Here is a 72,089-nt window from a genome sequence, read left to right on the forward strand (position 1 = left end):
TTCAAAAATTGGGGTTAAGACTCAATTTGAAGAAGAGTGTGCTAGAACCGTCCCAGGGCACGACCTTTTTGGGAGTCGTGTGGAACTCGATTACAATGCAGGCACGTATGTCTCCCGCACGTATCGAGTCAATTCTGGCGATGGTGTCCAGGGTGAGGCTAGGTCAGGCCGTCACTGTGAAACACTTTCAAAGGATGCTGGGCCTCATGGCAGCGGCATCCAACATTATTCCTCTGGGCCTCCTTCACATGAGGCCCCTCCAGTGGTGGTTGAAGACCAAGGGGTTCTCACCCAAAGGAAATCCATTCCGTATGATCAGAGTAACGCACAAGTGCCTTCAGTCTCTGCAAATATGGAAGAAGCCTTGGTTCCTATCCCAAGGGCCAGTGTTGGGGGTGTCATGTCGCCGGGAAACCGTTTCGACAGACGCCTCCCTTACGGGCTGGGGCGCGGTCATGGACGGCCGCTTTACCAGGGGTCTGTGGCAGGACCATCATCGCACTTGGCATATAAATTGCCTGGAGATGATGGCGGTATTCAAGGCTTTGAGGAGCTTCCTCCCAGACATCGAGGGTCGCCACGTCCTTATACGGACAGACAATACGTCAGTGGTGGCCTATCTGAACCGACAGGGGGGACTCAGATCGCGCCCTCTGTGCAAACTGGCGCATCAGATTATCCTTTGGTCCCAGGGAAAGATATTGTCAATAAGGGCAATGTATATCCCAGGGGTTCAGAATCGGGGAGCAGACATCCTGTCGAGGCAGGGGCTGAGGCCCGGGGAATGGAGACTTCATCCGGATGTGGTGAAGTCGATATGGGAGAGGTTCGGACCGATGGAGGTGGATCTGTTTGCGTCTCGAGAGACGTCCCACTGTCCACTTTGGTTCTCCCTCTCACATCCAGCCCCACTGGGGTTGGATGCCATGGTACAGGCTTGGCCGAGGCTTCGCCTGTATGCTTTCCCCCCGATCGCTCTGCTCCCAGGGGTCCTGGAGAGGGTCCGTCAAGAGGGCATCAGTCTACTTCTGGTTGCCCCGAGATGGCCGACACGAGTATGGTTCTCGGATATAATATCACTCCTCATAGCTCCGCCATGGCCGATTCCTCTGAGGAGGGATCTATTGTCTCAGGCGGAGGGCACAATCTTCCACCCTCGCCCAGAGTTGTGGAAGCTGTGGGTCTGGCCTCTGAGGGGGTTCAGTACCTAAATGCTGGCTTATCAGCTGAGGTGGTTGAAACCATACTTAGCTCTAGGGCCCCATCTACCAGGAGATTATATGGCCTTAAGTGGAAGGTGTTTCACACTTGGTGTGGAGAACGAAGGTTGGATCCAGTAAACTGCCCAGTGGCTTCAGTTCTGGAATTCCTTCAGGATCGTTTCTCTGCGGGTCTCTCCCCGTCCACTCTTAAGGTGTACGTGGCTGCCGTTTCGGCTTTCCACGCGCCAGTAGATGGTGGACCTCTGGGGAGGCACCAGTTGGTCATTAGGTTTCTCCGTGGTGCTTGGAGGATGAGGCCGGCGATCAGCTCCAGGGTGCCTGCCTGGGATCTGGCAATAGTTCTGGAAGGGTTGTCCCTCGCTCCCTTCGAACCTTTAGAGTCGGCTTCGCCTAAGGACTTAACGTTGAAAATGGTCTTTCTCTTAGCGATTACCTCTCTTAAGAGGGTGGGAGATCTCCAGGCCCTGGCGGTAACGCCAGCTTGCTTGGAGTTTGCCCCTGGCAAAGTAAAGGCCTTTTTGCACCCGAGTCCGGGCTACGTGCCTAAAGTTCCTTCGAGTACGGCTCGCTCTGTAGTCCTTCAGGCATTCCATCCTCCACCTCATGTGTCGGCGGGAGAAGAGAGGCTTCACTTGCTCTGCCCCGTCAGAGCTTTGAGTGTATACTTGGAAAAGTCTGCTTCTTGGAGAAGATCTGACCAGTTGTTAGTATGCTTTGGGTCACCTAAGAGGGGGCTCCCGGCGACCAAACAAACTATAAGTAACTGGATTGTCCAGGCTATTACTGAGGCTTACAAGGTGCGTGGGGTTCCTTCACCTTTGGCCTTAAGGGCTCACTCGACTAGAGGCATGGCTTCCTCTAGGGCCCTTCTGTCGGGAGTACCTCTGCAGGAGATTTGTGAGGCAGCCGGCTGGGCTACCCCGCATACTTTCATCAGGTTTTACAGTCTCAGCCTTCCCAGTACGCCCGGTGCACACGTACTCGGCCCTTGCTGAGTGCCTAATCAGTTTCACTCTGGGGCGGGTCTGTTCGGTGCGTGGCCTAGTGGGTACTCGTTCCCCAAAGAGTCGATTTTATCGACGCAGTGTTGAGTTCCCTCGATAGGGAACGTCTCGGGTTATGACTATAACCCTTGTTCCCTGAGAAGGGAACGAGACACTGCGTCGTGTTGCCACGCCCCCTTTTCAGACCCTTGAGCGTCTTGCTTCATCGCGAGGCTAGTGTGTGTTGTGACAGCGTCACTTTTATACTTCCGGGTATGCCGTCACATGTTACGTCACGACGCAACACCAATCAGGATTGGATTAGTTTCATTCATACTTCAGAGGCGCACGCTTAGGGAGCGTCCCCAAAGAGTCGATTTTATCGACGCAGTGTCTCGTTCCCTTCTCAGGGAACAAGGGTTATAGTCATAACCCGAGACGTTTTCCAGTAGTTACTGTTAAAATGTTTTTGAAGAGATTCGTTCAAAACCTCTGGACAAAAGTCATGAATTAACTTCTGTTTTGTTTAAATTAATAGATATTATTTAATAGACTAATTTTTATATTTATAGGCATTTAATGGACTAATTTGTTACATTTAATTGTTTTTTGTTTTTTATTGATTTTTGAAAAAATAAAATTGTATATATATATATATATATATACACACACTGTAACACTGTGTTACAATTGCCCCCAAGCCACAAGGCCCATTGTAATAAGCTTGTTTGTGTGTGTTGACATACTTTTCTGTTAAAAAAATGAACATATTACACTAAATTCTATTGTAAAACTTCATTTTAAAAGGGTATATTAAAATAAATGTTTGTTCCAGTATTAACAAATCATCAATTAACATTTTTTATATAAAATAATGTGTGTTTTATATGTGCTTGACAAGTTGTGTGAATATTATATAAAATCTTAAGTAACATTATTAAATACAACAGCAGTAAAGTGATTACTTTGAGGTAGGCTTTTATTTGAGATAAAAGTGGGTTAATAGGAGTTATTTCTCAGTGTTACAATTGCCCCCACACTGCATTTAATTAAATATTTTAGTCTTGTTTTTATAAGTGAAAATATATAAATTGTATTATTAATTAGTGCACATATATATGTTTCTTGTATCAAAAGATGACTAGTGTATCTCAAGTAGTTTGTGAGTTATTAAGGAAAATGTAAAATATGTTACAATTGCCCCCGGTCTCCCATAGAGACGATTGCTGTATGACATCACAGTACTGATTCGAAAGCATACAGTATGATCTTGAAGCAGCACTCTACAGAGTACAGACGATTGGTGTATGACATCACAATACTGATTTGAAAGCATACAGTATGATCTTGAAGCAGCACTGTACAGAGTACAGACGATTGGTGTATGACATCACAGTACTGATTTGAAAGCATACAGTATGATCTTGTAGCAGCACTGTACAGAGTACAGACGATTGATGTATGACATCACAGTACTGATTTGAAAGCATACAGTATGATCTTGTAGCAGCACTGTACAGAGTACAGACGATTGATGTATGACATCACAGTACTGATTCGAAAGCATATATGATCTTAAAGCAGCCGAACAACCAATAAAAGTAATTGGATCAAACAAAAAAAAAATTACGTATTCATAACTTTTCAACGTTTACTTAACATATATAGTCTGTGTAACACAAAAATATAAGTTACTAGGTGCACTTAAATGTATGCATAAATAAAATAAAAAATAAAAAACATAAAGCATGTCAACTACTACAATAATTGCATCAAAATTAAGTAAATCGAGCATATCATTTTGTAGATTTAAAATCTTCGTTTCCCCTTGTTATTTAATTTAATGAAAAGACACCAGTCATTCTGCCAATATATGTTATTTATTTTACCAATTTATATAAGACATAAGGGAGAGAGAGTGGACCAGCAAAGATCGTCCTTGTTTTAAGTAACTATATGAGCCACGTGATATAGGCTATGCAATTTCCCGTGATGCCTATCCAGACAAAAAATTTATGAAACACATGTGAAGACGTTGAGAAGAGGTAAGCTTATTTTTTGTACTTAGGCCTACACTACACATGATCATTTATTGCATTTTTGGTCAAGAAATTTACTTTTAACTGATTTTCAGAATTGCTACAAATTTTGCATCAACAATTAGAAACGTTACACTGTAAAAATGAATATGACTTATCTAATCAATACAATTGTGGCAACAGATTACAAACAATATTATTATTTAAATTCAACAAATTAGAATTGAGTAATAATTAATCAAATTATTTAAAATGAGTAAAGTTTACACCAAAAAACTAAACTAAAATATCAGAATAACAGACTGACGTCAAAGATTAATTAAGAACTCTTTATTTTAAATTGGCAACATTGAAGACACCTGATGTGAACAAGCAGAATCACTGAAGGAGAAAACCGGCATTTTAAAACAAACACACGATCACCACAATGCTGACTTAAATGTACTTTTTTTTTTGGTACGTTTTACTCACACTGAAAAAATAATAATATGCTTTATCTAATCAATAAAATTGTGGCAACATATTACAAGCAATATTATTAATTAAATTATACAAATTAGAACTAATTAGAATGTTAATTTGATTAACTATTACTCAATTCTAATTTGTTCAATATTACTTGTAATCTGTTGGCACAATTTTATTGATTAGATAAGGCTTATTCATTTTTACAGTGCATGTTAAGGAATTAATTTGATTAATTTTTACTCAATTCTTTTGTTAAATTGAATTAATAATATTGCTTGTAATCTGTTGCAGCAATTTTTTTTATTAGATAAAGCGCATTAATTTTTACAGTGTACTTATGAATGCAAACATTTGTTGAATGAAATAAGTGTTTTGCACGCGAGTATATATTGTGTGTTTTTTTTTTTTTTTTTTCAAAATATATGACCATGATGTTGGCTCGTATGCATTAATGGTGTGTTCACACCGAACGCGAATTTAATTGCGATAGCAGATTACATTCATAGTCAATGCAAAGAACGAGTCACCCATCATTTGCGCCGGGCGTCGCGAATTGCGTGACTCGTTTGCCGCGAACGTCTTTCTCAGTAGAAAATTTTGAACTAGAGCAGGCTGCGGAAAATTCAAGCGTCTAACTACACGCGACGTGTTTGACGCGTTCGGTGTGACCAATTCGGACTGCGCTCTCTCCCCCACGGATAGATTATAGGCCTACAGCGAGTTGTTTTTGGATAAAACAAATGTATTTTGCATATTTACAAATTCCCATGTTCTCTATCTCTAATGTCTATACATGGATCGCGGGAAAGGGGGCCTTGGGCGCGGGTTAGCCTACTTTTGGTAACGTTAACATACAAATATTAAATTCGAAAACACATTGCCTACAGCTCCGTGTGCACGATTTATCAGTAAATAATGGCAATCTTGATTCTAGCACAATATTATTCCTAAATGACAGCGACAATTCAGTAAATTAAACCTTCAAAATTATTATCAAACTAAGTAAATACCCTTTAAACAAAAGTTTAGCTTCAAATAAAGATTGTAGATCTTTACTGTTTTCCAGTAGTTACTGTTAAAATGTTTTTGAAGAGATTCGTTCAAAACCTCTGGACAAAAGTCATGAATTAACTTCTGTTTTGTTTAAATTAATAGATATTATTTAATAGACTAATTTTTATATTTATAGGCATTTAATAATGGACTAATTTGTTACATTTAATTGTTTTTTGTTTTTTATTGATTTTTGAAAAAATAAAATTATATATATATATATATATATATATATATATATATACACACTGTAACACTGTGTTACAATTGCCCCCAAGCCACAAGGCCCATTGTAATAAGCTTGTTTGTGTGTGTTGACATACTTTTCTGTTAAAAAAATGAACATATTACACTAAATTCTATTGTAAAACTTCATTTTAAAAGGGTATATTAAAATAAATGTTCATTTTAAAAGGGTATATTAAAATAAATAAATGTTAAAATAAAGGGTATATTAAAATAAAATAAATGCTTCAAATAAAGATTGTAGATCTTTACTGTTTTCCAGTAGTTACTGTTAAAATGTTTTTGAAGAGATTCGTTCAAAACCTCTGGACAAAAGTCATGAATTAACTTCTGTTTTGTTTAAATTAATAGATATTATTTAATAGACTAATTTTTATATTTATAGGCATTTAATGGACTAATTTGTTACATTTAATTGTTTTTTGTTTTTTATTGATTTTTGAAAAAAATAAAATTATATATATATATATATATATATATATATATATATATATATATATATATATATATATATACACTGTAACACTGTGTTACAATTGCCCCCAAGCCACAAGGCCCATTGTAATAAGCTTGTTTGTGTGTGTTGACATACTTTTCTGTTAAAAAAATGAACATATTACACTAAATTCTATTGTAAAACTTCATTTTAAAAGGGTATATTAAAATAAATGTTTGTTCCAGTATTAACAAATCATCAATTAACATTTTTTATATAAAATAATGTGTGTTTTATATGTGCTTGACAAGTTGTGTGAATATTATATAAAATCTTAAGTAACATTATTAAATACAACAGCAGTAAAGTGATTACTTTGAGGTAGGCTTTTATTTGAGATAAAAGTGGGTTAATAGGAGTTATTTCTCAGTGTTACAATTGCCCCCACACTGCATTTAATTAAATATTTTAGTCTTGTTTTTATAAGTGAAAATATATAAATTGTATTATTAATTAGTGCACATATATATGTTTCTTGTATCAAAAGATGACTAGTGTATCTCAAGTAGTTTGTGAGTTATTAAGGAAAATGTAAAATATGTTACAATTGCCCCCGGTCTCCCATAGAGACGATTGCTGTATGACATCACAGTACTGATTCGAAAGCATACAGTATGATCTTGAAGCAGCACTCTACAGAGTACAGACGATTGGTGTATGACATCACAGTACTGAGTTGAAAGCATACAGTATGATCTTGAAGCAGCACTGTACAGAGTACAGACGATTGGTGTATGACATCACAGTACTGATTTGAAAGCATACAGTATGATCTTGTAGCAGCACTGTACAGAGTACAGACGATTGATGTATGACATCACAGTACTGATTTGAAAGCATACAGTATGATCTTGTAGCAGCACTGTACAGAGTACAGACGATTGATGTATGACATCACAGTACTGATTCGAAAGCATATATGATCTTAAAGCAGCCGAACAACCAATAAAAGTAATTGGATCAAACAAAAAAAAATTACGTATTCATAACTTTTCAACGTTTACTTAACATATATAGTCTGTGTAACAAAAAAATATGAGTTACTAGGTGCACTTAAATGTATGCATAAATAAAATAAAAAATAAAAAACATAAAGCATGTCAACTACTACAATAATTGCATCAAAATTAAGTAAATCGAGCATATCATTTTAAGTAACTATATGAGCCACGTGATATAGGCTATGCAATTTCCCGTGATGCCTATCCAGACAAAAAAATTATGAAACACATGTGAAGACGTTGAGAAGAGGTAAGCTTATTTTTTGTACTTAGGCCTACACATGATCATTTATTGCATTTTTGGTCAAGAAATTTACTTTTAACTGATTTTCAGAATTGCTACAAATTTTGCATCAACAATTAGAAACGTTACACTGTAAAAATGAATATGACTTATCTAATCAATACAATTGTGGCAACAGATTACAAACAATATTATTATTTAAATTCAACAAATTAGAATTGAGTAATAATTAATCAAATTATTTAAAATGAGTAAAGTTTACACCAAAAAACTAAACTAAAATATCAGAATAACAGACAGACGTCAAAGATTAATTAAGAACTCTTTATTTTAAATTGGCAACATTGAAGACACCTGATGTGAACAAGCAGAATCACTGAAGGAGAAAACCGGCATTTTAAAACAAACACACGATCACCACAATGCTGACTTAAATGTACTTTTTTTTTTGGTACGTTTTACTCACACTGAAAAAATAATAATATGCTTTATCTAATCAATAAAATTGTGGCAACATATTACAAGCAATATTATTAATTAAATTATACAAATTAGAACTAATTAGAATGTTAATTTGATTAACTATTACTCAATTCTAATTTGTTCAATATTACTTGTAATCTGTTGGCACAATTTTATTGATTAGATAAGGCTTATTCATTTTTACAGTGCATGTTAAGGAATTAATTTGATTAATTTTTACTCAATTCTTTTGTTAAATTGAATTAATAATATTGCTTGTAATCTGTTGCAGCAATTTTTTTTATTAGATAAAGCGCATTAATTTTTACAGTGTACTTATGAATGCAAACATTTGTTGAATGAAATAAGTGTTTTGCACGCGAGTATATATTGTGTGTTTTTTTTTTTTTTTTTTCAAAATATATGACCATGATGTTGGCTCGTATGCATTAATGGTGTGTTCACACCGAACGCGAATTTAATTGCGATAGCAGATTACATTCATAGTCAATGCAAAGAACGAGTCACCCATCATTTGCGCCGGGCGTCGCGAATTGCGTGACTCGTTTGCCGCGAACGTCTTTCTCAGTAGAAAATTTTGAACTAGAGCAGGCTGCGGAAAATTCAAGCGTCTAACTACACGCGACGTGTTTGACGCGTTCGGTGTGACCAATTCGGACTGCGCTCTCTCCCCCACGGATAGATTATAGGCCTACTTTATTAGCGAGTTGTTTTTGGATAAAACAAATGTATTTTGCATATTTACAAATTCCCATGTTCTCTATCTCTAATGTCTATACATGGATCGCGGGAAAGGGGGCCTTGGGCGCGGGTTAGCCTACTTTTGGTAACGTTAACATACAAATATTAAATTCGAAAACACATTGCCTACAGCTCCGTGTGCACGATTTATCAGTAAATAATGGCAATCTTGATTCTAGCACAATATTATTCCTAAATGACAGCGACAATTCAGTAAATTAAACCTTCAAAATTATTATCAAACTAAGTAAATACCCTTTAAACAAAAGTTTAGCTTCAAATAAAGATTGTAGATCTTTACTGTTTTCCAGTAGTTACTGTTAAAATGTTTTTGAAGAGATTCGTTCAAAACCTCTGGACAAAAGTCATGAATTAACTTCTGTTTTGTTTAAATTAATAGATATTATTTAATAGACTAATTTTTATATTTATAGGCATTTAATAATGGACTAATTTGTTACATTTAATTGTTTTTTGTTTTTTATTGATTTTTGAAAAAATAAAATTATATATATATATATATATATATATATATATATATATATATATATATATATATATATATATATATACACACACTGTAACACTGTGTTACAATTGCCCCCAAGCCACAAGGCCCATTGTAATAAGCTTGTTTGTGTGTGTTGACATACTTTTCTGTTAAAAAAATGAACATATTACACTAAATTCTATTGTAAAACTTCATTTTAAAAGGGTATATTAAAATAAATGTTCATTTTAAAAGGGTATATTAAAATAAATAAATGTTAAAATAAAGGGTATATTAAAATAAAATAAATGCTTCAAATAAAGATTGTAGATCTTTACTGTTTTCCAGTAGTTACTGTTAAAATGTTTTTGAAGAGATTCGTTCAAAACCTCTGGACAAAAGTCATGAATTAACTTCTGTTTTGTTTAAATTAATAGATATTATTTAATAGACTAATTTTTATATTTATAGGCATTTAATGGACTAATTTGTTACATTTAATTGTTTTTTGTTTTTTATTGATTTTTGAAAAAATAAAATTGTATATATATATATATATATACACACACTGTAACACTGTGTTACAATTGCCCCCAAGCCACAAGGCCCATTGTAATAAGCTTGTTTGTGTGTGTTGACATACTTTTCTGTTAAAAAAATGAACATATTACACTAAATTCTATTGTAAAACTTCATTTTAAAAGGGTATATTAAAATAAATGTTTGTTCCAGTATTAACAAATCATCAATTAACATTTTTTATATAAAATAATGTGTGTTTTATATGTGCTTGACAAGTTGTGTGAATATTATATAAAATCTTAAGTAACATTATTAAATACAACAGCAGTAAAGTGATTACTTTGAGGTAGGCTTTTATTTGAGATAAAAGTGGGTTAATAGGAGTTATTTCTCAGTGTTACAATTGCCCCCACACTGCATTTAATTAAATATTTTAGTCTTGTTTTTATAAGTGAAAATATATAAATTGTATTATTAATTAGTGCACATATATATGTTTCTTGTATCAAAAGATGACTAGTGTATCTCAAGTAGTTTGTGAGTTATTAAGGAAAATGTAAAATATGTTACAATTGCCCCCGGTCTCCCATAGAGACGATTGCTGTATGACATCACAGTACTGATTCGAAAGCATACAGTATGATCTTGAAGCAGCACTCTACAGAGTACAGACGATTGGTGTATGACATCACAATACTGATTTGAAAGCATACAGTATGATCTTGAAGCAGCACTGTACAGAGTACAGACGATTGGTGTATGACATCACAGTACTGATTTGAAAGCATACAGTATGATCTTGAAGCAGCACTGTACAGAGTACAGACGATTGATGTATGACATCACAGTACTGATTTGAAAGCATACAGTATGATCTTGTAGCAGCACTGTACAGAGTACAGACGATTGATGTATGACATCACAGTACTGATTCGAAAGCATATATGATCTTAAAGCAGCCGAACAACCAATAAAAGTAATTGGATCAAACAAAAAAAAAATTACGTATTCATAACTTTTCAACGTTTACTTAACATATATAGTCTGTGTAACACAAAAATATAAGTTACTAGGTGCACTTAAATGTATGCATAAATAAAATAAAAAATAAAAAACATAAAGCATGTCAACTACTACAATAATTGCATCAAAATTAAGTAAATCGAGCATATCATTTTGTAGATTTAAAATCTTCGTTTCCCCTTGTTATTTAATTTAATGAAAAGACACCAGTCATTCTGCCAATATATGTTATTTATTTTACCAATTTATATAAGACATAAGGGAGAGAGAGTGGACCAGCAAAGATCGTCCTTGTTTTAAGTAACTATATGAGCCACGTGATATAGGCTATGCAATTTCCCGTGATGCCTATCCAGACAAAAAATTTATGAAACACATGTGAAGACGTTGAGAAGAGGTAAGCTTATTTTTTGTACTTAGGCCTACACTACACATGATCATTTATTGCATTTTTGGTCAAGAAATTTACTTTTAACTGATTTTCAGAATTGCTACAAATTTTGCATCAACAATTAGAAACGTTACACTGTAAAAATGAATATGACTTATCTAATCAATACAATTGTGGCAACAGATTACAAACAATATTATTATTTAAATTCAACAAATTAGAATTGAGTAATAATTAATCAAATTATTTAAAATGAGTAAAGTTTACACCAAAAAACTAAACTAAAATATCAGAATAACAGACTGACGTCAAAGATTAATTAAGAACTCTTTATTTTAAATTGGCAACATTGAAGACACCTGATGTGAACAAGCAGAATCACTGAAGGAGAAAACCGGCATTTTAAAACAAACACACGATCACCACAATGCTGACTTAAATGTACTTTTTTTTTTGGTACGTTTTACTCACACTGAAAAAATAATAATATGCTTTATCTAATCAATAAAATTGTGGCAACATATTACAAGCAATATTATTAATTAAATTATACAAATTAGAACTAATTAGAATGTTAATTTGATTAACTATTACTCAATTCTAATTTGTTCAATATTACTTGTAATCTGTTGGCACAATTTTATTGATTAGATAAGGCTTATTCATTTTTACAGTGCATGTTAAGGAATTAATTTGATTAATTTTTACTCAATTCTTTTGTTAAATTGAATTAATAATATTGCTTGTAATCTGTTGCAGCAATTTTTTTTATTAGATAAAGCGCATTAATTTTTACAGTGTACTTATGAATGCAAACATTTGTTGAATGAAATAAGTGTTTTGCACGCGAGTATATATTGTGTGTTTTTTTTTTTTTTTTTCAAAATATATGACCATGATGTTGGCTCGTATGCATTAATGGTGTGTTCACACCGAACGCGAATTTAATTGCGATAGCAGATTACATTCATAGTCAATGCAAAGAACGAGTCACCCATCATTTGCGCCGGGCGTCGCGAATTGCGTGACTCGTTTGCCGCGAACGTCTTTCTCAGTAGAAAATTTTGAACTAGAGCAGGCTGCGGAAAATTCAAGCGTCTAACTACACGCGACGTGTTTGACGCGTTCGGTGTGACCAATTCGGACTGCGCTCTCTCCCCCACGGATAGATTATAGGCCTACTTTATTAGCGAGTTGTTTTTGGATAAAACAAATGTATTTTGCATATTTACAAATTCCCATGTTCTCTATCTCTAATGTCTATACATGGATCGCGGGAAAGGGGGCCTTGGGCGCGGGTTAGCCTACTTTTGGTAACGTTAACATACAAATATTAAATTCGAAAACACATTGCCTACAGCTCCGTGTGCACGATTTATCAGTAAATAATGGCAATCTTGATTCTAGCACAATATTATTCCTAAATGACAGCGACAATTCAGTAAATTAAACCTTCAAAATTATTATCAAACTAAGTAAATACCCTTTAAACAAAAGTTTAGCTTCAAATAAAGATTGTAGATCTTTACTGTTTTCCAGTAGTTACTGTTAAAATGTTTTTGAAGAGATTCGTTCAAAACCTCTGGACAAAAGTCATGAATTAACTTCTGTTTTGTTTAAATTAATAGATATTATTTAATAGACTAATTTTTATATTTATAGGCATTTAATAATGGACTAATTTGTTACATTTAATTGTTTTTTGTTTTTTATTGATTTTTGAAAAAATAAAATTATATATATATATATATATATACACACACTGTAACACTGTGTTACAATTGCCCCCAAGCCACAAGGCCCATTGTAATAAGCTTGTTTGTGTGTGTTGACATACTTTTCTGTTAAAAAAATTAACATATTACACTAAATTCTATTGTAAAACTTCATTTTAAAAGGGTATATTAAAATAAATGTTCATTTTAAAAGGGTATATTAAAATAAATAAATGTTAAAATAAAGGGTATATTAAAATAAAATAAATGCTTCAAATAAAGATTGTAGATCTTTACTGTTTTCCAGTAGTTACTGTTAAAATGTTTTTGAAGAGATTCGTTCAAAACCTCTGGACAAAAGTCATGAATTAACTTCTGTTTTGTTTAAATTAATAGATATTATTTAATAGACTAATTTTTATATTTATAGGCATTTAATGGACTAATTTGTTACATTTAATTGTTTTTTGTTTTTTATTGATTTTTGAAAAAATAAAATTGTATATATATATATATATATATATATATACACACACTGTAACACTGTGTTACAATTGCCCCCAAGCCACAAGGCCCATTGTAATAAGCTTGTTTGTGTGTGTTGACATACTTTTCTGTTAAAAAAATGAACATATTACACTAAATTCTATTGTAAAACTTCATTTTAAAAGGGTATATTAAAATAAATGTTTGTTCCAGTATTAACAAATCATCAATTAACATTTTTTATATAAAATAATGTGTGTTTTATATGTGCTTGACAAGTTGTGTGAATATTATATAAAATCTTAAGTAACATTATTAAATACAACAGCAGTAAAGTGATTACTTTGAGGTAGGCTTTTATTTGAGATAAAAGTGGGTTAATAGGAGTTATTTCTCAGTGTTACAATTGCCCCCACACTGCATTTAATTAAATATTTTAGTCTTGTTTTTATAAGTGAAAATATATAAATTGTATTATTAATTAGTGCACATATATATGTTTCTTGTATCAAAAGATGACTGGTGTATCTCAAGTAGTTTGTGAGTTATTAAGGAAAATGTAAAATATGTTACAATTGCCCCCGGTCTCCCATAGAGACGATTGCTGTATGACATCACAGTACTGATTCGAAAGCATACAGTATGATCTTGAAGCAGCACTCTACAGAGTACAGACGATTGGTGTATGACATCACAGTACTGATTTGAAAGCATACAGTATGATCTTGAAGCAGCACTGTACAGAGTACAGACGATTGGTGTATGACATCACAGTACTGATTTGAAAGCATACAGTATGATCTTGTAGCAGCACTGTACAGAGTACAGACGATTGATGTATGACATCACAGTACTGATTTGAAAGCATACAGTATGATCTTGTAGCAGCACTGTACAGAGTACAGACGATTGATGTATGACATCACAGTACTGATTCGAAAGCATATATGATCTTAAAGCAGCCGAACAACCAATAAAAGTAATTGGATCAAACAAAAAAAAAATTACGTATTCATAACTTTTCAACGTTTACTTAACATATATAGTCTGTGTAACACAAAAATATAAGTTACTAGGTGCACTTAAATGTATGCATAAATAAAATAAAAAATAAAAAACATAAAGCATGTCAACTACTACAATAATTGCATCAAAATTAAGTAAATCGAGCATATCATTTTGTAGATTTAAAATCTTCGTTTCCCCTTGTTATTTAATTTAATGAAAAGACACCAGTCATTCTGCCAATATATGTTATTTATTTTACCAATTTATATAAGACATAAGGGAGAGAGAGTGGACCAGCAAAGATCGTCCTTGTTTTAAGTAACTATATGAGCCACGTGATATAGGCTATGCAATTTCCCGTGATGCCTATCCAGACAAAAAATTTATGAAACACATGTGAAGACGTTGAGAAGAGGTAAGCTTATTTTTTGTACTTAGGCCTACACTACACATGATCATTTATTGCATTTTTGGTCAAGAAATTTACTTTTAACTGATTTTCAGAATTGCTACAAATTTTGCATCAACAATTAGAAACGTTACACTGTAAAAATGAATATGACTTATCTAATCAATACAATTGTGGCAACAGATTACAAACAATATTATTATTTAAATTCAACAAATTAGAATTGAGTAATAATTAATCAAATTATTTAAAATGAGTAAAGTTTACACCAAAAAACTAAACTAAAATATCAGAATAACAGACTGACGTCAAAGATTAATTAAGAACTCTTTATTTTAAATTGGCAACATTGAAGACACCTGATGTGAACAAGCAGAATCACTGAAGGAGAAAACCGGCATTTTAAAACAAACACACGATCACCACAATGCTGACTTAAATGTACTTTTTTTTTTGGTACGTTTTACTCACACTGAAAAAATAATAATATGCTTTATCTAATCAATAAAATTGTGGCAACATATTACAAGCAATATTATTAATTAAATTATACAAATTAGAACTAATTAGAATGTTAATTTGATTAACTATTACTCAATTCTAATTTGTTCAATATTACTTGTAATCTGTTGGCACAATTTTATTGATTAGATAAGGCTTATTCATTTTTACAGTGCATGTTAAGGAATTAATTTGATTAATTTTTACTCAATTCTTTTGTTAAATTGAATTAATAATATTGCTTGTAATCTGTTGCAGCAATTTTTTTTATTAGATAAAGCGCATTAATTTTTACAGTGTACTTATGAATGCAAACATTTGTTGAATGAAATAAGTGTTTTGCACGCGAGTATATATTGTGTGTTTTTTTTTTTTTTTTTTCAAAATATATGACCATGATGTTGGCTCGTATGCATTAATGGTGTGTTCACACCGAACGCGAATTTAATTGCGATAGCAGATTACATTCATAGTCAATGCAAAGAACGAGTCACCCATCATTTGCGCCGGGCGTCGCGAATTGCGTGACTCGTTTGCCGCGAACGTCTTTCTCAGTAGAAAATTTTGAACTAGAGCAGGCTGCGGAAAATTCAAGCGTCTAACTACACGCGACGTGTTTGACGCATTCGGTGTGACCAATTCGGACTGCGCTCTCTCCCCCACGGATAGATTATAGGCCTACTTTATTAGCGAGTTGTTTTTGGATAAAACAAATGTATTTTGCATATTTACAAATTCCCATGTTCTCTATCTCTAATGTCTATACATGGATCGCGGGAAAGGGGGCCTTGGGCGCGGGTTAGCCTACTTTTGGTAACGTTAACATACAAATATTAAATTCGAAAACACATTGCCTACAGCTCCGTGTGCACGATTTATCAGTAAATAATGGCAATCTTGATTCTAGCACAATATTATTCCTAAATGACAGCGACAATTCAGTAAATTAAACCTTCAAAATTATTATCAAACTAAGTAAATACCCTTTAAACAAAAGTTTAGCTTCAAATAAAGATTGTAGATCTTTACTGTTTTCCAGTAGTTACTGTTAAAATGTTTTTGAAGAGATTCGTTCAAAACCTCTGGACAAAAGTCATGAATTAACTTCTGTTTTGTTTAAATTAATAGATATTATTTAATAGACTAATTTTTATATTTATAGGCATTTAATAATGGACTAATTTGTTACATTTAATTGTTTTTTGTTTTTTATTGATTTTTGAAAAAATAAAATTATATATATATATATATATATATATATATATATATATATATACACACACTGTAACACTGTGTTACAATTGCCCCCAAGCCACAAGGCCCATTGTAATAAGCTTGTTTGTGTGTGTTGACATACTTTTCTGTTAAAAAAATTAACATATTACACTAAATTCTATTGTAAAACTTCATTTTAAAAGGGTATATTAAAATAAATGTTCATTTTAAAAGGGTATATTAAAATAAATAAATGTTAAAATAAAGGGTATATTAAAATAAAATAAATGCTTCAAATAAAGATTGTAGATCTTTACTGTTTTCCAGTAGTTACTGTTAAAATGTTTTTGAAGAGATTCGTTCAAAACCTCTGGACAAAAGTCATGAATTAACTTCTGTTTTGTTTAAATTAATAGATATTATTTAATAGACTAATTTTTATATTTATAGGCATTTAATGGACTAATTTGTTACATTTAATTGTTTTTTGTTTTTTATTGATTTTTGAAAAAATAAAATTGTATATATATATATATATATATATATATATATATACACACACTGTAACACTGTGTTACAATTGCCCCCAAGCCACAAGGCCCATTGTAATAAGCTTGTTTGTGTGTGTTGACATACTTTTCTGTTAAAAAAATGAACATATTACACTAAATTCTATTGTAAAACTTCATTTTAAAAGGGTATATTAAAATAAATGTTTGTTCCAGTATTAACAAATCATCAATTAACATTTTTTATATAAAATAATGTGTGTTTTATATGTGCTTGACAAGTTGTGTGAATATTATATAAAATCTTAAGTAACATTATTAAATACAACAGCAGTAAAGTGATTACTTTGAGGTAGGCTTTTATTTGAGATAAAAGTGGGTTAATAGGAGTTATTTCTCAGTGTTACAATTGCCCCCACACTGCATTTAATTAAATATTTTAGTCTTGTTTTTATAAGTGAAAATATATAAATTGTATTATTAATTAGTGCACATATATATGTTTCTTGTATCAAAAGATGACTAGTGTATCTCAAGTAGTTTGTGAGTTATTAAGGAAAATGTAAAATATGTTACAATTGCCCCCGGTCTCCCATAGAGACGATTGCTGTATGACATCACAGTACTGATTCGAAAGCATACAGTATGATCTTGAAGCAGCACTCTACAGAGTACAGACGATTGGTGTATGACATCACAATACTGATTTGAAAGCATACAGTATGATCTTGAAGCAGCACTGTACAGAGTACAGACGATTGGTGTATGACATCACAGTACTGATTTGAAAGCATACAGTATGATCTTGTAGCAGCACTGTACAGAGTACAGACGATTGATGTATGACATCACAGTACTGATTCGAAAGCATATATGATCTTAAAGCAGCCGAACAACCAATAAAAGTAATTGGATCAAACAAAAAAAAAATTACGTATTCATAACTTTTCAACGTTTACTTAACATATATAGTCTGTGTAACACAAAAATATAAGTTACTAGGTGCACTTAAATGTATGCATAAATAAAATAAAAAATAAAAAACATAAAGCATGTCAACTACTACAATAATTGCATCAAAATTAAGTAAATCGAGCATATCATTTTGTAGATTTAAAATCTTCGTTTCCCCTTGTTATTTAATTTAATGAAAAGACACCAGTCATTCTGCCAATATATGTTATTTATTTTACCAATTTATATAAGACATAAGGGAGAGAGAGTGGACCAGCAAAGATCGTCCTTGTTTTAAGTAACTATATGAGCCACGTGATATAGGCTATGCAATTTCCCGTGATGCCTATCCAGACAAAAAATTTATGAAACACATGTGAAGACGTTGAGAAGAGGTAAGCTTATTTTTTGTACTTAGGCCTACACTACACATGATCATTTATTGCATTTTTGGTCAAGAAATTTACTTTTAACTGATTTTCAGAATTGCTACAAATTTTGCATCAACAATTAGAAACGTTACACTGTAAAAATGAATATGACTTATCTAATCAATACAATTGTGGCAACAGATTACAAACAATATTATTATTTAAATTCAACAAATTAGAATTGAGTAATAATTAATCAAATTATTTAAAATGAGTAAAGTTTACACCAAAAAACTAAACTAAAATATCAGAATAACAGACTGACGTCAAAGATTAATTAAGAACTCTTTATTTTAAATTGGCAACATTGAAGACACCTGATGTGAACAAGCAGAATCACTGAAGGAGAAAACCGGCATTTTAAAACAAACACACGATCACCACAATGCTGACTTAAATGTACTTTTTTTTTTGGTACGTTTTACTCACACTGAAAAAATAATAATATGCTTTATCTAATCAATAAAATTGTGGCAACATATTACAAGCAATATTATTAATTAAATTATACAAATTAGAACTAATTAGAATGTTAATTTGATTAACTATTACTCAATTCTAATTTGTTCAATATTACTTGTAATCTGTTGGCACAATTTTATTGATTAGATAAGGCTTATTCATTTTTACAGTGCATGTTAAGGAATTAATTTGATTAATTTTTACTCAATTCTTTTGTTAAATTGAATTAATAATATTGCTTGTAATCTGTTGCAGCAATTTTTTTTATTAGATAAAGCGCATTAATTTTTACAGTGTACTTATGAATGCAAACATTTGTTGAATGAAATAAGTGTTTTGCACGCGAGTATATATTGTGTGTTTTTTTTTTTTTTTTTTCAAAATATATGACCATGATGTTGGCTCGTATGCATTAATGGTGTGTTCACACCGAACGCGAATTTAATTGCGATAGCAGATTACATTCATAGTCAATGCAAAGAACGAGTCACCCATCATTTGCGCCGGGCGTCGCGAATTGCGTGACTCGTTTGCCGCGAACGTCTTTCTCAGTAGAAAATTTTGAACTAGAGCAGGCTGCGGAAAATTCAAGCGTCTAACTACACGCGACGTGTTTGACGCGTTCGGTGTGACCAATTCGGACTGCGCTCTCTCCCCCACGGATAGATTATAGGCCTACAGCGAGTTGTTTTTGGATAAAACAAATGTATTTTGCATATTTACAAATTCCCATGTTCTCTATCTCTAATGTCTATACATGGATCGCGGGAAAGGGGGCCTTGGGCGCGGGTTAGCCTACTTTTGGTAACGTTAACATACAAATATTAAATTCGAAAACACATTGCCTACAGCTCCGTGTGCACGATTTATCAGTAAATAATGGCAATCTTGATTCTAGCACAATATTATTCCTAAATGACAGCGACAATTCAGTAAATTAAACCTTCAAAATTATTATCAAAATAAGTAAATACCCTTTAAACAAAAGTTTAGCTTCAAATAAAGATTGTAGATCTTTACTGTTTTCCAGTAGTTACTGTTAAAATGTTTTTGAAGAGATTCGTTCAAAACCTCTGGACAAAAGTCATGAATTAACTTCTGTTTTGTTTAAATTAATAGATATTATTTAATAGACTAATTTTTATATTTATAGGCATTTAATAATGGACTAATTTGTTACATTTAATTGTTTTTTGTTTTTTATTGATTTTTGAAAAAATAAAATTATATATATATATATATATATATATATATATACACTGTAACACTGTGTTACAATTGCCCCCAAGCCACAAGGCCCATTGTAATAAGCTTGTTTGTGTGTGTTGACATACTTTTCTGTTAAAAAAATGAACATATTACACTAAATTCTATTGTAAAACTTCATTTTAAAAGGGTATATTAAAATAAATGTTCATTTTAAAAGGGTATATTAAAATAAATAAATGTTAAAATAAAGGGTATATTAAAATAAAATAAATGCTTCAAATAAAGATTGTAGATCTTTACTGTTTTCCAGTAGTTACTGTTAAAATGTTTTTGAAGAGATTCGTTCAAAACCTCTGGACAAAAGTCATGAATTAACTTCTGTTTTGTTTAAATTAATAGATATTATTTAATAGACTAATTTTTATATTTATAGGCATTTAATGGACTAATTTGTTACATTTAATTGTTTTTTGTTTTTTATTGATTTTTGAAAAAATAAAATTGTATATATATATATATATATACACACACACACACTGTAACACTGTGTTACAATTGCCCCCAAGCCACAAGGCCCATTGTAATAAGCTTGTTTGTGTGTGTTGACATACTTTTCTGTTAAAAAAATGAACATATTACACTAAATTCTATTGTAAAACTTCATTTTAAAAGGGTATATTAAAATAAATGTTTGTTCCAGTATTAACAAATCATCAATTAACATTTTTTATATAAAATAATGTGTGTTTTATATGTGCTTGACAAGTTGTGTGAATATTATATAAAATCTTAAGTAACATTATTAAATACAACAGCAGTAAAGTGATTACTTTGAGGTAGGCTTTTATTTGAGATAAAAGTGGGTTAATAGGAGTTATTTCTCAGTGTTACAATTGCCCCCACACTGCATTTAGTTAAATATTTTAGTCTTGTTTTTATAAGTGAAAATATATAAATTGTATTATTAATTAGTGCACATATATATGTTTCTTGTATCAAAAGATGACTAGTGTATCTCAAGTAGTTTGTGAGTTATTAAGGAAAATGTAAAATATGTTACAATTGCCCCCGGTCTCCCATAGAGACGATTGCTGTATGACATCACAGTACTGATTCGAAAGCATACAGTATGATCTTGAAGCAGCACTCTACAGAGTACAGACGATTGGTGTATGACATCACAGTACTGATTTGAAAGCATACAGTATGATCTTGAAGCAGCACTGTACAGAGTACAGACGATTGGTGTATGACATCACAGTACTGATTTGAAAGCATACAGTATGATCTTGTAGCAGCACTGTACAGAGTACAGACGATTGATGTATGACATCACAGTACTGATTTGAAAGCATACAGTATGATCTTGTAGCAGCACTGTACAGAGTACAGACGATTGATGTATGACATCACAGTACTGATTCGAAAGCATATATGATCTTAAAGCAGCCGAACAACCAATAAAAGTAATTGGATCAAACAAAAAAAAAATTACGTATTCATAACTTTTCAACGTTTACTTAACATATATAGTCTGTGTAACACAAAAATATAAGTTACTAGGTGCACTTAAATGTATGCATAAATAAAATAAAAAATAAAAAACATAAAGCATGTCAACTACTACAATAATTGCATCAAAATTAAGTAAATCGAGCATATCATTTTGTAGATTTAAAATCTTCGTTTCCCCTTGTTATTTAATTTAATGAAAAGACACCAGTCATTCTGCCAATATATGTTATTTATTTTACCAATTTATATAAGACATAAGGGAGAGAGAGTGGACCAGCAAAGATCGTCCTTGTTTTAAGTAACTATATGAGCCACGTGATATAGGCTATGCAATTTCCCGTGATGCCTATCCAGACAAAAAATTTATGAAACACATGTGAAGACGTTGAGAAGAGGTAAGCTTATTTTTTGTACTTAGGCCTACACTACACATGATCATTTATTGCATTTTTGGTCAAGAAATTTACTTTTAACTGATTTTCAGAATTGCTACAAATTTTGCATCAACAATTAGAAACGTTACACTGTAAAAATGAATATGACTTATCTAATCAATACAATTGTGGCAACAGATTACAAACAATATTATTATTTAAATTCAACAAATTAGAATTGAGTAATAATTAATCAAATTATTTAAAATGAGTAAAGTTTACACCAAAAAACTAAACTAAAATATCAGAATAACAGACAGACGTCAAAGATTAATTAAGAACTCTTTATTTTAAATTGGCAACATTGAAGACACCTGATGTGAACAAGCAGAATCACTGAAGGAGAAAACCGGCATTTTAAAACAAACACACGATCACCACAATGCTGACTTAAATGTACTTTTTTTTTTGGTACGTTTTACTCACACTGAAAAAATAATAATATGCTTTATCTAATCAATAAAATTGTGGCAACATATTACAAGCAATATTATTAATTAAATTATACAAATTAGAACTAATTAGAATGTTAATTTGATTAACTATTACTCAATTCTAATCTGTTCAATATTACTTGTAATCTGTTGGCACAATTTTATTGATTAGATAAGGCTTATTCATTTTTACAGTGCATGTTAAGGAATTAATTTGATTAATTTTTACTCAATTCTTTTGTTAAATTGAATTAATAATATTGCTTGTAATCTGTTGCAGCAATTTTTTTTATTAGATAAAGCGCATTAATTTTTACAGTGTACTTATGAATGCAAACATTTGTTGAATGAAATAAGTGTTTTGCACGCGAGTATATATTGTGTGTGTTTTTTTTTGTTTTTTTTTTCAAAATATATGACCATGATGTTGGCTCGTATGCATTAATGGTGTGTTCACACCGAACGCGAATTTAATTGCGATAGCAGATTACATTCATAGTCAATGCAAAGAACGAGTCACCCATCATTTGCGCCGGGCGTCGCGAATTGCGTGACTCGTTTGCCGCGAACGTCTTTCTCAGTAGAAAATTTTGAACTAGAGCAGGCTGCGGAAAATTCAAGCGTCTAACTACACGCGACGTGTTTGACGCGTTCGGTGTGACCGATTCGGACTGCGCTCTCTCCCCCACGGATAGATTATAGGCCTACTTTATTAGCGAGTTGTTTTTGGATAAAACAAATGTATTTTGCATATTTACAAATTCCCATGTTCTCTATCTCTAATGTCTATACATGGATCGCGGGAAAGGGGGCCTTGGGCGCGGGTTAGCCTACTTTTGGTAACGTTAACATACAAATATTAAATTCGAAAACACATTGCCTACAGCTCCGTGTGCACGATTTATCAGTAAATAATGGCAATCTTGATTCTAGCACAATATTATTCCTAAATGACAGCGACAATTCAGTAAATTAAACCTTCAAAATTATTATCAAAATAAGTAAATACCCTTTAAACAAAAGTTTAGCTTCAAATAAAGATTGTAGATCTTTACTGTTTTCCAGTAGTTACTGTTAAAATGTTTTTGAAGAGATTCGTTCAAAACCTCTGGACAAAAGTCATGAATTAACTTCTGTTTTGTTTAAATTAATAGATATTATTTAATAGACTAATTTTTATATTTATAGGCATTTAATAATGGACTAATTTGTTACATTTAATTGTTTTTTGTTTTTTATTGATTTTTGAAAAAATAAAATTATATATATATATATATATATATATATATATATATATATACACACTGTAACACTGTGTTACAATTGCCCCCAAGCCACAAGGCCCATTGTAATAAGCTTGTTTGTGTGTGTTGACATACTTTTCTGTTAAAAAAATGAACATATTACACTAAATTCTATTGTAAAACTTCATTTTAAAAGGGTATATTAAAATAAATGTTCATTTTAAAAGGGTATATTAAAATAAATAAATGTTAAAATAAAGGGTATATTAAAATAAAATAAATGCTTCAAATAAAGATTGTAGATCTTTACTGTTTTCCAGTAGTTACTGTTAAAATGTTTTTGAAGAGATTCGTTCAAAACCTCTGGACAAAAGTCATGAATTAACTTCTGTTTTGTTTAAATTAATAGATATTATTTAATAGACTAATTTTTATATTTATAGGCATTTAATGGACTAATTTGTTACATTTAATTGTTTTTTGTTTTTTATTGATTTTTGAAAAAATAAAATTGTATATATATATATATATATATATATATATATATATATATATATATATATATATATATATATACACACACTGTAACACTGTGTTACAATTGCCCCCAAGCAAGGCCCATTGTAATAAGCTTGTTTGTGTGTGTTGACATACTTTTCTGTTAAAAAAATGAACATATTACACTAAATTCTATTGTAAAACTTCATTTTAAAAGGGTATATTAAAATAAATGTTTGTTCCAGTATTAACAAATCATCAATTAACATTTTTTATATAAAATAATGTGTGTTTTATATGTGCTTGACAAGTTGTGTGAATATTATATAAAATCTTAAGTAACATTATTAAATACAACAGCAGTAAAGTGATTACTTTGAGGTAGGCTTTTATTTGAGATAAAAGTGGGTTAATAGGAGTTATTTCTCAGTGTTACAATTGCCCCCACACTGCATTTAATTAAATATTTTAGTCTTGTTTTTATAAGTGAAAATATATAAATTGTATTATTAATTAGTGCACATATATATGTTTCTTGTATCAAAAGATGACTGGTGTATCTCAAGTAGTTTGTGAGTTATTAAGGAAAATGTAAAATATGTTACAATTGCCCCCGGTCTCCCATAGAGACGATTGCTGTATGACATCACAGTACTGATTCGAAAGCATACAGTATGATCTTGAAGCAGCACTCTACAGAGTACAGACGATTGGTGTATGACATCACAGTACTGATTTGAAAGCATACAGTATGATCTTGAAGCAGCACTGTACAGAGTACAGACGATTGGTGTATGACATCACAGTACTGATTTGAAAGCATACAGTATGATCGTGTAGCAGCACTGTACAGAGTACAGACGATTGATGTATGACATCACAGTACTGATTTGAAAGCATACAGTATGATCTTGTAGCAGCACTGTACAGAGTACAGACGATTGATGTATGACATCACAGTACTGATTCGAAAGCATATATGATCTTAAAGCAGCCGAACAACCAATAAAAGTAATTGGATCAAACAAAAAAAAAATTACGTATTCATAACTTTTCAACGTTTACTTAACATATATAGTCTGTGTAACACAAAAATATAAGTTACTAGGTGCACTTAAATGTATGCATAAATAAAATAAAAAATAAAAAACATAAAGCATGTCAACTACTACAATAATTGCATCAAAATTAAGTAAATCGAGCATATCATTTTGTAGATTTAAAATCTTCGTTTCCCCTTGTTATTTAATTTAATGAAAAGACACCAGTCATTCTGCCAATATATGTTATTTATTTTACCAATTTATATAAGACATAAGGGAGAGAGAGTGGACCAGCAAAGATCGTCCTTGTTTTAAGTAACTATATGAGCCACGTGATATAGGCTATGCAATTTCCCGTGATGCCTATCCAGACAAAAAATTTATGAAACACATGTGAAGACGTTGAGAAGAGGTAAGCTTATTTTTTGTACTTAGGCCTACACTACACATGATCATTTATTGCATTTTTGGTCAAGAAATTTACTTTTAACTGATTTTCAGAATTGCTACAAATTTTGCATCAACAATTAGAAACGTTACACTGTAAAAATGAATATGACTTATCTAATCAATACAATTGTGGCAACAGATTACAAACAATATTATTATTTAAATTCAACAAATTAGAATTGAGTAATAATTAATCAAATTATTTAAAATGAGTAAAGTTTACACCAAAAAACTAAACTAAAATATCAGAATAACAGACAGACGTCAAAGATTAATTAAGAACTCTTTATTTTAAATTGGCAACATTGAAGACACCTGATGTGAACAAGCAGAATCACTGAAGGAGAAAACCGGCATTTTAAAACAAACACACGATCACCACAATGCTGACTTAAATGTACTTTTTTTTTTGGTACGTTTTACTCACTCTGAAAAAATAATAATATGCTTTATCTAATCAATAAAATTGTGGCAACATATTACAAGCAATATTATTAATTAAATTATACAAATTAGAACTAATTAGAATGTTAATTTGATTAACTATTACTCAATTCTAATTTGTTCAATATTACTTGTAATCTGTTGGCACAATTTTATTGATTAGATAAGGCTTATTCATTTTTACAGTGCATGTTAAGGAATTAATTTGATTAATTTTTACTCAATTCTTTTGTTAAATTGAATTAATAATATTGCTTGTAATCTGTTGCAGCAATTTTTTATTAGATAAAGCGCATTAATTTTTACAGTGTACTTATGAATGCAAACATTTGTTGAATGAAATAAGTGTTTTGCACGCGAGTATATATTGTGTGTTTTTTTTTTTTTTTTTCAAAATATATGACCATGATGTTGGCTCGTATGCATTAATGGTGTGTTCACACCGAACGCGAATTTAATTGCGATAGCAGATTACATTCATAGTCAATGCAAAGAACGAGTCACCCATCATTTGTGCCGGGCGTCGCGAATTGGGTGACTCGTTTGCCGCGAACGTCTTTCTCAGTAGAAAATTTTGAACTAGAGCAGGCTGCGGAAAATTCAAGCGTCTAACTACACGCGACGTGTTTGACGCGTTCGGTGTGACCAATTCGGACTGCGCTCTCTCCCCCACGGATAGATTATAGGCCTACTTTATTAGCGAGTTGTTTTTGGATAAAACAAATGTATTTTGCATATTTACAAATTCCCATGTTCTCTATCTCTAATGTCTATACATGGATCGCGGGAAAGGGGGCCTTGGGCGCGGGTTAGCCTACTTTTGGTAACGTTAACATACAAATATTAAATTCGAAAACACATTGCCTACAGCTCCGTGTGCACGATTTATCAGTAAATAATGGCAATCTTGATTCTAGCACAATATTATTCCTAAATGACAGCGACAATTCAGTAAATTAAACCTTCAAAATTATTATCAAAATAAGTAAATACCCTTTAAACAAAAGTTTAGCTTCAAATAAAGATTGTAGATCTTTACTGTTTTCCAGTAGTTACTGTTAAAATGTTTTTGAAGAGATTCGTTCAAAACCTCTGGACAAAAGTCATGAATTAACTTCTGTTTTGTTTAAATTAATAGATATTATTTAATAGACTAATTTTTATATTTATAGGCATTTAATAATGGACTAATTTGTTACATTTAATTGTTTTTTTGTTTTTTATTGATTTTTGAAAAAATAAAATTATATATATATATATATATATATATATATATACACTGTAACACTGTGTTACAATTGCCCCCAAGCCACAAGGCCCATTGTAATAAGCTTGTTTGTGTGTGTTGACATACTTTTCTGTTAAAAAAATGAACATATTACACTAAATTCTATTGTAAAACTTCATTTTAAAAGGGTATATTAAAATAAATGTTTGTTCCAGTATTAACAAATCATCAATTAACATTTTTTATATAAAATAATGTGTGTTTTATATGTGCTTGACAAGTTGTGTGAATATTATATAAAATCTTAAGTAACATTATTAAATACAACAGCAGTAAAGTGATTACTTTGAGGTAGGCTTTTATTTGAGATAAAAGTGGGTTAATAGGAGTTATTTCTCAGTGTTACAATTGCCCCCACACTGCATTTAATTAAATATTTTAGTCTTGTTTTTATAAGTGAAAATATATAAATTGTATTATTAATTAGTGCACATATATATGTTTCTTGTATCAAAAGATGACTAGTGTATCTCAAGTAGTTTGTGAGTTATTAAGGAAAATGTAAAATATGTTACAATTGCCCCCGGTCTCCCATAGAGACGATTGCTGTATGACATCACAGTACTGATTCGAAAGCATGTAGCGTGGCCACATAGGAGGAAAGTTCAGATATGGTTAGTGACTATTATTTAATGTTTAGTCACGGGAATTTCCTAACTTTTTCTACTTTACTCTTTACTCTGAATGCCTTGCTATTGTACTGTATTTGCATCCCAATTTCTGTGCGCGCTTGAACATGTGATGACGTTTGTCACGTGGGCGTTGGTCACAGGTAAACAGGAAAAGACTTTTAGTTTGCCATAAAAGGAACCGGAAAACTAATGTTCGAGAGAAGCGTATTCTCATTCACAAAACCGGCCGGTGTTTATGTGGATTTTTCCGGGTTCGATGGTCTTAGAAGCGCCGACTCGCCGTTCCTCAGTGGAGAACTTCTATTGGCTCGTTGCCAGGATTACTTTTCGAGGACTTAAGCCTGTCATCCCCGCTTTTGATCACGCTCACGGTGTTGACATTCCTTCTGGTGAGGCTGATCTTAACACACACTCACACACACACACACGCGGGACTATAGACATTGCCTTTGGACTTATGCACACACACTTACTCTCATACAACGGGCTTTATATTGTTGTGGTGTATTATTGTTTGTGTGTATGTTTTGTGTGAAATACACGGAAGGAGATTTTGAACTTGCAGTATGTTCCATGAACTCTGTTTTCAACCATCTTAAAAAGGAAAAGGAAATTAGAATAGACGTTCTTATTTAATTTGTAACTTGGCTGTACAACGATCAGTTTGTTACATAGTGGTGGCCCGTACAGGGACGTTCTGTTTTTTTTTTTTTTGTGAAATTGTTTCTTTGTTGTTCCTGGTTATGGATGAAGAGATAAATGTAAATGATGGAATGAAATCTCCGAATGGAAATGCTAATGAAAATATACAAGTTGTAAATACCAATAACTCTGATGCTGGTGCTCCAGACTCAAGAATGAGTTTGGGTGTAACAGCTGCAGATTTCACTGCTGGTCCGTTTGTAACTAGACGTAATCCTACCGGTGAAATAACATCTATGCTTAGCTCATTGTATATTTCTGATGATGAGGAAAAATCTGATGATGAGGATGATGATGATGAGGAAAGCAGTGTATTGAATGTGAATGTGTTACAAACAATGCAAACTGAAGTTGATAAACTTAAAGTGGATTTATTGGCTCTTAGTGCTAGAGTACAAACAAATGAAAATGATTGTAAGCAGGCAGTGGACAGTTCGATTAATAGAGAAACTAGTTTTCGTGAGGCAGTGGACGCTGGCTTGGCAGATTTGGAAGAATTTTTCCGCAAATCACAGGAAAAGTTGGAGAGAGCGGTGTTTGATTGTTTTCTCAGAAGAGATGCAAAATGGGAGAATCAATTGAAAAAGCTGCGAATTTCCAGTACACCTTCTTATCTGTCTAGATTACAGCCCTATTCACCAACTACTCCCATATCTTCGATTCATGATTATAGAAAGACCACGTTTACGTCTAGTGTTAACTTTCCCACTGCCCAGACAGGCAATGCTACTTATGATGTAACCTCTGTAAATAATCATGTATCTAATGTGCCTACCCCTCCAGTGGTGCCCAGTGTCTCATCTTTCAGCGGCCGGCCCCCAATTCGGTTGGAGTTTCCGACGTTTGGAGAGTCTTCTGAGACTTCGGAAGTGCTCAACTTTATTGAACAGTGTGAGAACTATCTTAACATCAGACCCCTTCCAAGTGTGGAACTGGTCGGCACCCTGAGCACGGTTCTTAAAGGACCTGCCCTGAGTTGGTGGAAGGCTGAGAGGAACAAGGTGACTGATTGGCAATCGTTCAAAGAGGCATTTATGGATGCGTTTCTTCCAGATGATTACCTCGCTGAGGTGGAGGATAAGCTGCGGTCTCTGGTGCAGCTGCCGCGTCAACGCCTAAGAGATTTCGCTTATGATTACAGAGCCCTCTGTCTTAAGTGGAAACCTGATATGGCTGAAGAAGAGATGGTGAGCCGCATCCTTAACAACACGAATCCCAGGGTGGCAGGCTGTTTGAGGGGAACGGTGAAGACAGTGGAACAACTGGTAAAAGTGGGTTCAATGGTGGAAAAAGACTGCATGGGAGTTAAGGATTACTGGCAGAAGGTGGATTGTCAGAATGGGAAGGAAAAGGCCAATAAAAGACCAAGTGAACGGAATAACTCTAAAAGTCTAGCAGGATTATCCATTGCGCAACCACACCCTATAAGTTCCCTGTTAGTAGTCCCGGTAACAATAAAAGGGAAAGAGGTGAAGGCTGTACTAGATACTGGGAGCACTTACACCCTAATGCAAGAAAGTCTGTGGAAACAGTTAGGGGGTGAACCAAGTGCTAACCCTCTGGTACCTCTTCAGCAGTTCATTATGGCAGACGGGAAGATACATCAAGCATTCAATAAGAAGACCATCTGTTACAATTGGCATGAGAAAGTATGTGGGGTGGATACATATATCATGAAGGATGCTCATTTGGCATTTCCCCTGATAGCAGGCTTGGATTTCCTCAGAGCCACTGAAGCTGTAGTGGATGTAGGCCAAGGGAGATATGGTCTGAAAGTGGGCAAGGGGTATATGTATCATTCTTTTATAACGACTACCATAAATCCTGGAGGTGTTACGATACCAGTAGGAGAGAGAAAACCCACTTCTGCGACCGTGAGTCTTTACTATGCCTTGCCTTCTACAGGACATCTCTCTCTCGCTTCGCCTGATGTGGAAGTTACTCCTAGATGGGACTCCGACAATCAGGAAGAGTTACTGAAGCTGATTGAGACCTGGCCTCACACCACTTCCCAGCTGCTCGGGAAAACATCGGTAGAACAACACAAGATCATACTATGTGATGAGCTGCCTGTTAGATCTCGGGCATACAGAGTGTCGCCTTTGAAAAAAAAAATAATTGATGAGCAAGTCAGTCTGATGCTAAGAGACCACATTATCGAGCCCTCCTGCTCCCCATGGTCGTCTCCCGTAGTCCTGGTCCCTAAACCGGATGGGTCCTACAGGTTCTGCATCGACTATAGGAAGTTGAATAGTAAGACCATACCTGACGCATATCCGATGCCTCTCATTCATGACATCCTTGAATCCATGGAAGGCGCCTCATGGTTCACAACATTGGATTTGCAATCAGGATACTGGCAAGTGGAAATGGAGGAGGAAAGTAAGAATAAAACAGCCTTTATCACCACCCAGGGGCTGTTCCAATTTCGTTCTATGCCTTATGGACTCAGAAATGCTGCAGCCACTTTCCAGAGGCTGATGGAAAAAGTCTTAGGAGAATTGAGAGGGCAGTTTTGCTTTGTATATATTGATGACATTATAATATATTCCCGGACAATAAAAGAGCATGTACAACACCTGAATGCCATTCTACACAGACTTCATCAGGCTTCACTTACTCTCAACATGAAGAAGTGCCACTTCTTTAAACGACAGTTAAAATTCCTGGGACACATCGTGTCGGAGAAAGGGGTGGAAGTGGATCCTGAAAAGACCCTGGCGGTGTCAGATTATCCCACGCCCAAAGATCTTAAAGCCCTCCAACGCTTCTTGGGATTAGCTGGATGGTATCACAAATTCATTCCACACTTCGCTGACATCACTGCGCCCCTGAACCATCTAAAGAAGAAAGGAGTAAAATGGGACTGGACTCCAGAATGCCAAACCAGTCTGCAGACTATCAAACGGAAATTGCAAGACCCACCTGTCCTAATGCAGCCGGACCTCAATCTACCATTCCAGGTTCACACGGACGCCAGCGATGTGGGCCTAGGAGCTATTCTCTCCCAGCTTACCTCTGAAGGGGAGAGAGTAATAGCCTATGCCTCAAGAACCTTGAGAGGACCAGAGGTAAACTATTCTACCTCGGAAAAAGAGTGTCTATCGGTGGTCTGGGCAGTGGAAAAATGGAGACATTACCTGGAAGGAAGGCCATTTGACATTTACAGTGATCATGCTGCTTTAACGTGGGCCTTTAATTGTCCAAAGACATCTTCCCGGTTAACTCGATGGACTCTGAGATTGCAGCAATTTACATTCCAAGTGCATCATCGGAAAGGATGTCTTAATTTGGGACCAGATGCCTTGTCTCGAGCTTATGGGCCGTTGGAAAGAGACAGTGCACACTGTATGACTATAACCCCTCCCAGATATGTATCCGACATACCTCACACTCTAGGAGAAATCTCGCAGGCCCAAAGCCGAGACAGTAATATTGCTCTCCTGCTGGGGAATCCCCAGAATAGTAAGAGGCAAGATCAAAGGATTACCTTCGTAGAACACCAGGGGGTGGTATATCGGCGCATCCCAATCAAGAATGATGGAGAGCGGTTCCAGTTGGTTGTGCCGCAGGAGCTGATACCAGGTTTCTTACATTACTTCCATGATAACCCGCTGGGAGGACATCTAGGCCGACTAAAAACCTTGCTGCGACTATTAGAAGTAGCGTGGTGGTCGTCGGTCCGTAAGGATGTTTGGCAGTATGTCAAAGGATGTGAAATATGTCAAAAATATAAACATGAAAATACAAGACCAAGTGGCTTCCTACAGCATACCCAGGTTAATGAACCAGGACACACTTTGGGGATGGATTTCATGGGTCCATTTCCTCTGAGTAAGAAACGAAACGCATACCTTCTAGTGATTGTTGACTATTTCACAAAGTGGGTGGAGTTGTTCCCCCTGCGAGATAGCAAGACGCTGAAAGTAGTTAAAATACTCAGAGAAGAAATATTTACCCGATGGGGGGTGCCTAAATACCTGGTGTCAGACCGAGGAGCACAATTTACATCCAAGGTGCTAGCGGAACTATGTCGGTCTTGGGGAAGCATCCAGAAACTCACTACCAGCTATCATCCGCAAACTAACCTGACTGAAAGAGTCAACCGGACAGTAAAGACCATGATTGCGTCCTATGTAGGACAATATCATCAGACGTGGGATCAGTGGTTACCGGAGCTAAGGTTCGCCATCAATACAGCTCACCAAGAGACCACCGGTAGAGCTCCGGCGGAGTTGATGTTGGGGCGTCAGCTTAATGGACCTCTGGAGAGGTTGATCCTTAGACCCCCCACGCCTGACCAAGTTTCCTATACTCTAGTCGAACGTCAAAACAAGATGGCAGAGGAGGTAAAACTCCGAGTTGGGGTACAACAAACCAGACAAGCTAGATATTATAATGCCCGACGGAAGGATGCGCAATTCAAGCCGGGAGATCTAGTCTGGATTAGGACTCACCCTCTCTCGTTTGCCGCCACTAAATTCGCTGCCAAGCTAGCGCCCAAGTGGGAGGGTCCAGCTGAGATTTTAAAAAGGATGGGGCCAATAAATTACACAGTGAGTTGGGGCAGTCCACTTAAAACAGATGTTATAAATGTGGTTAATCTAAAGCGCTGGTACGGACAATCTCCACCTATGCCGAAGGCTGGGGGGGGGGATCTATGTAGCGTGGCCACATAGGAGGAAAGTTCAGATATGGTTAGTGACTATTATTTAATGTTTAGTCACGGGAATTTCCTAACTTTTTCTACTTTACTCTTTACTCTGAATGCCTTGCTATTGTACTGTATTTGCATCCCAATTTCTGTGCGCGCTTGAACATGTGATGACGTTTGTCACGTGGGCGTTGGTCACAGGTAAACAGGAAAAGACTTTTAGTTTGCCATAAAAGGAACCGGAAAACTAATGTTCGAGAGAAGCGTATTCTCATTCACAAAACCGGCCGGTGTTTATGTGGATTTTTCCGGGTTCGATGGTCTTAGAAGCGCCGACTCGCCGTTCCTCAGTGGAGAACTTCTATTGGCTCGTTGCCAGGATTACTTTTCGAGGACTTAAGCCTGTCATCCCCGCTTTTGATCACGCTCACGGTGTTGACATTCCTTCTGGTGAGGCTGATCTTAACACACACTCACACACACACACACGCGGGACTATAGACATTGCCTTTGGACTTATGCACACACACTTACTCTCATACAACGGTCTTTATATTGTTGTGGTGTATTATTGTTTGTGTGTATGTTTTGTGTGAAATACACGGAAGGAGATTTTGAACTTGCAGTATGTTCCATGAACTCTGTTTTCAACCATCTTAAAAAGGAAAAGGAAATTAGAATAGACGTTCTTATTTAATTTGTAACTTGGCTGTACAACGATCAGTTCGTTACAAGCATACAGTATGATCTTGAAGCAGCACTCTACAGAGTACAGACGATTGGTGTATGACATCACAGTACTGATTTGAAAGCATACAGTATGATCTTGAAGCAGCACTGTACAGAGTACAGACGATTGCTGTATGACATCACAGTACTGATTTGAAAGCATACAGTATGATCTTGTAGCAGCACTGTACAGAGTACAGACGATTGATGTATGACATCACAGTACTGATTTGAAAGCATACAGTATGATCTTGTAGCAGCACTGTACAGAGTACAGACGATTGATGTATGACATCACAGTACTGATTCGAAAGCATATATGATCTTAAAGCAGCCGAACAACCAATAAAAGTAATTGGATCAAACAAAAAAAAAAATACGTATTCATAACTTTTCAACGTTTACTTAACATATATAGTCTGTGTAACACAAAAATATAAGTTACTAGGTGCACTTAAATGTATGCATAAATAAAATAAAAAATAAAAAACATACAGCATGTCAACTACTACAATAATTGCATCAAAATTAAGTAAATCGAGCATATCATTTTGTAGATTTAAAATCTTCGTTTCCCCTTGTTATTTAATTTAATGAAAAGACACCAGTCATTCTGCCAATATATGTTATTTATTTTACCAATTTATATAAGACATAAGGGAGAGAGAGTGGACCAGCAAAGATCGTCCTTGTTTTAAGTAACTATATGAGCCACGTGATATAGGCTATGCAATTTCCCGTGATGCCTATCCAGACAAAAAATTTATGAAACACATGTGAAGACGTTGAGAAGAGGTAAGCTTATTTTTTGTACTTAGGCCTACACTACACATGATCATTTATTGCATTTTTGGTCAAGAAATTTACTTTTAACTGATTTTCAGAATTGCTACAAATTTTGCATCAACAATTAGAAACGTTACACTGTAAAAATGAATATGACTTATCTAATCAATACAATTGTGGCAACAGATTACAAACAATATTATTATTTAAATTCAACAAATTAGAATTGAGTAATAATTAATCAAATTATTTAAAATGAGTAAAGTTTACACCAAAAAACTAAACTAAAATATCAGAATAACAGACAGACGTCAAAGATTAATTAAGAACTCTTTATTTTAAATTGGCAACATTGAAGACACCTGATGTGAACAAGCAGAATCACTGAAGGAGAAAACCGGCATTTTAAAACAAACACACGATCACCACAATGCTGACTTAAATGTACTTTTTTTTTTGGTACGTTTTACTCACTCTGAAAAAATAATAATATGCTTTATCTAATCAATAAAATTGTGGCAACATATTACAAGCAATATTATTAATTAAATTATACAAATTAGAACTAATTAGAATGTTAATTTGATTAACTATTACTCAATTCTAATTTGTTCAATATTACTTGTAATCTGTTGGCACAATTTTATTGATTAGATAAGGCTTATTCATTTTTACAGTGCATGTTAAGGAATTAATTTGATTAATTTTTACTCAATTCTTTTGTTAAATTGAATTAATAATATTGCTTGTAATCTGTTGCAGCAATTTTTTTATTAGATAAAGCGCATTAATTTTTACAGTGTACTTATGAATGCAAACATTTGTTGAATGAAATAAGTGTTTTGCACGCGAGTATATATTGTGTGTTTTTTTTTGTTTTTTTTTTCAAAATATATGACCATGATGTTGGCTCGTATGCATTAATGGTGTGTTCACACCGAACGCGAATTTAATTGCGATAGCAGATTACATTCATAGTCAATGCAAAGAACGAGTCACCCATCATTTGCGCCGGGCGTCGCGAATTGGGTGACTCGTTTGCCGCGAACGTCTTTCTCAGTAGAAAATTTTGAACTAGAGCAGGCTGCGGAAAATTCAAGCGTCTAACTACACGCGACGTGTTTGACGCGTTCGGTGTGACCAATTCGGACTGTGCTCTCTCCCCCACGGATAGATTATAGGCCTACTTTATTAGCGAGTTGTTTTTGGATAAAACAAATGTATTTTGCATATTTACAAATTCCCATGTTCTCTATCTCTAATGTCTATACATGGATCGCGGGAAAGGGGGCCTTGGGCGCGGGTTAGCCTACTTTTGGTAACGTTAACATACAAATATTAAATTCGAAAACACATTGCCTACAGCTCCGTGTGCACGATTTATCAGTAAATAATGGCAATCTTGATTCTAGCACAATATTATTCCTAAATGACAGTGACAATTCAGTAAATTAAACCTTCAAAATTATTATCAAAATAAGTAAATACCCTTTAAACAAAAGTTTAGCTTCAAATAAAGATTGTAGATCTTTACTGTTTTCCAGTAGTTACTGTTAAAATGTTTTTGAAGAGATTCGTTCAAAACCTCTGGACAAAAGTCATGAATTAACTTCTGTTTTGTTTAAATTAATAGATATTATTTAATAGACTAATTTTTATATTTATAGGCATTTAATAATGGACTAATTTGTTACATTTAATTGTTTTTTGTTTTTTATTGATTTTTGAAAAAATAAAATTATATATATATATATATATATATATATATATATATACACACTGTAACACTGTGTTACAATTGCCCCCAAGCCACAAGGCCCATTGTAATAAGCTTGTTTGTGTGTGTTGACATACTTTTCTGTTAAAAAAATGAACATATTACACTAAATTCTATTGTAAAACTTCATTTTAAAAGGGTATATTAAAATAAATGTTCATTTTAAAAGGGTATATTAAAATAAATAAATGTTAAAATAAAGGGTTTATTAAAATAAAATAAATTCTTCAAATAAAGATTGTAGATCTTTACTGTTTTCCAGTAGTTACTGTTAAAATGTTTTTGAAGAGATTCGTTCAAAACCTCTGGACAAAAGTCATGAATTAACTTCTGTTTTGTTTAAATTAATAGATATTATTTAATAGACTAATTTTTATATTTATAGGCATTTAATGGACTAATTTGTTACATTTAATTGTTTTTTGTTTTTTATTGATTTTTGAAAAAATAAAATTATATATATATATATATATATATATATATATATATATATATATATATATATATATATATACACACACACTGTAACACTGTGTTACAATTGCCCCCAAGCCACAAGGCCCATTGTAATAAGCTTGTTTGTGTGTGTTGACATACTTTTCTGTTAAAAAAATGAACATATTACACTAAATTCTATTGTAAAACTTCATTTTAAAAGGGTATATTAAAATAAATGTTTGTTCCAGTATTAACAAATCATCAATTAACATTTTTTATATAAAATAATGTGTGTTTTATATGTGCTTGACAAGTTGTGTGAATATTATATAAAATCTTAAGTAATATTATTAAATACAACAGCAGTAAAGTGATTACTTTGAGGTAGGCTTTTATTTGAGATAAAAGTGGGTTAATAGGAGTTATTTCTCAGTGTTACAATTGCCCCCACACTGCATTTAATTAAATATTTTAGTCTTGTTTTTATAAGTGAAAATATATAAATTGTATTATTAATTAGTGCACATATATATGTTTCTTGTATCAAAAGATGACTAGTGTATCTCAAGTAGTTTGTGAGTTATTAAGGAAAATGTAAAATATGTTACAATTGCCCCCGGTCTCCCATAGAGACGATTGCTGTATGACATCACAGTACTGATTCGAAAGCATACAGTATGATCTTGAAGCAGCACTCTACAGAGTACAGACGATTGGTGTATGACATCACAGTACTGATTTGAAAGCATACAGTATGATCTTGAAGCAGCACTGTACAGAGTACAGACGATTGGTGTATGACATCACAGTACTGATTTGAAAGCATACAGTATGATCTTGTAGCAGCACTGTACAGAGTACAGACGATTGATGTATGACATCACAGTACTGATTTGAAAGCATACAGTATGATCTTGTAGCAGCACTGTACAGAGTACAGACGATTGATGTATGACATCACAGTACTGATTCGAAAGCATATATGATCTTAAAGCAGCCGAACAACCAATAAAAGTAATTGGATCAAACAAAAAAAAAATTACGTATTCATAACTTTTCAACGTTTACTTAACATATATAGTCTGTGTAACACAAAAATATAAGTTACTAGGTGCACTTAAATGTATGCATAAATAAAATAAAAAATAAAAAACATAAAGCATGTCAACTACTACAATAATTGCATCAAAATTAAGTAAATCGAGCATATCATTTTAAGTAACTATATGAGCCACGTGATATAGGCTATGCAATTTCCCGTGATGCCTATCCAGACAAAAAATTTATGAAACACATGTGAAGACGTTGAGAAGAGGTAAGCTTATTTTTTGTACTTAGGCCTACACTACACATGATCATTTATTGCATTTTTGGTCAAGAAATTTACTTTTAACTGATTTTCAGAATTGCTACAAATTTTGCATCAACAATTAGAAACGTTACACTGTAAAAATGAATATGACTTATCTAATCAATACAATTGTGGCAACAGATTACAAACAATATTATTATTTAAATTCAACAAATTAGAATTGAGTAATAATTAATCAAATTATTTAAAATGAGTAAAGTTTACACCAAAAAACTAAACTAAAATATCAGAATAACAGACAGACGTCAAAGATTAATTAAGAACTCTTTATTTTAAATTGGCAACATTGAAGACACCTGATGTGAACAAGCAGAATCACTGAAGGAGAAAACCGGCATTTTAAAACAAACACACGATCACCACAATGCTGACTTAAATGTACTTTTTTTTTTGGTACGTTTTACTCACACTGAAAAAATAATAATATGCTTTATCTAATCAATAAAATTGTGGCAACATATTACAAGCAATATTATTAATTAAATTATACAAATTAGAACTAATTAGAATGTTAATTTGATTAACTATTACTCAATTCTAATTTGTTCAATATTACTTGTAATCTGTTGGCACAATTTTATTGATTAGATAAGGCTTATTCATTTTTACAGTGCATGTTAAGGAATTAATTTGATTAATTTTTACTCAATTCTTTTGTTAAATTGAATTAATAATATTGCTTGTAATCTGTTGCAGCAATTTTTTTTATTAGATAAAGCGCATTAATTTTTACAGTGTACTTATGAATGCAAACATTTGTTGAATGAAATAAGTGTTTTGCACGCGAGTATATATTGTGTGTTTTTTTTTTTTTTTCAAAATATATGACCATGATGTTGGCTCGTATGCATTAATGGTGTGTTCACACCGAACGCGAATTTAATTGCGATAGCAGATTACATTCATAGTCAATGCAAAGAACGAGTCACCCATCATTTGCGCCGGGCGTCGCGAATTGCGTGACTCGTTTGCCGCGAACGTCTTTCTCAGTAGAAAATTTTGAACTAGAGCAGGCTGCGGAAAATTCAAGCGTCTAACTACACGCGACGTGTTTGACGCGTTCGGTGTGACCGATTCGGACTGCGCTCTCTCCCCCACGGATAGATTATAGGCCTACTTTATTAGCGAGTTGTTTTTGGATAAAACAAATGTATTTTGCATATTTACAAATTCCCATGTTCTCTATCTCTAATGTCTATACACAACGCATTCTCACCCCAAGGCGTCACCTTTGACCATGCTTCAATATTTGACGTTTTAGGCGGCCTTTAGCGTCACTAACATGACGCGATCCTACGGCGTCATCTAACTGACGCTAAAGGAAAGCGTCAGTTAGAGGACGCGGTTAGGTTTAGGTGTGGGGTGGGGGTAGGGTACACGCGATCCTAGGGCGTCATCTAACTGACGCTAGAGGGCGCCTAAAGCGTCAGATATTGAAGCATGTCCAAATGCTTCCCAAGGCGTCAGTTAGGTGACGCCTTGGGAGTGAGAATGGGCTGCTATACATGGATCGCGGGAAAGGGGGCCTTGGGCGCGGGTTAGCCTACTTTTGGTAACGTTAACATACAAATATTAAATTCGAAAACACATTGCCTACAGCTCCGTGTGCACGATTTATCAGTAAATAATGGCAATCTTGATTCTAGCACAATATTATTCCTAAATGACAGCGACAATTCAGTAAATTAAACCTTCAAAATTATTATCAAAATAAGTAAATACCCTTTAAACAAAAGTTTAGCTTCAAATAAAGATTGTAGATCTTTACTGTTTTCCAGTAGTTACTGTTAAAATGTTTTTGAAGAGATTCGTTCAAAACCTCTGGACAAAAGTCATGAATTAACTTCTGTTTTGTTTAAATTAATAGATATTATTTAATAGACTAATTTTTATATTTATAGGCATTTAATAATGGACTAATTTGTTACATTTAATTGTTTTTTGTTTTTTATTGATTTTTGAAAAAATAAAATTATATATATATATATATATATATATATATATATACACACTGTAACACTGTGTTACAATTGCCCCCAAGCCACAAGGCCCATTGTAATAAGCTTGTTTGTGTGTGTTGACATACTTTTCTGTTAAAAAAATGAACATATTACACTAAATTCTATTGTAAAACTTCATTTTAAAAGGGTATATTAAAATAAATGTTCATTTTAAAAGGGTATATTAAAATAAATAAATGTTAAAATAAAGGGTATATTAAAATAAAATAAATGCTTCAAATAAAGATTGTAGATCTTTACTGTTTTCCAGTAGTTACTGTTAAAATGTTTTTGAAGAGATTCGTTCAAAACCTCTGGACAAAAGTCATGAATTAACTTCTGTTTTGTTTAAATTAATAGATATTATTTAATAGACTAATTTTTATATTTATAGGCATTTAATGGACTAATTTGTTACATTTAATTGTTTTTTGTTTTTTATTGATTTTTGAAAAAATAAAATTGTATATATATATATATATATATATATATATATACACACACTGTAACACTGTGTTACAATTGCCCCCAAGCAAGGCCCATTGTAATAAGCTTGTTTGTGTGTGTTGACATACTTTTCTGTTAAAAAAATGAACATATTACACTAAATTCTATTGTAAAACTTCATTTTAAAAGGGTATATTAAAATAAATGTTTGTTCCAGTATTAACAAATCATCAATTAACATTTTTTATATAAAATAATGTGTGTTTTATATGTGCTTGACAAGTTGTGTGAATATTATATAAAATCTTAAGTAACATTATTAAATACAACAGCAGTAAAAAGATTACTTTGAGGTAGGCTTTTATTTGAGATAAAAGTGGGTTAATAGGAGTTATTTCTCAGTGTTACAATTGCCCCCACACTGCATTTAATTAAATATTTTAGTCTTGTTTTTATAAGTGAAAATATATAAATTGTATTATTAATTAGTGCACATATATATGTTTCTTGTATCAAAAGATGACTGGTGTATCTCAAGTAGTTTGTGAGTTATTAAGGAAAATGTAAAATATGTTACAATTGCCCCCGGTCTCCCATAGAGACGATTGCTGTATGACATCACAGTACTGATTCGAAAGCATACAGTATGATCTTGAAGCAGCACTCTACAGAGTACAGACGATTGGTGTATGACATCACAGTACTGATTTGAAAGCATACAGTATGATCTTGAAGCAGCACTGTACAGAGTACAGACGATTGGTGTATGACATCACAGTACTGATTTGAAAGCATACAGTATGATCGTGTAGCAGCACTGTACAGAGTACAGACGATTGATGTATGACATCACAGTACTGATTTGAAAGCATACAGTATGATCTTGTAGCAGCACTGTACAGAGTACAGACGATTGATGTATGACATCACAGTACTGATTCGAAAGCATATATGATCTTAAAGCAGCCGAACAACCAATAAAAGTAATTGGATCAAACAAAAAAAAAATTACGTATTCATAACTTTTCAACGTTTACTTAACATATATAGTCTGTGTAACACAAAAATATAAGTTACTAGGTGCACTTAAATGTATGCATAAATAAAATAAAAAATAAAAAACATAAAGCATGTCAACTACTACAATAATTGCATCAAAATTAAGTAAATCGAGCATATCATTTTGTAGATTTAAAATCTTCGTTTCCCCTTGTTATTTAATTTAATGAAAAGACACCAGTCATTCTGCCAATATATGTTATTTATTTTACCAATTTATATAAGACATAAGGGAGAGAGAGTGGACCAGCAAAGATCGTCCTTGTTTTAAGTAACTATATGAGCCACGTGATATAGGCTATGCAATTTCCCGTGATGCCTATCCAGACAAAAAATTTATGAAACACATGTGAAGACGTTGAGAAGAGGTAAGCTTATTTTTTGTACTTAGGCCTACACTACACATGATCATTTATTGCATTTTTGGTCAAGAAATTTACTTTTAACTGATTTTCAGAATTGCTACAAATTTTGCATCAACAATTAGAAACGTTACACTGTAAAAATGAATATGACTTATCTAATCAATACAATTGTGGCAACAGATTACAAACAATATTATTATTTAAATTCAACAAATTAGAATTGAGTAATAATTAATCAAATTATTTAAAATGAGTAAAGTTTACACCAAAAAACTAAACTAAAATATCAGAATAACAGACATACGTCAAAGATTAATTAAGAACTCTTTATTTTAAATTGGCAACATTGAAGACACCTGATGTGAACAAGCAGAATCACTGAAGGAGAAAACCGGCATTTTAAAACAAACACACGATCACCACAATGCTGACTTAAATGTACTTTTTTTTTTGGTACGTTTTACTCACTCTGAAAAAATAATAATATGCTTTATCTAATCAATAAAATTGTGGCAACATATTACAAGCAATATTATTAATTAAATTATACAAATTAGAACTAATTAGAATGTTAATTTGATTAACTATTACTCAATTCTAATTTGTTCAATATTACTTGTAATCTGTTGGCACAATTTTATTGATTAGATAAGGCTTATTCATTTTTACAGTGCATGTTAAGGAATTAATTTGATTAATTTTTACTCAATTCTTTTGTTAAATTGAATTAATAATATTGCTTGTAATCTGTTGCAGCATTTTTTTTATTAGATAAAGCGCATTAATTTTTACAGTGTGAATGCAAACATTTGTTGAATGAAATAAGTGTTTTGCACGCGAGTATATATTGTGTGTTTTTTTTTTTGTTTTTTTTTCAAAATATATGACCATGATGTTGGCTCGTATGCATTAATGGTGTGTTCACACCGAACGCGAATTTAATTGCGATAGCAGATTACATTCATAGTCAATGCAAAGAACGAGTCACCCATCATTTGCGCCGGGCGTCGCGAATTGGGTGACTCGTTTGCCGCGAACGTCTTTCTCAGTAGAAAATTTTGAACTAGAGCAGGCTGCGGAAAATTCAAGCGTCTAACTACACGCGACGTGTTTGACGCGTTCGGTGTGACCAATTCGGACTGCGTTCTCTCCCCCACGGATAGATTATAGGCCTACTTTATTAGCGAGTTGTTTTTGGATAAAACAAATGTATTTTGCATATTTACAAATTCCCATGTTCTCTATCTCTAATGTCTATACATGGATCGCGGGAAAGGGGGCCTTGGGCGCGGGTTAGCCTACTTTTGGTAACGTTAACATACAAATATTAAATTCGAAAACACATTGCCTACAGCTCCGTGTGCACGATTTATCAGTAAATAATGGCAATCTTGATTCTAGCACAATATTATTCCTAAATGACAGCGACAATTCAGTAAATTAAACCTTCAAAATTATTATCAAAATAAGTAAATACCCTTTAAACAAAAGTTTAGCTTCAAATAAAGATTGTAGATCTTTACTGTTTTCCAGTAGTTACTGTTAAAATGTTTTTGAAGAGATTCGTTCAAAACCTCTGGACAAAAGTCATGAATTAACTTCTGTTTTGTTTAAATTAATAGATATTATTTAATAGACTAATTTTTATATTTATAGGCATTTAATAATGGACTAATTTGTTACATTTAATTGTTTTTTGTTTTTTATTGATTTTTGAAAAAATAAAATTATATATATATATATATATATATATATATATATATATACACACTGTAACACTGTGTTACAATTGCCCCCAAGCCACAAGGCCCATTGTAATAAGCTTGTGTGTGTGTGTTGACATACTTTTCTGTTAAAAAAATGAACATATTACACTAAATTCTATTGTAAAACTTCATTTTAAAAGGGTATATTAAAATAAATGTTCATTTTAAAAGGGTATATTAAAATAAATAATAGTTAAAATAAAGGGTTTATTAAAATAAAATAAATTCTTCAAATAAAGATTGTAGATCTTTACTGTTTTCCAGTAGTTACTGTTAAAATGTTTTTGAAGAGATTCGTTCAAAACCTCTGGACAAAAGTCATGAATTAACTTCTGTTTTGTTTAAATTAATAGATATTATTTAATAGACTAATTTTTATATTTATAGGCATTTAATGGACTAATTTGTTACATTTAATTGTTTTTTGTTTTTTATTGATTTTTGAAAAAATAAAATTATATATATATATATATATACACACACTGTAACACTGTGTTACAATTGCCCCCAAGCCACAAGGCCCATTGTAATAAGCTTGTTTGTGTGTGTTGACATACTTTTCTGTTAAAAAAATGAACATATTACACTAAATTCTATTGTAAAACTTCATTTTAAAAGGGTATATTAAAATAAATGTTTGTTCCAGTATTAACAAATCATCAATTAACATTTTTTATATAAAATAATGTGTGTTTTATATGTGCTTGACAAGTTGTGTGAATATTATATAAAATCTTAAGTAACATTATTAAATACAACAGCAGTAAAGTGATTACTTTGAGGTAGGCTTTTATTTGAGATAAAAGTGGGTTAATAGGAGTTATTTCTCAGTGTTACAATTGCCCCCACACTGCATTTAATTAAATATTTTAGTCTTGTTTTTATAAGTGAAAATATATAAATTGTATTATTAATTAGTGCACATATATATGTTTCTTGTATCAAAAGATGACTAGTGTATCTCAAGTAGTTTGTGAGTTATTAAGGAAAATGTAAAATATGTTACAATTGCCCCCGGTCTCCCATAGAGACGATTGCTGTATGACATCACAGTACTGATTCGAAAGCATACAGTATGATCTTGAAGCAGCACTCTACAGAGTACAGACGATTGGTGTATGACATCACAGTACTGATTTGAAAGCATACAGTATGATCTTGAAGCAGCACTGTACAGAGTACAGACGATTGGTGTATGACATCACAGTACTGATTTGAAAGCATACAGTATGATCTTGTAGCAGCACTGTACAGAGTACAGACGATTGATGTATGACATCACAGTACTGATTTGAAAGCATACGATCTTGTAGCAGCACTGTACAGAGTACAGACGATTGATGTATGACATCACAGTACTGATTCGAAAGCATATATGATCTTAAAGCAGCCGAACAACCAATAAAAGTAATTGGATCAAACAAAAAAAAATTACGTATTCATAACTTTTCAACGTTTACTTAACATATATAGTCTGTGTAACACAAAAATATAAGTTACTAGGTGCACTTAAATGTATGCATAAATAAAATAAAAAATAAAAAACATAAAGCATGTCAACTACTACAATAATTGCATCAAAATTAAGTAAATCGAGCATATCATTTTAAGTAACTATATGAGCCACGTGATATAGGCTATGCAATTTCCCGTGATGCCTATCCAGACAAAAAATTTATGAAACACATGTGAAGACGTTGAGAAGAGGTAAGCTTATTTTTTGTACTTAGGCCTACACATGATCATTTATTGCATTTTTGGTCAAGAAATTTACTTTTAACTGATTTTCAGAATTGCTACAAATTTTGCATCAACAATTAGAAACGTTACACTGTAAAAATGAATATGACTTATCTAATCAATACAATTGTGGCAACAGATTACAAACAATATTATTATTTAAATTCAACAAATTAGAATTGAGTAATAATTAATCAAATTATTTAAAATGAGTAAAGTTTACACCAAAAAACTAAACTAAAATATCAGAATAACAGACAGACGTCAAAGATTAATTAAGAACTCTTTATTTTAAATTGGCAACATTGAAGACACCTGATGTGAACAAGCAGAATCACTGAAGGAGAAAACCGGCATTTTAAAACAAACACACGATCACCACAATGCTGACTTAAATGTACTTTTTTTTTTGGTACGTTTTACTCACACTGAAAAAATAATAATATGCTTTATCTAATCAATAAAATTGTGGCAACATATTACAAGCAATATTATTAATTAAATTATACAAATTAGAACTAATTAGAATGTTAATTTGATTAACTATTACTCAATTCTAATTTGTTCAATATTACTTGTAATCTGTTGGCACAATTTTATTGATTAGATAAGGCTTATTCATTTTTACAGTGCATGTTAAGGAATTAATTTGATTAATTTTTACTCAATTCTTTTGTTAAATTGAATTAATAATATTGCTTGTAATCTGTTGCAGCAATTTTTTTTTATTAGATAAAGCGCATTAATTTTTACAGTGTACTTATGAATGCAAACATTTGTTGAATGAAATAAGTGTTTTGCACGCGAGTATATATTGTGTGTTTTTTTTTTTGTGTTTTTTTCAAAATATATGACCATGATGTTGGCTCGTATGCATTAATGGTGTGTTCACACCGAACGCGAATTTAATTGCGATAGCAGATTACATTCATAGTCAATGCAAAGAACGAGTCACCCATCATTTGCGCCGGGCGTCGCGAATTGGGTGACTCGTTTGCCGCGAACGTCTTTCTCAGTAGAAAATTTTGAACTAGAGCAGGCTGCGGAAAATTCAAGCGTCTAACTACACGCGACGTGTTTGACGGGTTCGGTGTGACCAATTCGGACTGCGCTCTCTCCCCCACGGATAGATTATAGGCCTACTTTATTAGCGAGTTGTTTTTGGATAAAACAAATGTATTTTGCATATTTACAAATTCCCATGTTCTCTATCTCTAATGTCTATACATGGATCGCGGGAAAGGGGGCCTTGGGCGCGGGTTAGCCTACTTTTGGTAACGTTAACATACAAATATTAAATTCGAAAACACATTGCCTACAGCTCCGTGTGCACGATTTATCAGTAAATAATGGCAATCTTGATTCTAGCACAATATTATTCCTAAATGACAGCGACAATTCAGTAAATTAAACCTTCAAAATTATTATCAAAATAAGTAAATACCCTTTAAACAAAAGTTTAGCTTCAAATAAAGATTGTAGATCTTTACTGTTTTCCAGTAGTTACTGTTAAAATGTTTTTGAAGAGATTCGTTCAAAACCTCTGGACAAAAGTCATGAATTAACTTCTGTTTTGTTTAAATTAATAGATATTATTTAATAGACTAATTTTTATATTTATAGGCATTTAATGGACTAATTTGTTACATTTAATTGTTTTTTGTTTTTTATTGATTTTTGAAAAAATAAAATTATATATATATATATATATATATATATACACACACACTGTAACACTGTGTTACAATTGCCCCCAAGCCACAAGGCCCATTGTAATAAGCTTGTTTGTGTGTGTTGACATACTTTTCTGTTAAAAAAATGAACATATTACACTAAATTCTATTGTAAAACTTCATTTTAAAAGGGTATATTAAAATAAATGTTTGTTCCAGTATTAACAAATCATCAATTAACATTTTTATATAAAATAATGTGTGTTTTATATGTGCTTGACAAGTTGTGTGAATATTATATAAAATCTTAAGTAACATTATTAAATACAACAGCAGTAAAGTGATTACTTTGAGGTAGGCTTTTATTTGAGATAAAAGTGGGTTAATAGGAGTTATTTCTCAGTGTTACAATTGCCCCACACTGCATTTAATTAAATATTTTAGTCTTGTTTTTATAAGTGAAAATATATAAATTGTATTATTAATTAGTGCACATATATATGTTTCTTGTATCAAAAGATGACTAGTGTATCTCAAGTAGTTTGTGAGTTATTAAGGAAAATGTAAAATATGTTACAATTGCCCCCGGTCTCCCATAGAGACGATTGCTGTATGACATCACAGTACTGATTCGAAAGCATACAGTATGATCTTGAAGCAGCACTCTACAGAGTACAGACGATTGGTGTATGACATCACAGTACTGATTTGAAAGCATACAGTATGATCTTGAAGCAGCACTGTACAGAGTACAGACGATTGGTGTATGACATCACAGTACTGATTTGAAAGCATACAGTATGATCTTGTAGCAGCACTGTACAGAGTACAGACGATTGATGTATGACATCACAGTACTGATTCGAAAGCATGATCTTAAAGCAGCCGAACAACCAATAAAAGTAATTGGATCAAACAAAAAAAAATTACGTATTCATAACTTTTCAACGTTTACTTAACATATATAGTCTGTGTAACACAAAAATATAAGTTACTAGGTGCACTTAAATGTATGCATAAATAAAATAAAAAATAAAAAACATAAAGCATGTCAACTACTACAATAATTGCATCAAAATTAAGTAAATCGAGCATATCATTTTAAGTAACTATATGAGCCACGTGATATAGGCTATGCAATTTCCCGTGATGCCTATCCAGACAAAAAATTTATGAAACACATGTGAAGACGTTGAGAAGAGGTAAGCTTATTTTTTGTACTTAGGCCTACACTACACATGATCATTGCATTTTTGGTCAAGAAATTTACTTTTAACTGATTTTCAGAATTGCTACAAATTTTGCATCAACAAATAGAAACGTTACACTGTAAAACTGAATATGACTTATCTAATCAATACAATTGTGGCAACAGATTACAAACAATATTATTATTTAAATTCAACAAATTAGAATTGAGTAATAATTAATCAAATTATTTAAAATGAGTAAAGTTTACACCAAAAAACTAAACTAAAATATCAGAATAACAGACAGACGTCAAAGATTAATTAAGAACTCTTTATTTTAAATTGGCAACATTGAAGACACCTGATGTGAACAAGCAGAATCACTGAAGGAGAAAACCGGCATTTTAAAACAAACACACGATCACCACAATGCTGACTTAAATGTACTTTTTTTTTTTTGGTACGTTTTACTCACACTGAAAAAATAATAATATGCTTTATCTAATCAATAAAATTGTGGCAACATATTACAAGCAATATTATTAATTAAATTATACAAATTAGAACTAATTAGAATGTTAATTTGATTAACTATTACTCAATTCTAATTTGTTCAATATTACTTGTAATCTGTTGGCACAATTTTATTGATTAGATAAGGCTTGTTCATTTTTACAGTGCATGTTAAGGAATTAATTTGATTAATTTTTACTCAATTCTTTTGTTAAATTGAATTAATAATATTGCTTGTAATCTGTTGCAGCAATTTTTTTATTAGATAAAGCGCATTAATTTTTACAGTGTACTTATGAATGCAAACATTTGTTGAATGAAATAAGTGTTTTGCACGCGAGTATATATTGTGTGTTTTTTTTTTGTTTTTTTTTCAAAATATATGACCATGATGTTGGCTCGTATGCATTAATGGTGTGTTCACACCGAACGCGAATTTAATTGCGATAGCAGATTACATTCATAGTCAATGCAAAGAACGAGTCACCCATCATTTGCGCCGGGCGTCGCGAATTGGGTGACTCGTTTGCCGCGAACGTCTTTCTCAGTAGAAAATTTTGAACTAGAGCAGGCTGCGGAAAATTCAAGCGTCTAACTACACGCGACGTGTTTGACGCGTTCGGTGTGACCAATTCTGACTGCGCTCTCTCCCCCACGGATAGATTATAGGCCTACTTTATTAGCGAGTTGTTTTTGGATAAAACAAATGTATTTTGCATATTTACAAATTCCCATGTTCTCTATCTCTAATGTCTATACATGGATCGCGGGAAAGGGGGCCTTGGGCGCGGGTTAGCCTACTTTTGGTAACGTTAACATACAAATATTAAATTCGAAAACACATTGCCTACAGCTCCGTGTGCACGATTTATCAGTAAATAATGGCAATCTTGATTCTAGCACAATATTATTCCTAAATGACAGCGACAATTCAGTAAATTAAACCTTCAAAATTATTATCAAAATAAGTAAATACCCTTTAAACAAAAGTTTAGCTTCAAATAAAGATTGTAGATCTTTACTGTTTTCCAGTAGTTACTGTTAAAATGTTTTTGAAGAGATTCGTTCAAAACCTCTGGACAAAAGTCATGAATTAACTTCTGTTTTGTTTAAATTAATAGATATTATTTAATAGACTAATTTTTATATTTATAGGCATTTAATAATGGACTAATTTGTTACATTTAATTGTTTTTTGTTTTTTATTGATTTTTGAAAAAATAAAATATATATATATATATATATATATATATATATATATATATATATATATATATATATATATATATATATATATATATATATATACACACTGTAACACTGTGTTACAATTGCCCCCAAGCCACAAGGCCCATTGTAATAAGCTTGTTTGTGTGTGTTGACATACTTTTCTGTTAAAAAAATGAACATATTACACTAAATTCTATTGTAAAACTTCATTTTAAAAGGGTATATTAAAATAAATGTTCATTTTAAAAGGGTATATTAAAATAAATAAATGTTAAAATAAAGGGTATATTAAAATAAAATAAATGCTTAAAATAAAGATTGTAGATCTTTACTGTTTTCCAGTAGTTACTGTTAAAATGTTTTTGAAGAGATTCGTTCAAAACCTCTGGACAAAAGTCATGAATTAACTTCTGTTTTGTTTAAATTAATAGATATTATTTAATAGACTAATTTTTATATTTATAGGCATTTAATGGACTAATTTGTTACATTTAATTGTTTTTTGTTTTTTATTGATTTTTGAAAAAATAAAATTATATATATATATATATATATATATATATATATATATATATATATATACACTGTATTACAATTGCCCCCAAGCCACAAGGCCCATTGTAATAAGCTTGTTTGTGTGTGTTGACATACTTTTCTGTTAAAAAAATGAACATATTACACTAAATTCTATTGTAAAACTTCATTTTAAAAGGGTATATTAAAATAAATGTTTGTTCCAGTATTAACAAATCATCAATTAACATTTTTTATATAAAATAATGTGTGTTTTATATGTGCTTGACAAGTTGTGTGAATATTATATAAAATCTTAAGTAACATTATTAAATACAACAGCAGTAAAGTGATTACTTTGAGGTAGGCTTTTATTTGAGATAAAAGTGGGTTAATAGGAGTTATTTCTCAGTGTTACAATTGCCCCCACACTGCATTTAATTAAATATTTTAGTCTTGTTTTTATAAGTGAAAATATATCAATTGTATTATTAATTAGTGCACATATATATGTTTCTTGTATCAAAAGATGACTAGTGTATCTCAAGTAGTTTGTGAGTTATTAAGGAAAATGTAAAGTATGTTACAATTGCCCCCGGTCTCCCATAGAGACGATTGCTGTATGACATCACAGTACTGATTCGAAAGCATACAGTATGATCTTGAAGCAGCACTCTACAGAGTACAGACGATTGGTGTATGACATCACAGTACTGATTTGAAAGCATACAGTATGATCTTGAAGCAGCACTGTACAGAGTACAGACGATTGGTGTATGACATCACAGTACTGATTTGAAAGCATACAGTATGATCTTGTAGCAGCACTGTACAGAGTACAGACGATTGATGTATGACATCACAGTACTGATTCGAAAGCATATATGATCTTAAAGCAGCCGAACAACCAATAAAATTAATTGGATCAAACAAAAAAAAATTACGTATTCATAACTTTTCAACGTTTACTTAACATATATAGTCTGTGTAACACAAAAATATAAGTTACTAGGTGCACTTAAATGTATGCATAAATAAAATAAAAAATAAAAAACATAAAGCATGTCAACTACTACAATAATTGCATCAAAATTAAGTAAATCGAGCATATCATTTTAAGTAACTATATGAGCCACGTGATATAGGCTATGCAATTTCCCGTGATGCCTATCCAGACAAAAAATTTATGAAACACATGTGAAAACGTTGAGAAGAGGTAAGCTTATTTTTTGTACTTAGGCCTACACTACACATGATCATTGCATTTTTGGTCAAGAAATTTACTTTTAACTGATTTTCAGAATTGCTACAAATTTTGCATCAACAATTAGAAACGTTACACTGTAAAAATGAATATGACTTATCTAATCAATACAATTGTGGCAACAGATTACAAACAATATTATTATTTAAATTCAACAAATTAGAATTGAGTAATAATTAATCAAATTATTTAAAATGAGTAAAGTTTACACCAAAAAACTAAACTAAAATATCAGAATAACAGACAGACGTCAAAGATTAATTAAGAACTCTTTATTTTAAATTGGCAACATTGAAGACACCTGATGTGAACAAGCAGAATCACTGAAGGAGAAAACCGGCATTTTAAAACAAACACACGATCACCACAATGCTGACTTAAATGTACTTTTTTTTTGGTACGTTTTACTCACACTGAAAAAATAATAATATGCTTTATCTAATCAATAAAATTGTGGCAACATATTACAAGCAATATTATTAATTAAATTATACAAATTAGAACTAATTAGAATGTTAATTTGATTAACTATTACTCAATTCTAATTTGTTCAATATTACTTGTAATCTGTTGGCACAATTTTATTGATTAGATAAGGCTTATTCATTTTTACAGTGCATGTTAAGGAATTAATTTGATTAATTTTTACTCAATTCTTTTGTTAAATTGAATTAATAATATTGCTTGTAATCTGTTGCAGCAATTTTTTTTATTAGATAAAGCGCATTAATTTTTACAGTGTACTTATGAATGCAAACATTTGTTGAATGAAATAAGTGTTTTGCACGCGAGTATATATTGTGTGTTTTTTTGTGTGTTTTTTTCAAAATATATGACCATGATGTTGGCTCGTATGCATTAATGGTGTGTTCACACCGAACGCGAATTTAATTGCGATAGCAGATTACATTCATAGTCAATGCAAAGAACGAGTCACCCATCATTTGCGCCGGGCGTCGCGAATTGGGTGACTCGTTTGCCGCGAACGTCTTTCTCAGTAGAAAATTTTGAACTAGAGCAGGCTGCGGAAAATTCAAGCGTCTAACTACACGCGACGTGTTTGACGGGTTCGGTGTGACCAATTCGGACTGCGCTCTCTCCCCCACGGATAGATTATAGGCCTACTTTATTAGCGAGTTGTTTTTGGATAAAACAAATGTATTTTGCATATTTACAAATTCCCATGTTCTCTATCTCTAATGTCTATACATGGATCGCGGGAAAGGGGGCCTTGGGCGCGGGTTAGCCTACTTTTGGTAACGTTAACATACAAATATTAAATTCGAAAACACATTGCCTACAGCTCCGTGTGCACGATTTATCAGTAAATAATGGCAATCTTGATTCTAGCACAATATTATTCCTAAATGACAGCGACAATTCAGTAAATTAAACCTTCAAAATTATTATCAAAATAAGTAAATACCCTTTAAACAAAAGTTTAGCTTCAAATAAAGATTGTAGATCTTTACTGTTTTCCAGTAGTTACTGTTAAAATGTTTTTGAAGAGATTCGTTCAAAACCTCTGGACAAAAGTCATGAATTAACTTCTGTTTTGTTTAAATTAATAGATATTATTTAATAGACAAATTTTTATATTTATAGGCATTTAATGGACTAATTTTTTACATTTAATTGTTTTTTGTTTTTTATTGATTTTTGAAAAAATAAAATTATATATATATATATATATATATATACACACACTGTAACACTGTGTTACAATTGCCCCCAAGCCACAAGGCCCATTGTAATAAGCTTGTTTGTGTGTGTTGACATACTTTTCTGTTAAAAAAATGAACATATTACACTAAATTCTATTGTAAAACTTCATTTTAAAAGGGTATATTAAAATACATGTTCATTTTAAAAGGGTATATTAAAATAAATAAATGTTAAAATAAAGGGTATATTAAAATAAAATAAATGCTTCAAATAAAGATTGTAGATCTTTACTGTTTTCCAGTAGTTACTGTTAAAATGTTTTTGAAGAGATTCGTTCAAAACCTCTGGACAAAAGTCATGAATTAACTTCTGTTTTGTTTAAATTAATAGATATTATTTAATAGACTAATTTTTATATTTATAGGCATTTAATGGACTAATTTGTTACATTTAATTGTTTTTTGTTTTTTATTGATTTTTGAAAAAATAAAATTATATATATATATATATATATATATATATATATATATACACTGTATTACAATTGCCCCCAAGTCACAAGGCCCATTGTAATAAGCTTGTTTGTGTGTGTTGACATACTTTTCTGTTAAAAAAATGAACATATTACACTAAATTCTATTGTAAAACTTCATTTTAAAAGGGTATATTAAAATAAATGTTTGTTCCAGTATTAACAAATCATCAATTAACATTTTTTATATAAAATAATGTGTGTTTTATATGTGCTTGACAAGTTGTGTGAATATTATATAAAATCTTAAGTAACATTATTAAATACAACAGCAGTAAAGTGATTACTTTGAGGTAGGCTTTTATTTGAGATAAAAGTGGGTTAATAGGAGTTATTTCTCAGTGTTACAATTGCCCCCACACTGCATTTAATTAAATATTTTAGTCTTGTTTTTATAAGTGAAAATATATAAATTGTATTATTAATTAGTGCACATATATATGTTTCTTGTATCAAAAGATGACTAGTGTATCTCAAGTAGTTTGTGAGTTATTAAGGAAAATGTAAAGTATGTTACAATTGCCCCCGGTCTCCCATAGAGACGATTGCTGTATGACATCACAGTACTGATTCGAAAGCATACAGTATGATCTTGAAGCAGCACTCTACAGAGTACAGACGATTGGTGTATGACATCACAGTACTGATTTGAAAGCATACAGTATGATCTTGTAGCAGCACTGTACAGAGTACAGACGATTGATGTATGACATCACAGTACTGATTTGAAAGCATACAGTATGATCTTGTAGCAGCACTGTACAGAGTACAGACGATTGATGTATGACATCACAGTACTGATTCGAAAGCATATATGATCTTAAAGCAGCCGAACAACCAATAAAAGTAATTGGATCAAACAAAAAAAAATTACGTATTCATAACTTTTCAACGTTTACTTAACATATATAGTCTGTGTAACACAAAAATATAAGTTACTAGGTGCACTTAAATGTATGTGTGACGCTGTGCGGAGAAACAGAGCTGAGGCTGGGTCCAAACGCAGTGTAGCTTTATTAAAGAAACTTAAAACAAGACACTAGAAGCAAGAAACTTGAGAGCACCAACGCAACACACATAAATTCAACAACCAACAAAGACAGGGCAGAAACACAGGGCTTAAATAATCAATGACAAACGAGCTAGACAAGATAACAAGGGGGCGTGAGAAATGAGAAACACCTGGGATAAATAATGGACGGGCAATAACTAATAACGAAAACACACAAAATCACTACGTGACATAGCCTCCCCCCTATGGGCGGCTCCCGACGCCCATACAAAAAACAAACAGTTCAGGAGGGCGGTGAAGCGGAGACAGTCTTGGGGGAGGGACGGAGGGCCAGGCCCGTGCAGGGGAACAGGACCAGGAGGTAGCCAAGGCGGGCCTGGGCCGCAGAGCATGGGCCTACCAGACTGGGCCGGAGACCAAGGCGGAGCAGGACGTGGCAGAGGCCAGGGCGGAGCAGGACGTGGCAGAGGCCAGGGCGGAGCAGGACGTGGCAGAGGCCAGGGCGGAGCAGGACGTGGCAGAGGCCAGGGCGGAGCAGGACGTGGCAGAGGCCAGGGCGGAGCAGGACGTGGCAGAGGCCAGGGCGGAGCAGGACGTGGCAGAGGCCAGGGCGGAGCAGACACAGGCAAGGTCCATGACAGCCTCGCCTCCATGGCCCCCACAGAGTACCTACTGCCCCCCCCCAAAAAATACTTGGGGAAATTCACGGGAGGAGCCTCTGGGTGGTAAACGGGTTCAGGAAAGGTCTCCCGGAGCTTGAAGGGCGCAGTCAAGGTGATGCGCAGAGGCGGGGCCGGCAGGGCGAGGCGCAGAGGCGGGGCCGGCAGGGCGAGGCGCAGAGGCGGGGCCGGCAGGGCGAGGCGCAGAGGCGGGGCCGGCAGAGCGAGGAGTCTGGGCACGCTCACCGGGGCCTGGCGAACCAAACGAGTCCTCCTCCTTCTCCTCCTCCTGCGGCGGCGCGTCACCGGGCTAGACACACTCGCTGGGCTGGACAACTCACTCACTTGAACTGGAGATGCAGCGCTCACTTGAAGAGGAGATGCAGCGCTCACTTGAAGAGGAGATGCAGCGCTCACTTGAAGAGGAGATGCAGCGCTCACTTGAAGAGGAGATTCAGCGCTCACTTGAAGAGGAGATTCAGCGCTCACTTGAAGAGGAGATTCAGCGCTCACTTGAAGAGGAGATTCAGCGCTCACTTGAAGAGGAGATTCAGCGCTCACTTGAAGAGGAGATTCAGCGCTCACTTGAAGAGGAGATTCAGCGCTCACTTGAAGAGGAGATTCAGCGCTCACTTGAAGAGGAGATTCAGCGCTCACTTGAAGAGGAGATTCAGCGCTCACTTGAAGAGGAGATTCAGCGCTCACTTGAAGAGGAGATTCAGCGCTCACTTGAAGAGGAGATTCAGCGCTCACTTGAAGAGGAGATACAGCGCTCACTTGAAGAGGAGATACACTCACTTGAAGAGGAGATACACTCACTTGAAGAGGAGATACACTCACTTGAAGAGGAGATACACTCACTTGAAGAGGAGATACACTCACTTGACTCGATTTGGACCTGGACACACTTGACTCACTTGATTTGGACCAGGACACACTTGACTCACTTGATTTGGACCTGGACACACTTGACTCACTTGATTTGGACCTGGACACACTTGACTCACTTGATTTGGACCTGGACACACTAGACTCGGCCGTTGACTCACTTGACTCGGCCGTTGACTCACTTGACTCGGCCGTTGACTCACTTGACTCGGCCGTTGACTCACTTGACTCGGCCGTTGACTCACTTGACTCGCTTGACTCGGCCGTTGACTCACTTGACTCGGCCGTTGACTCACTTGACTCGGCCGTTGACTCACTTGACTCGGCCGTTGACTCACTTGACTCGGCTGGCACGCGCTCAGTGGAAAACTCTTGAGGCAGGAATGCAACGGAGCTCACGTGAATCGCGAGTTCGGCTGGGCTGACGTGAAGCGCGGGCTCGGCTGGGCTGACGTGAATCGCGGGCTCGTCAATGCGCACGTGAAGCGCGGGCTCATCGTGACTGACGTGAACCAGCGGTGAAGACGACGAGGGCTTCGCGGGTAAAGTACACTCGGCAGGTGTCGAGTAGAATAAGCGCGCAGTAGTGAAGAGGTCCTGCAAGTAACGAGCCCGAGCGACATACCCGTCAAGAGTCCAGTTGGCAAGGTCCCGCGGCATCCATCGAGCGATCTCATAATCCAGCCCATTCAGAAACAGGCCCATGAGCTGGATATCATCTAGCGCTCCCAGACTGCTAATGGACAGGAACTCCTTCGCGTACCTTTGGACAGACTGGCCCTCTTGCAAGACCGACGACAGGTATTCTGTCATAGCCCGGTTGCTGACGACTGCTGGACCCATATTGAGGTTGGTTGTTCTGTGACGCTGTGCGGAGAAACAGAGCTGAGGCTGGGTCCAAACGCAGTGTAGCTTTATTAAAGAAACTTAAAACAAGACACTAGAAGCAAGAAACTTGAGAGCACCAACGCAACACACATAAATTCAACAACCAACAAAGACAGGGCAGAAACACAGGGCTTAAATAATCAATGACAAACGAGCTAGACAAGATAACAAGGGGGCGTGAGAAATGAGAAACACCTGGGATAAATAATGGACGGGCAATAACTAATAACGAAAACACACAAAATCACTACGTGACAGTATGCATAAATAAAATAAAAAATAAAAAACATAAAGCATGTCAACTACTACAATAATTGCATCAAAATTAAGTAAATCGAGCATATCATTTTATGTAACTATATGAGCCACGTGATATAGGCTATGCAATTTCCCGTGATGCCTATCCAAACAAAAAATTTATGAAACACATGTGAAGACGTTGAGAAGAGGTAAGCTTATTTTTTGTACTTAGGCCTACACTACACATGATCATTTATTGCATTTTTGGTCAAGAAATTTACTTTTAACTGATTTTCAGAATTGCTACAAATTTTGCATCAACAATTAGAAACGTTACACTGTAAAAATGAATATGACTTATCTAATCAATACAATTGTGGCAACAGATTACAAACAATATTATTATTTAAATTCAACAAATTAGAATTGAGTAATAATTAATCAAATTATTTTAAATGAGTAAAGTTTACACCAAAAAACTAAACTAAAATATCAGAATAACAGACATACGTCAAAGATTAATTAAGAACTCTTTATTTTAAATTGGCAACATTGAAGACACCTGATGTGAACAAGCAGAATCACTGAAGGAGAAAACCGGCATTTTAAAACAAACACACGATCACCACAATGCTGACTTAAATGTACTTTTTTTTTTGGTACGTTTTACTCACTCTGAAAAAATAATAATATGCTTTATCTAATCAATAAAATTGTGGCAACATATTACAAGCAATATTATTAATTAAATTATACAAATTAGAACTAATTAGAATGTTAATTTGATTAACTATTACTCAATTCTAATTTGTTCAATATTACTTGTAATCTGTTGGCACAATTTTATTGATTAGATAAGGCTTATTCATTTTTACAGTGCATGTTAAGGAATTAATTTGATTAATTTTTACTCAATTCTTTTGTTAAATTGAATTAATAATATTGCTTGTAATCTGTTGCAGCAATTTTTTTATTAGATAAAGCGCATTAATTTTTACAGTGTACTTATGAATGCAAACATTTGTTGAATGAAATAAGTGTTTTGCACGCGAGTATATATTGTGTGTTTTTTTTTTTTTTTTTTCAAAATATATGACCATGATGTTGGCTCGTATGCATTAATGGTGTGTTCACACCGAACGCGAATTTAATTGCGATAGCAGATTACATTCATAGTCAATGCAAAGAACGAGTCACCCATCATTTGCGCCGGGCGTCGCGAATTGGGTGACTCGTTTGCCGCGAACGTCTTTCTCAGTAGAAAATTTTGAACTAGAGCAGGCTGCGGAAAATTCAAGCGTCTAACTACACGCGACGTGTTTGACGCGTTCGGTGTGACCAATTCGGACTGCGTTCTCTCCCCCACGGATAGATTATAGGCCTACTTTATTAGCGAGTTGTTTTTGGATAAAACAAATGTATTTTGCATATTTACAAATTCCCATGTTCTCTATCTCTAATGTCTATACATGGATCGCGGGAAAGGGGGCCTTGGGCGCGGGTTAGCCTACTTTTGGTAACGTTAACATACAAATATTAAATTCGAAAACACATTGCCTACAGCTCCGTGTGCACGATTTATCAGTAAATAATGGCAATCTTGATTCTAGCACAATATTATTCCTAAATGACAGCGACAATTCAGTAAATTAAACCTTCAAAATTATTATCAAAATAAGTAAATACCCTTTAAACAAAAGTTTAGCTTCAAATAAAGATTGTAGATCTTTACTGTTTTCCAGTAGTTACTGTTAAAATGTTTTTGAAGAGATTCGTTCAAAACCTCTGGACAAAAGTCATGAATTAACTTCTGTTTTGTTTAAATTAATAGATATTATTTAATAGACTAATTTTTATATTTATAGGCATTTAATAATGGACTAATTTGTTACATTTAATTGTTTTTTGTTTTTTATTGATTTTTGAAAAAATAAAATATATATATATATATATATATATATATATATATATATATATATACACTGTAACACTGTGTTACAATTGCCCCCAAGCCACAAGGCCCATTGTAATAAGCTTGTTTGTGTGTGTTGACATACTTTTCTGTTAAAAAAATGAACATATTACACTAAATTCTATTGTAAAACTTCATTTTAAAAGGGTATATTAAAATAAATGTTCATTTTAAAAGGGTATATTAAAATAAATAAATGTTAAAATAAAGGGTTTATTAAAATAAAATAAATTCTTCAAATAAAGATTGTAGATCTTTACTGTTTTCCAGTAGTTACTGTTAAAATGTTTTTGAAGAGATTCGTTCAAAACCTCTGGACAAAAGTCATGAATTAACTTCTGTTTTGTTTAAATTAATAGATATTATTTAATAGACTAATTTTTATATTTATAGGCATTTAATGGACTAATTTGTTACATTTAATTGTTTTTTGTTTTTTATTGATTTTTGAAAAAATAAAATTATATATATATATATATATACACACACTGTAACACTGTGTTACAATTGCCCCCAAGCCACAAGGCCCATTGTAATAAGCTTGTTTGTGTGTGTTGACATACTTTTCTGTTAAAAAAATGAACATATTACACTAAATTCTATTGTAAAACTTCATTTTAAAAGGGTATATTAAAATAAATGTTTGTTCCAGTATTAACAAATCATCAATTAACATTTTTTATATAAAATAATGTGTGTTTTATATGTGCTTGACAAGTTGTGTGAATATTATATAAAATCTTAAGTAACATTATTAAATACAACAGCAGTAAAGTGATTACTTTGAGGTAGGCTTTTATTTGAGATAAAAGTGGGTTAATAGGAGTTATTTCTCAGTGTTACAATTGCCCCCACACTGCATTTAATTAAATATTTTAGTCTTGTTTTTATAAGTGAAAATATATAAATTGTATTATTAATTAGTGCACATATATATGTTTCTTGTATCAAAAGATGACTAGTGTATCTCAAGTAGTTTGTGAGTTATTAAGGAAAATGTAAAATATGTTACAATTGCCCCCGGTCTCCCATAGAGACGATTGCTGTATGACATCACAGTACTGATTCGAAAGCATACAGTATGATCTTGAAGCAGCACTCTACAGAGTACAGACGATTGGTGTATGACATCACAGTACTGATTTGAAAGCATACAGTATGATCTTGAAGCAGCACTGTACAGAGTACAGACGATTGGTGTATGACATCACAGTACTGATTTGAAAGCATACAGTATGATCTTGTAGCAGCACTGTACAGAGTACAGACGATTGATGTATGACATCACAGTACTGATTTGAAAGCATACGATCTTGTAGCAGCACTGTACAGAGTACAGACGATTGATGTATGACATCACAGTACTGATTCGAAAGCATATATGATCTTAAAGCAGCCGAACAACCAATAAAAGTAATTGGATCAAACAAAAAAAAATTACGTATTCATAACTTTTCAACGTTTACTTAACATATATAGTCTGTGTAACACAAAAATATAAGTTACTAGGTGCACTTAAATGTATGCATAAATAAAATAAAAAATAAAAAACATAAAGCATGTCAACTACTACAATAATTGCATCAAAATTAAGTAAATCGAGCATATCATTTTAAGTAACTATATGAGCCACGTGATATAGGCTATGCAATTTCCCGTGATGCCTATCCAGACAAAAAATTTATGAAACACATGTGAAGACGTTGAGAAGAGGTAAGCTTATTTTTTGTACTTAGGCCTACACTACACATGATCATTACATTTTTGGTCAAGAAATTTACTTTTAACTGATTTTCAGAATTGCTACAAATTTTGCATCAACAATTAGAAACGTTACACTGTAAAAATGAATATGACTTATCTAATCAATACAATTGTGGCAACAGATTACAAACAATATTATTATTTAAATTCAACAAATTAGAATTGAGTAATAATTAATCAAATTATTTAAAATGAGTAAAGTTTACACCAAAAAACTAAACTAAAATATCAGAATAACAGACAGACGTCAAAGATTAATTAAGAACTCTTTATTTTAAATTGGCAACATTGAAGACACCTGATGTGAACAAGCAGAATCACTGAAGGAGAAAACCGGCATTTTAAAACAAACACACGATCACCACAATGCTGACTTAAATGTACTTTTTTTTTTGGTACGTTTTACTCACACTGAAAAAATAATAATATGCTTTATCTAATCAATAAAATTGTGGCAACATATTACAAGCAATATTATTAATTAAATTATACAAATTAGAACTAATTAGAATGTTAATTTGATTAACTATTACTCAATTCTAATTTGTTCAATATTACTTGTAATCTGTTGGCACAATTTTATTGATTAGATAAGGCTTATTCATTTTTACAGTGCATGTTAAGGAATTAATTTGATTAATTTTTACTCAATTCTTTTGTTAAATTGAATTAATAATATTGCTTGTAATCTGTTGCAGCAATTTTTTTTTTATTAGATAAAGCGCATTAATTTTTACAGTGTACTTATGAATGCAAACATTTGTTGAATGAAATAAGTGTTTTGCACGCGAGTATATATTGTGTGTTTTTTTTTTTGTTTTTTTTTCAAAATATATGACCATGATGTTGGCTCGTATGCATTAATGGTGTGTTCACACCGAACGCGAATTTAATTGCGATAGCAGATTACATTCATAGTCAATGCAAAGAACGAGTCACCCATCATTTGCGCCGGGCGTCGCGAATTGGGTGACTCGTTTGCCGCGAACGTCTTTCTCAGTAGAAAATTTTGAACTAGAGCAGGCTGCGGAAAATTTAAGCGTCTAACTACACGCGACGTGTTTGACGCGTTCGGTGTGACCAATTCGGACTGCGCTCTCTCCCCCACGGATAGATTATAGGCCTACTTTATTAGCGAGTTGTTTTTGGATAAAACAAATGTATTTTGCATATTTACAAATTCCCATGTTCTCTATCTCTAATGTCTATACATGGATCGCGGGAAAGGGGGCCTTGGGCGCGGGTTAGCCTACTTTTGGTAACGTTAACATACAAATATTAAATTCGAAAACACATTGCCTACAGCTCCGTGTGCACGATTTATCAGTAAATAATGGCAATCTTGATTCTAGCACAATATTATTCCTAAATGACAGCGACAATTCAGTAAATTAAACCTTCAAAATTATTATCAAAATAAGTAAATACCCTTTAAACAAAAGTTTAGCTTCAAATAAAGATTGTAGATCTTTACTGTTTTCCAGTAGTTACTGTTAAAATGTTTTTGAAGAGATTCGTTCAAAACCTCTGGACAAAAGTCATGAATTAACTTCTGTTTTGTTTAAATTAATAGATATTATTTAATAGACTAATTTTTATATTTATAGGCATTTAATAATGGACTAATTTGTTACATTTAATTGTTTTTTGTTTTTTATTGATTTTTGAAAAAATAAAATATATATATATATATATATATATATATATATATATATATATATACACACTGTAACACTGTGTTACAATTGCCCCCAAGCCACAAGGCCCATTGTAATAAGCTTGTTTGTGTGTGTTGACATACTTTTCTGTTAAAAAAATGAACATATTACACTAAATTCTATTGTAAAACTTCATTTTAAAAGGGTATATTAAAATAAATGTTCATTTTAAAAGGGTATATTAAAATAAATAAATGTTAAAATAAAGGGTATATTAAAATAAAATAAATGCTTCAAATAAAGATTGTAGATCTTTACTGTTTTCCAGTAGTTACTGTTAAAATGTTTTTGAAGAGATTCGTTCAAAACCTCTGGACAAAAGTCATGAATTAACTTCTGTTTTGTTTAAATTAATAGATATTATTTAATAGACTAATTTTTATATTTATAGGCATTTAATGGACTAATTTGTTACATTTAATTGTTTTTTATTGATTTTTGAAAAAATAAAATTATATATATATATATATATATATATATATATATATATATATATATATATATATATATATACACTGTATTACAATTGCCCCCAAGCCACAAGGCCCATTGTAATAAGCTTGTTTGTGTGTGTTGACATACTTTTCTGTTAAAAAAATTAACATATTACACTAAATTCTATTGTAAAACTTCATTTTAAAAGGGTATATTAAAATAAATGTTTGTTCCAGTATTAACAAATCATCAATTAACATTTTTTATATAAAATAATGTGTGTTTTATATGTGCTTGACAAGTTGTGTGAATATTATATAAAATCTTAAGTAACATTATTAAATACAACAGCAGTAAAGTGATTACTTTGAGGTAGGCTTTTATTTGAGATAAAAGTGGGTTAATAGGAGTTATTTCTCAGTGTTACAATTGCCCCCACACTGCATTTAATTAAATATTTTAGTCTTGTTTTTATAAGTGAAAATATATCAATTGTATTATTAATTAGTGCACATATATATGTTTCTTGTATCAAAAGATGACTAGTGTATCTCAAGTAGTTTGTGAGTTATTAAGGAAAATGTAAAGTATGTTACAATTGCCCCCGGTCTCCCATAGAGACGATTGCTGTATGACATCACAGTACTGATTCGAAAGCATACAGTATGATCTTGAAGCAGCACTCTACAGAGTACAGACGATTGGTGTATGACATCACAGTACTGATTTGAAAGCATACAGTATGATCTTGAAGCAGCACTGTACAGAGTACAGACGATTGGTGTATGACATCACAGTACTGATTTGAAAGCATACAGTATGATCTTGTAGCAGCACTGTACAGAGTACAGACGATTGATGTATGACATCACAGTACTGATTCGAAAGCATATATGATCTTAAAGCAGCCGAACAACCAATAAAATTAATTGGATCAAACAAAAAAAAATTACGTATTCATAACTTTTCAACGTTTACTTAACATATATAGTCTGTGTAACACAAAAATATAAGTTACTAGGTGCACTTAAATGTATGCATAAATAAAATAAAAAATAAAAAACATAAAGCATGTCAACTACTACAATAATTGCATCAAAATTAAGTAAATCGAGCATATCATTTTAAGTAACTATATGAGCCACGTGATATAGGCTATGCAATTTCCCGTGATGCCTATCCAGACAAAAAATTTATGAAACACATGTGAAGACGTTGAGAAGAGGTAAGCTTATTTTTTGTACTTAGGCCTACACTACACATGATCATTGCATTTTTGGTCAAGAAATTTACTTTTAACTGATTTTCAGAATTGCTACAAATTTTGCATCAACAATTAGAAACGTTACACTGTAAAAATGAATATGACTTATCTAATCAATACAATTGTGGCAACAGATTACAAACAATATTATTATTTAAATTCAACAAATTAGAATTGAGTAATAATTAATCAAATTATTTAAAATGAGTAAAGTTTACACCAAAAAACTAAACTAAAATATCAGAATAACAGACAGACGTCAAAGATTAATTAAGAACTCTTTATTTTAAATTGGCAACATTGAAGACACCTGATGTGAACAAGCAGAATCACTGAAGGAGAAAACCGGCATTTTAAAACAAACACACGATCACCACAATGCTGACTTAAATGTACTTTTTTTTGGTACGTTTTACTCACACTGAAAAAATAATAATATGCTTTATCTAATCAATAAAATTGTGGCAACATATTACAAGCAATATTATTAATTAAATTATACAAATTAGAACTAATTAGAATGTTAATTTGATTAACTATTACTCAATTCTAATTTGTTCAATATTACTTGTAATCTGTTGGCACAATTTTATTGATTAGATAAGGCTTATTCATTTTTACAGTGCATGTTAAGGAATTAATTTGATTAATTTTTACTCAATTCTTTTGTTAAATTGAATTAATAATATTGCTTGTAATCTGTTGCAGCAATTTTTTTTATTAGATAAAGCGCATTAATTTTTACAGTGTACTTATGAATGCAAACATTTGTTGAATGAAATAAGTGTTTTGCACGCGAGTATATATTGTGTGTGTTTTTTTTGTGTTTTTTTCAAAATATATGACCATGATGTTGGCTCGTATGCATTAATGGTGTGTTCACACCGAACGCGAATTTAATTGCGATAGCAGATTACATTCATAGTCAATGCAAAGAACGAGTCACCCATCATTTGCGCCGGGCGTCGCGAATTGGGTGACTCGTTTGCCGCGAACGTCTTTCTCAGTAGAAAATTTTGAACTAGAGCAGGCTGCGGAAAATTCAAGCGTCTAACTACACGCGACGTGTTTGACGGGTTCGGTGTGACCAATTCGGACTGCGCTCTCTCCCCCACGGATAGATTATAGGCCTACTTTATTAGCGAGTTGTTTTTGGATAAAACAAATGTATTTTGCATATTTACAAATTCCCATGTTCTCTATCTCTAATGTCTATACATGGATCGCGGGAAAGGGGGCCTTGGGCGCGGGTTAGCCTACTTTTGGTAACGTTAACATACAAATATTAAATTCGAAAACACATTGCCTACAGCTCCGTGTGCACGATTTATCAGTAAATAATGGCAATCTTGATTCTAGCACAATATTATTCCTAAATGACAGCGACAATTCAGTAAATTAAACCTTCAAAATTATTATCAAAATAAGTAAATACCCTTTAAACAAAAGTTTAGCTTCAAATAAAGATTGTAGATCTTTACTGTTTTCCAGTAGTTACTGTTAAAATGTTTTTGAAGAGATTCGTTCAAAACCTCTGGACAAAAGTCATGAATTAACTTCTGTTTTGTTTAAATTAATAGATATTATTTAATAGACTAATTTTTATATTTATAGGCATTTAATGGACTAATTTGTTACATTTAATTGTTTTTTGTTTTTTATTGATTTTTGAAAAAATAAAATTATATATATATATATATATATATATATATATATATAAATATATATATATATATATACACACACACTGTAACACTGTGTTACAATTGCCCCCAAGCCACAAGGCCCATTGTAATAAGCTTGTTTGTGTGTGTTGACATACTTTTCTGTTAAAAAATGAACATATTACACTAAATTCTATTGTAAAACTTCATTTTAAAAGGGTATATTAAAATAAATGTTTGTTCCAGTATTAACAAATCATCAATTAACATTTTTTATATAAAATAATGTGTGTTTTATATGTGCTTGACAAGTTGTGTGAATATTATATAAAATCTTAAGTAACATTATTAAATACAACAGCAGTAAAGTGATTACTTTGAGGTAGGCTTTTATTTGAGATAAAAGTGGGTTAATAGGAGTTATTTCTCAGTGTTACAATTGCCCCCACACTGCATTTAATTAAATATTTTAGTCTTGTTTTTATAAGTGAAAATATATAAATTGTATTATTAATTAGTGCACATATATATGTTTCTTGTATCAAAAGATGACTAGTGTATCTCAAGTAGTTTGTGAGTTATTAAGGAAAATGTAAAATATGTTACAATTGCCCCCGGTCTCCCATAGAGACGATTGCTGTATGACATCACAGTACTGATTCGAAAGCATACAGTATGATCTTGAAGCAGCACTCTACAGAGTACAGACGATTGGTGTATGACATCACAGTACTGATTTGAAAGCATACAGTATGATCTTGAAGCAGCACTGTACAGAGTACAGACGATTGGTGTATGACATCACAGTACTGATTTGAAAGCATACAGTATGATCGTGTAGCAGCACTGTACAGAGTACAGACGATTGATGTATGACATCACAGTACTGATTTGAAAGCATACAGTATGATCTTGTAGCAGCACTGTACAGAGTACAGACGATTGATGTATGACATCACAGTACTGATTCGAAAGCATATATGATCTTAAAGCAGCCGAACAACCAATAAAAGTAATTGGATCAAACAAAAAAAAAATTACGTATTCATAACTTTTCAACGTTTACTTAACATATATAGTCTGTGTAACACAAAAATATAAGTTACTAGGTGCACTTAAATGTATGCATAAATAAAATAAAAAATAAAAAACATAAAGCATGTCAACTACTACAATAATTGCATCAAAATTAAGTAAATCGAGCATATCATTTTGTAGATTTAAAATCTTCGTTTCCCCTTGTTATTTAATTTAATGAAAAGACACCAGTCATTCTGCCAATATATGTTATTTATTTTACCAATTTATATAAGACATAAGGGAGAGAGAGTGGACCAGCAAAGATCGTCCTTGTTTTAAGTAACTATATGAGCCACGTGATATAGGCTATGCAATTTCCCGTGATGCCTATCCAGACAAAAAATTTATGAAACACATGTGAAGACGTTGAGAAGAGGTAAGCTTATTTTTTGTACTTAGGCCTACACTACACATGATCATTTATTGCATTTTTGGTCAAGAAATTTACTTTTAACTGATTTTCAGAATTGCTACAAATTTTGCATCAACAATTAGAAACGTTACACTGTAAAAATGAATATGACTTATCTAATCAATACAATTGTGGCAACAGATTACAAACAATATTATTATTTAAATTCAACAAATTAGAATTGAGTAATAATTAATCAAATTATTTAAAATGAGTAAAGTTTACACCAAAAAACTAAACTAAAATATCAGAATAACAGACATACGTCAAAGATTAATTAAGAACTCTTTATTTTAAATTGGCAACATTGAAGACACCTGATGTGAACAAGCAGAATCACTGAAGGAGAAAACCGGCATTTTAAAACAAACACACGATCACCACAATGCTGACTTAAATGTACTTTTTTTTTTGGTACGTTTTACTCACTCTGAAAAAATAATAATATGCTTTATCTAATCAATAAAATTGTGGCAACATATTACAAGCAATATTATTAATTAAATTATACAAATTAGAACTAATTAGAATGTTAATTTGATTAACTATTACTCAATTCTAATTTGTTCAATATTACTTGTAATCTGTTGGCACAATTTTATTGATTAGATAAGGCTTATTCATTTTTACAGTGCATGTTAAGGAATTAATTTGATTAATTTTTACTCAATTCTTTTGTTAAATTGAATTAATAATATTGCTTGTAATCTGTTGCAGCATTTTTTTTATTAGATAAAGCGCATTAATTTTTACAGTGTGAATGCAAACATTTGTTGAATGAAATAAGTGTTTTGCACGCGAGTATATATTGTGTGTTTTTTTTTTTGTTTTTTTTTCAAAATATATGACCATGATGTTGGCTCGTATGCATTAATGGTGTGTTCACACCGAACGCGAATTTAATTGCGATAGCAGATTACATTCATAGTCAATGCAAAGAACGAGTCACCCATCATTTGCGCCGGGCGTCGCGAATTGGGTGACTCGTTTGCCGCGAACGTCTTTCTCAGTAGAAAATTTTGAACTAGAGCAGGCTGCGGAAAATTCAAGCGTCTAACTACACGCGACGTGTTTGACGCGTTCGGTGTGACCAATTCGGACTGCGTTCTCTCCCCCACGGATAGATTATAGGCCTACTTTATTAGCGAGTTGTTTTTGGATAAAACAAATGTATTTTGCATATTTACAAATTCCCATGTTCTCTATCTCTAATGTCTATACATGGATCGCGGGAAAGGGGGCCTTGGGCGCGGGTTAGCCTACTTTTGGTAACGTTAACATACAAATATTAAATTCGAAAACACATTGCCTACAGCTCCGTGTGCACGATTTATCAGTAAATAATGGCAATCTTGATTCTAGCACAATATTATTCCTAAATGACAGCGACAATTCAGTAAATTAAACCTTCAAAATTATTATCAAAATAAGTAAATACCCTTTAAACAAAAGTTTAGCTTCAAATAAAGATTGTAGATCTTTACTGTTTTCCAGTAGTTACTGTTAAAATGTTTTTGAAGAGATTCGTTCAAAACCTCTGGACAAAAGTCATGAATTAACTTCTGTTTTGTTTAAATTAATAGATATTATTTAATAGACTAATTTTTATATTTATAGGCATTTAATAATGGACTAATTTGTTACATTTAATTGTTTTTTGTTTTTTATTGATTTTTGAAAAAATAAAATTATATATATATATATATATATATATATATATACACACTGTAACACTGTGTTACAATTGCCCCCAAGCCACAAGGCCCATTGTAATAAGCTTGTGTGTGTGTGTTGACATACTTTTCTGTTAAAAAAATGAACATATTACACTAAATTCTATTGTAAAACTTCATTTTAAAAGGGTATATTAAAATAAATGTTCATTTTAAAAGGGTATATTAAAATAAATAATAGTTAAAATAAAGGGTTTATTAAAATAAAATAAATTCTTCAAATAAAGATTGTAGATCTTTACTGTTTTCCAGTAGTTACTGTTAAAATGTTTTTGAAGAGATTCGTTCAAAACCTCTGGACAAAAGTCATGAATTAACTTCTGTTTTGTTTAAATTAATAGATATTATTTAATAGACTAATTTTTATATTTATAGGCATTTAATGGACTAATTTGTTACATTTAATTGTTTTTTGTTTTTTATTGATTTTTGAAAAAATAAAATTATATATATATATATATATATACACACACTGTAACACTGTGTTACAATTGCCCCCAAGCCACAAGGCCCATTGTAATAAGCTTGTTTGTGTGTGTTGACATACTTTTCTGTTAAAAAAATGAACATATTACACTAAATTCTATTGTAAAACTTCATTTTAAAAGGGTATATTAAAATAAATGTTTGTTCCAGTATTAACAAATCATCAATTAACATTTTTTATATAAAATAATGTGTGTTTTATATGTGCTTGACAAGTTGTGTGAATATTATATAAAATCTTAAGTAACATTATTAAATACAACAGCAGTAAAGTGATTACTTTGAGGTAGGCTTTTATTTGAGATAAAAGTGGGTTAATAGGAGTTATTTCTCAGTGTTACAATTGCCCCCACACTGCATTTAATTAAATATTTTAGTCTTGTTTTTATAAGTGAAAATATATAAATTGTATTATTAATTAGTGCACATATATATGTTTCTTGTATCAAAAGATGACTAGTGTATCTCAAGTAGTTTGTGAGTTATTAAGGAAAATGTAAAATATGTTACAATTGCCCCCGGTCTCCCATAGAGACGATTGCTGTATGACATCACAGTACTGATTCGAAAGCATACAGTATGATCTTGAAGCAGCACTCTACAGAGTACAGACGATTGGTGTATGACATCACAGTACTGATTTGAAAGCATACAGTATGATCTTGAAGCAGCACTGTACAGAGTACAGACGATTGGTGTATGACATCACAGTACTGATTTGAAAGCATACAGTATGATCTTGTAGCAGCACTGTACAGAGTACAGACGATTGATGTATGACATCACAGTACTGATTTGAAAGCATACGATCTTGTAGCAGCACTGTACAGAGTACAGACGATTGATGTATGACATCACAGTACTGATTCGAAAGCATATATGATCTTAAAGCAGCCGAACAACCAATAAAAGTAATTGGATCAAACAAAAAAAAATTACGTATTCATAACTTTTCAACGTTTACTTAACATATATAGTCTGTGTAACACAAAAATATAAGTTACTAGGTGCACTTAAATGTATGCATAAATAAAATAAAAAATAAAAAACATAAAGCATGTCAACTACTACAATAATTGCATCAAAATTAAGTAAATCGAGCATATCATTTTAAGTAACTATATGAGCCACGTGATATAGGCTATGCAATTTCCCGTGATGCCTATCCAGACAAA

This window comes from Pimephales promelas, chromosome 13, assembly GCF_988280905.1.
Source record: "Pimephales promelas chromosome 13, fPimPro1.hap1.1, whole genome shotgun sequence".
In the NCBI taxonomy this organism is placed as follows: Eukaryota; Metazoa; Chordata; class Actinopteri; order Cypriniformes; family Leuciscidae; genus Pimephales; species Pimephales promelas.